General features: G+C 33.2%; 1 protein-coding gene and 1 pseudogene across 10 annotated transcripts; both read left to right on the top strand.

Moving 5' to 3' along the window:
* Positions 1-734: 734 nt before the first annotated feature.
* On the top strand, positions 735-7,624 carry LOC143242581 (chromobox protein homolog 1-like; annotated as a pseudogene). The gene is made up of 4 exons (XR_013022964.1): positions 735-863; positions 1,046-1,223; positions 1,930-2,027; positions 6,930-7,624. The product of XR_013022964.1 is annotated as a chromobox protein homolog 1-like (transcript).
* Positions 7,625-18,075: 10,451 nt separating this feature from the next.
* On the top strand, positions 18,076-59,005 carry LOC143242492 (uncharacterized). Of its 9 annotated transcripts, none has more exons than XR_013022813.1 (11): positions 18,079-18,397; positions 37,297-37,449; positions 39,033-39,115; positions 41,664-41,775; positions 42,506-42,625; positions 43,847-43,952; positions 45,991-46,106; positions 54,359-54,502; positions 54,846-54,971; positions 55,530-57,712; positions 57,755-59,005. XR_013022813.1 is itself a non-coding variant. In XM_076485922.1 (10 exons), exons 1-10 carry the CDS (start codon positions 18,376-18,378, stop codon positions 56,243-56,245), a joined length of 1,698 nt encoding a protein of 565 aa, XP_076342037.1. In that variant the 5' UTR covers positions 18,079-18,375; the 3' UTR covers positions 56,246-59,005. The 9 variants fall into 9 exon arrangements, 2 of the variants coding, with proteins under 2 accessions (XP_076342039.1, XP_076342037.1); XR_013022817.1 differs by having other exon boundaries at positions 55,530-57,591; positions 57,676-59,005; XR_013022816.1 differs by having other exon boundaries at positions 55,530-57,480; positions 57,592-59,005.
* Positions 59,006-72,089: the final 13,084 nt, after the last annotated feature.

Here is a 72,089-nt window from a genome sequence, read left to right on the forward strand (position 1 = left end):
GTGTTTTAATATTATATTACAAATGGATTGTATGCTGTGTGCTTATTGTTGGAACTATTGTCAACAAGTCTCAGACACCTACTTTAAAGAATCTGGCCTGTTTGTATATATAAAACCTGACAGAACTTAACAAAGCTTGTTTCTTAAGCCTAGCACGTGTGTAGTAAGTGCTGTTTATGGTAAAAGCTAACAGGCCCACTCCATTGGTTACACAAGTCCAGCAATAACATCATGGAATTAAAAGATAATAGACATGTAACGGTTAATAGTTTATAGTAACTTTATGATAATTACTGTAGTCAGTGCTGAGGAAGATGTGATTTTATATGTTTCTTTTTTATTTCAATTTTCATTAATAATTTCTCTAACAGGATTAGGGTCAATAAATAATAGACAAAACATAAGTTTTACAGAAAAATATTCCTGTGAAGTAATAAAAGTTTATGTTAATAAAAGAAGTAATTCCAATATGAAAATAAGCATTTTTTATCTTAGCATGAAAATCATATTTTACCTGGACTATCTTAGTGTAGGCTTTGGATATTCATGTACTTATCTTAACTAAAAATACTTTAATTTTAACTGTTTTTGTTGAAGGGAGCAGAAAAAGACTATGAAAGCCACTCTTTTACATATTCATTGATTAGACCTACTAATGTTTTTGTATTTACTATAAAAGCAAGTGATTGTATTTGACCTTCGAACTTTGTTTTGTCACTAGTTTTGAGCCCAGTATGGGAAAAAAGAAACAAAAGGAAGTTAGTCCACCACCAGAGGAGGAATACATTGTAGAAAAAAATCCTGGACAAGAGAATGCGAGGTGGTAAAGTGGAGTATTATTTGAAATGGAAAGGTTACCCAGAGTAAGCTAACATTTACCTTCAAGTTTGTTTGTCTTTATTAAACTTTATAACTAACTTATTTTGCCACATATATTAGGTACTGGTTCTACTCATAACCAATTGTTAATTTATTAAAAAACAGTGCTGGACAGGTTCCTTTTACTTGCACATTTCTTTAATCAGTCACTGTTTTGTTTGTGAAGGTCCGAGAACACTTGGGAGCCAGAAGGGAACCTTGACTGTCAAGAACTTATTGCAGAATATGAAGAGAAGAGGAAGAAAAGTGCAGAAGATAAAAAAGATTCATCAGATAAAAAGCGGAAAGTGAATGGAACTGAAGGATCTGAAACCTCGCCTCAGAAGAAAAAGAAAAAACTAGAGGTGAGTTGATAGTTAAATACAGTTAGTGATAAAAATGGTGTCGGATGTTTTATTTCTGGGAGATGTTTTGCTGTTACCAGATGTATGGTCTGATGCTTAAATTGTCATCTGCATGAGATAGGTATTATCTTTGTCCTTGGAAAGGACCATCAGGAACGTCCTTGTAGAAACTTCTTAATGAAGTGATTTGTGATGACGAGAAAACCCACTTGTAGAGAAAATTATATATTTATAAATGGCTGGTATGGGTAGAGAAAGCACTAGTAGAGGAGCAAACAACGTTTAGACCTTCGGTCATCGTCGGAATCACAAAGCGATGACCAAAGAAGATGGAAACATTGTTCACTTCTCTACTTGTGCTTTCTCTACCCATACCAGCCATTTATAAATATATAACAAAGTAATTGTGTTGATTGTGACTTTACATTGAATGGTATGTAATGTACAAGTTACCCACTTGTTTTTCACTGTGGTCAAAGTAATTCCTTATTTTATTTTTAATGTATATGTGGGTGACAGTTGTTTGTAAGATGAATGTAGTGTATGTTCATTCACATGGCTTGTGTGTCTGTTTTTAATTGAACAATCTAAAATTACACTTGTCAGTGTAATAGAGGTTTGACACTGGATATAATTTTATTATATGTATGCTGGTGAGGAATATCCAATATCTCTCTCCTATTTTAAGTGTAACTATTGGTTTTAGGAAGATAACAGACCAAGAGGGTTTGACAGAGGTCTTGATCCAGAAAGAATAATTGGAGCGACAGACTCAAGTGGAGAACTCATGTTCCTTATAAAATGGTAATGTTGTTTTTGTTCTTAATTTAAAGCAATGAGTAAGAAAATACCAGATGAATGAAGAGACAGATTCATATGAAATATGTACATTTTCAGTATTATAATTTTGATCAATCATGTCTTAAAACATGCAGGTCAAAATATACCCACTAAATAAAGTTAATGATTGTCAGTTTTCAGACATGTATGGGGACTTTTTTACAATCATAATGGCATAATTGTATTGAGGAAACAAAGAAAATGGGTAACTGGGCTCTACTGTAGCCCCAATTCTCAGTACAAACACTAGTGAAATTAGGTTATGCACATCTGGCTTGTGTGTGTTGGGGGCTGACTTCTAGATCTAAAACTATATGTTGAGACTCACCCTAATATGTGTGGTTCAGGACAATTGTTTAAAGTGGGGTTAATCCTTGTGCAACAGGCTCAGTACAATACACACAAATTTGTATACACATTTGTACACGATAAGTATTTATACTGTAATTTTTTGATACAGCATGTGTAATTTCACAAAATGTGGTAGATGTTTAGTTTTACAAGGTTTTAGCCCCACAGTGGCATGTCTGCAGACTTACACCTCTAAGGACCTGGTTTTAATATCCATGGTGGGCAGAGTAGAGATAGCCCATTGTGTAGGTTTGTGCTTAATTACAAATAAACAAAGAAACAGAAGTTTTTGTTCCCAAAAAAAACGTTTTTAATCAAGTATTTGTAACTAAAGATTTGTTTGTGATAATATTGTGTGTTTTTAGTTACAAGTACCAAGTGATTTCATGTTATGGTTAAAACCATATTCATCCCAAAGATCTCCAGTATTATTTATATAATCTTTAAAACCTCCAAAATACATTTAAAATGTTTGTTTTAATTATTAGTAATATTAAATAACACCTTCACTCTCTCAGTTATAATAAAAAAATATATTTCAGCTAGTATATTGTGTTGTGGTTTCCATATGCTACTAGCCCTGATGAAAGTTAAAGAAGAAATGTTACTTTAAATAGTGTTTTTAATTATTATCTGGAAACTGAGACCCATTTTTTTCTGTTGCCAGTGTACATCACAAATTTCAGTAACTGTTATTTAGTATTTGAAAAAAAGAAACAAGATGTTATGTCATCTGTTATTAAACTATATTTAGTTAAAGTTAATTTGTACTAAGAGAAGGACCACTAATGTTAAAATATCATGCACAGCTATTATTATATTATATAATAAAACATTATTTGTGGTAAACATTCTAAAACATCATGAATTACATTATGCATTAGTTTATGTGCCTCACTTTAGAGGTTCCTTCCTGTAAATCACCTGTTTTTAACAATCTTCATTAAGTTTATTTTACAGTTTGAACTTGTTCGTGTTCAACTAAGTTTGCTAAACATTTTACTGATAAACAGCTGTTTTTTACCTGACTTGAATAAACATACTTAATTTAAATTTAATATAAAACTTAAAAGAAAATTGTTACAATGTTGGTTAGTTGGTCTCATTTTAACAGTTCTTTAGTGACCCTTAGTTGACATGTATTAGACCCATTCAGTATTTAATGGTCAACATACTGATAGTGTAATTACTTAATTATGACTTCATGGAATTTATACACAACTATGTTGGTTCACGTATTTCTAGAGAAAGCAATGTGTTTTAAGGTTTCCTAGTGATAAGTAGGTTTGTTTTAAGGTTTCATAGTGATGAGTAGTTTTCTTTTAAGGTTTCCTAGTGATGAGTAGTTTTGTTTTAAGGTTTCATAGTGATGAGTAGTTTTGTTTTAAGGTTTCAAAGTGATGAGTAGTTTTGTTTTAAGGTTTCATAGTGATGAGTAGGTTTGATTTAAGGTTTCCTAGTGATGAGTAGTTTTGTTTTAAGGTTTCAAAGTGATGAGTAGTTTTGTTTTAAGGTTTTCATTGTGCTGAGTAGTTTTGTTTTAAGGTTTCATAGTGATGAGTAGGTTTGTTTTAAGGTTTTCTAGTGATGAGTAGGTTTGTTTTAAGGTTTTCTAGTGATGAGTAGGTTTGTTTTAAGGTTTTCATTGTGCTGAGTAGTTTTGTTTTAAGGTTTTCTAGTGATGAGTAGGTTTGTTTTAAGGTTTTCTAGTGATGAGTAGTTTTGTTATAAGGTTTCAAAGTGCTGAGTAGTTTTGTTTTAAGGTTTCAAAGTGATGAGTAGGTTTGTTTTAAGGTTTTCATTGTGCTGAGTAGTTTTGTTTTAAGGTTTCATTGTGCTGAGTAGTTTTGTTTTAAGGTTTCATAGTGATGAGTAGTTTTGTTATAAGGTTTCAAAGTGATGAGTAGGTTTCTTTAAAGGTTTCAAAGTGATGAGTAGGTGTGTTTTAAGGTTTCATAGTGATGAGTAGGTGTGTTTTAAGGTTTCATAGTGATAGTAGGTGTGTTTAAGGTTTTCATAGTGCTGAGTAGGTTTGTTTTAAGGTTTTCTAGTGATGAGTAGTTTTGTTATAAGGTTTCAAAGTGCTGAGTAGTTTTGTTTTAAGGTTTCAAAGTGATGAGTAGGTTTGTTTTAAGGTTTTCATTGTGCTGAGTAGTTTTGTTTTAAGGTTTCATAGTGATGAGTAGGTTTGTTATAAGGTTTCATTGTGCTGAGTAGTTTTGTTTTAAGGTTTCATAGTGATGAGTAGGTGTGTTTTAAGGTTTCATAGTGCTGAGTAGGTTTGTTTTAAGGTTTTCTAGTGATGAGTAATTTTGTTATAAGGTTTCAAAGTGCTGAGTAGTTTTGTTTTAAGGTTTCAAAGTGATGAGTAGGTTTGTTTTAAGGTTTTCATTGTGCTGAGTAGTTTTGTTTTAAGGTTTCATAGTGATGAGTAGGTTTCTAATAAGGTTTCAAAGTGATGAGTAGGTTTGTTTTAAGGTTTCATAGTGATCAGTAGTTTTGTTTTAAGGTTTCATAGTGATGAGTAGGTTTGTTTTAAGGTTTCATAGTGATGAGTAGTTTTGTTTAAGGTTTCAAAGTGATGAGTAGGTTTGTTTTAAGGTTTCATAGTGATGAGTAGTTTTGTTTTAAGGTTTCAAAGTGATGAGTAGGTTTGTTATAAGGTTTCATTGTGCTGAGTAGTTTTGTTTTAAGGTTTCATAGTGATGAGTAGGTTTCTAATAAGGTTTCAAAGTGATGAGTAGGTTTGTTTTAAGGTTTCATAGTGATGAGTAGTTTTGTTTTAAGGTTTCAAAGTGATGAGTAGGTTTGTTTTAAGGTTTTCATTGTGCTGAGTAGTTTTGTTTTAAGGTTTCATAGTGATGAGTAGGTTTCTAATAAGGTTTCAAAGTGATGAGTAGGTTTGTTTTAAGGTTTCATAGTGATGAGTACTTTCGTTTTAAGGTTTCATAGTGATGAGTAGGTTTGTTTTAAGGTTTCATAGTGATGAGTAGTTTTGTTTTAAGGTTTCATAGTGATGACTAGTTTTGTTTTAAGGTTTCAAAGTGATGAGTAGGTTTGTTTTAAGGTTTTCATTGTGCTGAGTAGTTTTGTTTTAAGGTTTCATAGTGATGAGTAGGTTTGTTATAAGGTTTCATTGTGCTGAGTAGTTTTGTTTTAAGGTTTCATAGTGATGAGTAGTTTTGTTATAAGGTTTCAAAGTGATGAGTAGGTTTCTTTTAAGGTTTCAAAGTGATGAGTAGGTGTGTTTTAAGGTTTCATAGTGATGAGTAGGTGTGTTTTAAGGTTTCATAGTGCTGAGTAGGTTTGTTTTAAGGTTTTCTAGTGATGAGTAGTTTTGTTATAAGGTTTCAAAGTGCTGAGTAGTTTTGTTTTAAGGTTTCAAAGTGATGAGTAGGTTTGTTTTAAGGTTTTCATTGTGCTGAGTAGTTTTGTTTTAAGGTTTCATAGTGATGAGTAGGTTTGTTATAAGGTTTCATTGTGCTGAGTAGTTTTGTTTTAAGGTTTCATAGTGATGAGTAGGTGTGTTTTAAGGTTTCAAAGTGCTGAGTAGTTTTGTTTTAAGGTTTCAAAGTGATGAGTAGGTTTGTTTTAAGGTTTTCATTGTGCTGAGTAGTTTTGTTTTAAGGTTTCATAGTGATGAGTAGGTTTGTTATAAGGTTTCATTGTGCTGAGTAGTTTTGTTTTAAGGTTTCATAGTGATGAGTAGGTTTCTAATAAGGTTTCAAAGTGATGAGTAGGTTTGTTTTAAGGTTTCATAGTGATCAGTAGTTTTGTTTTAAGGTTTCATAGTGATGAGTAGGTTTGTTTTAAGGTTTCATAGTGATGAGTAGTTTTGTTTTAAGGTTTCAAAGTGATGAGTAGGTTTGTTTTAAGGTTTCATAGTGATGAGTAGTTTTGTTTTAAGGTTTCAAAGTGATGAGTAGGTTTGTTATAAGGTTTCATTGTGCTGAGTAGTTTTGTTTTAAGGTTTCATAGTGATGAGTAGGTTTCTAATAAGGTTTCAAAGTGATGAGTAGGTTTGTTTTAAGGTTTCATAGTGATGAGTAGTTTTGTTTTAAGGTTTCATAGTGATGAGTAGGTTTGTTTTAAGGTTTCATAGTGATGAGTAGGTTTGTTTTAAGGTTTCATAGTGATGAGTAGGTTTGTTTTAAGGTTTCATAGTGATGAGTAGGTTTGTTTTAAGGTTTCATAGTGATGAGTAGGTTTGTTTTAAGGTTTCATAGTGATGAGTAGGTTTGTTTTAAGGTTTCAAAGTGATGAGTAAATTTGTTTTAAGGTTTCAAAGTGATGAGTAGGTTTGTTTTAAGGTTTCATAGTGATGAGTAGGTTTGTTTTAAGGTTTCATAGTGATGAGTAGTTTTGTTTTAAGGTTTCAAAGTGATGAGTAGGTTTCTTTTAAGGTTTCATAGTGATGAGTAGTTTTCTTTTAAGGTTTTCTAGTGATGAGTAGATTTGTCCCGACACAGAACTTTGTTTTGTAGATCATAAGTGTGTGATTTTCTATGACTATAGGAAAGGTAGTGATGAAGCAGACCTTGTCCCTGCCCGACTAGCGAATGTCAAATGTCCACAAGTGGTTATTCAGTTCTATGAAGAAAGGTTGACATGGCATACAAGCTCCAGTCATGACGAGGAAGAGAAAGGAGAGAAGTAGTCGTAACGAAGCCCATATTCCATATAACTCTTCATCAGTAATATAGGTGCACCTCAAAAAACAGAGGTTTTTTGTAGTGTTTGCATATCGAAGCTTGTTCATTACATTAGATTTCTCTGCTTTTTTACTTTTTGAGCATTAATACCCAAAAAGAGCCATAATTTTCAAGTTGTTTTTATCTTCATTCATGTATGTTTGTCGGCATCTTGTAAACTCTGTGACACCCCAAAATGTTCCAAGTTTTTATCCATTTAATACAAAGAATTCTACTAGTACAGAATGTTTTTACAATATAAATATTTAACCCCATATCTCAGAAAGAACAAAGCAGCTAATTTATATTTTTGTTTTAATATTTTGTTCCTGTTTAATGTGTTACCATTCAGGCTAATGAAAAACCTGTATGTTAGAAAATAGATTTACTGTATTACATGCTGTGTATCCTTGCAAGTTCTGGTATACCAGTGCCACCTAGTGCTGTTCTTTAGCGACATTTAAACTACTGTGTTAATCCACATTTCAGTTAATAAATCACCATCAGTGTAATATACCATTTGAGAGCTGTTCCAAACTCATCTTTTGTTTCTCATAAATTCAATTGGTAATCAGTATTAGACCATTCACAATGATTTGGTCATTTCAGATACTCATCTTTAAAAGAGAGCAATACAAATTTTGTGAATCCTGCCTTAATATAATATCTTAGGATTATATAGAGAAACAACACATCTTTATGACAGTTGTGAATGATTTATACAAAATTACCTTCTTGGGTTAATATCAAAGATCATTAATTTCATCAAGGATAATAAACCATCTAGTGGATAGTTTGTAGAAACTATGATGTGGGGAAACACTACACAGGTTCTATTAACAATAATACACCATCTGAAGATAACAGTGGTGGATAGTTTGTAAAAACTATGATGTGAGGAAACATTACACAGGTTTTATTAACAATAATACACCATCTATAGATAACAGTAGTGGATAGTTTGTAAAAACTATGATGTGAGAAACACTACACTGGTTTTATTAACAATAATACACCATCTATAGATAACAGTAGTGGATAGTTTGTTAAAACTATGATGTTAGAAACACTACACTGGTTTTATTAACAATAATACACCATCTGTAGATAACAGTGGTGGATAGTTTGTAAAAACTATGATGTTAGAAACACTACACTGGCTTTATTAACAATAATACACCATCTGTAGATAACAGTGGTGGATAGTTTGTAAGAACTATGATGTTAGAAACACTACACTGGCTTTATTAACAATAATACACCATCTGTAGATAACAATGGTGGATAGTTTGTAAAAACTATGATGTGAGAAACACTGCACTGGTTTTATTAACAATAATACACCATCTATAGATAACAGTGGTGGATAGTTTGTAAAAACTATGATGTTAGAAACACTACACTGGCTTTATTAACAATAATACACCATCTGTAGATAACAGTGGTGGATAGTTTGTAAGAACTATGATTTAGAAACACTACACTGGCTTTATTAACAATAATACACCATCTATAGATAACAGTGGTGGATAGTTTGTAAAAACTATGATGTGAGAAACACTACACTGGTTTTATTAATAATAACACACCATCTATAGATAACAGTGGTGGATAGTTTGCTAAAACTATGATGTTAGAAACACTACACTGGTTTTATTAACAATAATACACCATCTATAGATAACAGTGGTGGATAGTTTGTAAAAACTATGATGTGAGAAACACTACACTGGTTTTATTAACAATAATACATCATCTATAGATAACAGTAGTGGATAGTTTGTTAAAACTATGATGTTAGAAACACTACACTGGTTTTATTAACAATAATACACCATCTATAGATAACAGTGGTGGATAGTTTGTAAAAACTATGATGTTAGAAACACTACACTGGCTTTATTAACAATAATACACCATCTGTAGATAACAGTGGTGGATAGTTTGTAAGAACTATGATGTTAGAAACACTACACTGGCTTTATTAACAATAATACACCATCTATAGATAACAGTGGTGGATAGTTTGTAAAAACTATGATGTGAGAAACACTACACTGGCTTTATTAACAATAATACACCATCTGTAGATAACAGTGGTGGATAGTTTGTAAGAACTATGATGTTAGAAACACTACACTGGCTTTATTAACAATAATACACCATCTATAGATAACAGTGGTGGATAGTTTGTAAAAACTATGATGTGAGAAACACTACACTGGTTTTATTAACAATAATACACCATCTGTAGATAACAGTGGTGGATAGTTTGTAAGAACTATGATGTTAGAAACACTACACTGGTTTTATTAACAATAATACACCATCTATAGATAACAGTGGTGGATAGTTTGTAAAAACTATGATGTTAGAAACACTACACTGGCTTTATTAACAATAATACACCATCTGTAGATAACAGTGGTGGATAGTTTGTAAGAACTATGATGTTAGAAACACTACACTGGCTTTATTAACAATAATACACCATCTATAGATAACAGTGGTGGATAGTTTGTAAAAACTATGATGTGAGAAACACTACACTGGTTTTATTAACAATAATACACCATCTATAGATAACAGTGGTGGATAGTTTGTAAAAACTATGATGTGGGGAAACACTACACAGGTTTTATTAACAATAATACACCATCTATAGATAACAGTAGTGGATAGTTTGTTAAAACTATGATGTTAGAAACACTACACTGGCTTTATTAACAATAATACACCATCTATAGATAACAGTGATGGATAGTTTTGTTAAAACTATGATGTGGGGAAACTATACTGGTTTTATTAACAATAATACACCATCTGTAGATAACAGTGGTGGATGGTTTGTAAAAACTATGATGTGAGAAACACTACACTGGTTTTATTAACAATAATACACCATCTATAGATAACAGTGGTGGATAGTTTGTAAAAACTATGATGTTAGAAACACTACACTGGTTTTATTAACAATAATACACCATCTATAGATAACAGTAGTGGATAGTTTGTTAAAACTATGATGTTAGAAACACTACACTGGCTTTATTAACAATAATACACCATCTATAGATAACAGTGATGGATAGTTTTGTTAAAACTATGATGTGGGGAAACTATACTGGTTTTATTAACAATAATACACCATATATAGATCATGGTGGTGAATAAGCTATAGAAAATTTACTTAAGTATTAAACTTGTTATCTAAGGATAGTTTAAGGTGATTTAAAAACCACCTTTAGTGCTTGGTACTTAAAGCTAATGAAAGATACACAAGTTACAAGTCGAAAATGTGTTGTAAGAGGTAAACTACAGTCAGTGAAAACAGAAGAAATCATTATAAACTGATGATTTTCTTTATTTTAAAAGTCAAGATCTAACGTGATATAAATATTTGTACCATTATGGTGGTAGCTAGTATCACAATTTGATTTGTAAGTTTAGAGTAAAATACTTAAAATTATTAGATGTTAAGTATATTTTGCTGTTAACTAAAACACCTGTGTTGTCAATGTGACAGTACATCAATAACATTAAATATTTTTGGGTCTTACACACACAGTCTTTGTTACGACCACATTTTATACATGTGGGATTTCTACTGTTGCAGTTGTTATATTATTTGTATGGGGATTTCTACTGTTACAGTTGTTCTTGCTTATATTATTTATATAGGGACTTCTGCTGTTGCAGTTTTTCTTAGTTATTTGCATGGGGATTTCTGCTGTTGCAGTTGTTCTTAGTTATATTATTTGTATGGGGATTTCTACTGTTGCAGTTGTTCTTGCTTATATTATTTATATAGGGACTTCTGCTGTTGCAGTTTTTCTTAGTTATTTGCATGGGGATTTCTGCTGTTGCAGTTGTTCTTAGTTATATTATTTGTATGGGGATTTCTACTGTTGCAGTTGTTCTTGCTTATTTATATAGGGACTTCTGCTGTTGCAGTTCTTAGTTATATTATTTGTATGGGGATTTCTTCTGTTGCAGTTCTTAGTTATATTATTTGTATGGGGATTTCTACTGTTGCAGTTGTTAGTTATATTATTTGTATGGGGATTTCTGCTGTTGCAGTTCTTAGTTATATTATTTGTATGGGGATTTCTACTGTTGCAGTTGTTAGTTATATTATTTGTATCTCAACAGATAATTAGGGTTACATAAATATTCTAACTTCTGTAGTAAAGTTACATGTTAGGTATCAAGCTCTCAACATTGTTTTTTAATCAGAGTGGGGGTATTTGTGTGGGTGTGATATGAAAGGATGTGGTAGATACTGTAAACTGACCAGACAAGAGTGGGCCATAAATGCTATTGACTAGCTGCCATCTTTCTAGTTAGTTATTTCAAAATTTGAAAGCGACTGTGTGAATACAGTTTAGTTTTGTGTGGCATTTTGAAATGTGGATGTCAAAGAACCATATTAACAACTTATAATTTGTTGAACGTAGGCACAACTAATTAAATATATACAATTAGTTGTAAGTTACTTTGCTCAGTGGCACATGTTACATCTTTCATAAATTGAAAATTTTACTTTAGCATGGCTTAGTGTGTTGTTTCATAGTTTCTCAAAATCTGTTACAAAAGTAAAGACATGCCACACTCCCTCAATGAGGGAACACGTCGTGGTATTGAAACCAGGTAGTGGAAGGTAAAAGATATAGAATATAACTTGTGTAGGGGAATAAATTTTGTATTATAAAGGATGGATACCTTAAGATGTCGTAAAGAAAACATGAAATAGAAGAGATATGAACATTGTATTAAACAGCTTCTGTGGCTAATAGACTTGAACAAGAATTATAATAAGGCCAACCAAGAAGTGGTAAAGAATATCAGGAATGGGAAATGGAAACGTTGACAGTCTATCAACGAACCAGGAAGTATCAGCACACACGTTAACCAAATAACATTAAAGATGCCAGAACCAACAACAGCAATTGGTAGAACAATTCAGATAATTTCTTACTGAACTATATCTATAAACAGTTCCAGACGTTCCACCAACAGAAATAATTTCAGGAAAATTGTGAACAATCTTAAGCTAGAAATGAAGGAAGCCATTATGGAAGTAAATAGAAGCTATTAAAACAGACATCGATATAGCCACAGAAGGCTCTACATTCTACATCATAAGGTTTGGGAAGAGGGAAACAGCAGAATGTAAAAACTGTCTGATGATGGTTTAAAATAGAATCATATGGAAAAGTTGAAAGAATAGGTTGACAAGCTTTGGGAGGAACAAATGGGCTTTTGTCAGAGCTGTACAGCAAATGGAAGTAATCTATCGGCTATGAGGTAACAAAAAGTACGTGTCTGATACAAGCCACACATTAGTGGATGAAGTAAATCATTTGCACTGGGTCCAAGTTACTTATAGTTGGGAGGTGAAGACTAGGGTGTTACACCATTTCTGTTACTAATAATCCAGTTTATCAGAAAAAGAAATGAGTGGAATTAGTGAACTCACTTGCAGCCCAATATAAAACAATTATCTCATTCAAAGTGAACTTCACTGAAGTATATCAAGGCGATTTAATACAACAACCTAATTGTCTTCAAAGAAGATCTTTTGTAGGGGTCAAGGATCAAACCTCTACCTGCCTGGCATAGGGGCAGAGGTATAGGAATCCAGCTTACATGACTTGGAGAAACACCTTCAATTAAAAATGGTCACAAAAATAAGGGTTTTTAACTCTTATAAAATCTGTACATTAGCCATAAGTTATATTATTAACTTGTGTAAAACGTTGACAATTATTATTACCGAAATAACAGGATTTCATTATATATTTTTGGAAGCAGAAAATAATATGTACGTCAGTTGTGAGATGGGACCATACTCGTAATAGAGAATAATGTGAAAACTACAATAGTACAAAAACATTAGTTCGTTTGAACATCGTGTTTCAGAATGCCTTGATAAAATTATAATTCTTATGCAGTAAGATTGTTGATAGTTAACTCTTAAATGGCGGCCATCATCATTTGATGACGCAGGCTAAAAACATCAATTAGCAACCTCTCGCACCGTACTCACTCAAAGCATTGCGCCTAATTCATTTTTTTAGTATAAGTCATGGAAGAGAAAAAGTTTCTTTTTGTTTTCAATTTTGCACAAAGCTACTTGAGGGCTATCTGTGCTAGCCATCCCTAATTTAGCAGTGTAAGACTAGAGTGAAGGCACCTAGTCATTACCACCCACCGACAACTATTGGGCTACTTTTTTACTAATGAATAATGGGATTGACCATAGCATTATAGGGTCAGCATGTTTGGTGTGATGGGGATTTGAACCCACGACCCTCAGGTTACGAGTCGATCCATCAGAAGACAAAATTAAGGTATTAGCACGTGATAATTATTCCAATGAAGAAGAAACAAACAGGTATTAAGTGTTTTGTAATTCCTACATTTTATCAAACTATAATGTGTCCTATTGTGTGAGAATCAGATATGTGTTTTGTAAATCCTTGAATTACAAAGAAAGTGAAAGTAAACCTCTTTTTACTTCATGAAGCAAGAAATGTGAAGATAAAACTGTTGAGGAAATATACACTCTTTGCTCTTGTGATGTTTGTGCAATATGTATAAATCATGTTAAGCGATTATTGAAAGAATGGTCCCTTTATAAGAACTCCAAGTTTTCCATAATACATTACTCAAGATCGATTTAGGGTCAATTTACTTTACCAATAACGAAGAACCGAGTGCAAATGATTGTTTGTGGAAAGTTCGTGAAGTGTTTCCAAAATAGAGCTGTGGAATCTTTTTATCCGTTTATGTAATTATGGATGAATCTCTGATTGTTTTCAAGCAAGTGCCATAGATTTGGAATAAAGATCTTTGTATTACGTGACAAAAAATGTAGTAGAAGTAATTATCTGTTCTGCAATTGATGTAGATCCTTGATTAGAATTTTTAGAGTCAGTTGTCAAGCAATTGAAGAAAGACTGCCTTGAAAAAGGTCACATATTACATACAGATAATTATTATATACGTCTGGAATATGCTATTTTCTCTTTGAAAATAAGACTGATTTTGTGGAACAGTTATAACTATTCAGAAGAACATGCCTAAAAACAGACTAAGAAGGAAGGAAATATTTTAACACTACAATGGAAAAAAAAAACATCCATTTTACTTTACTTAGTACATTATGTAAAGGTGAAGTACGGTGGAAAGTATGGTTACTAAATGACCAAAGTTGATATGGTTATACTGTGTGACTAGTTGACAAAAGTGACATGACATTGATTGTGAAGTAGAACAAAAAGCTCTATTCAACTAACTGATATCTGAACTTTGAATTATACTGTGTGACTAGTTGACAAAAGTGACATGACATTGATTGTGAAGTAGTACAAAAAGCTCTATTAAACTAACTGATATCTGAACTTTGAATTATACTGTGTGACTAGTTGACAAAAGTGACATGACATTGATTGTGAAGTAGTACAAAAAGCTCTATTGAACTAACTGATATCTGAACTTTGAATTATACTGTGTGACTAGTTGACAAAAGTGACATGACATTGATTGTGAAGTAGTACAAAAAGCTCTATTCAACTAACTGATATCTGAACTTTGAATTATACTGTGTGACAAGTTGACAAAAGTGGCATGACATTGATTGTGAAGTAGTACAAAAAGCTCTATTCAACTAACTGATATCTGAACTTTGAATTTTTGAGGCAGTTTAGTTACACTGTAATTTACAAATAATTGGAAGGGTGACAAGACCTTTCCCAGGAAAACATAACCTTACTGTCCCTAACAGACTTGTTGTAAAAGAATAATTATCTCGGCATCTTTTAGAAAGTATCCCGTCCTTATGAGCTAGTAAACAGTGGACAAAGACATGTATGAAAGATGATCTAACGAATATAGAGTAGCGCTGTGCATTTGAGATTGTCTGTGTGACTTTTCATATCGTAAAACCATTTTAACTTGTAATAAATATGTATTTGGGTTTTATTCATTTGCTTTCATATTTTGCTCAAAATTCACAATAAAAATGATAAAACATTATGTTTAAGAAATGTTTTCCCACTTTTTACGTCTCTGATGAGCTACAACATCCCCGCTGTTGGAGGGTTAAAACATCAAATTTTATTTATATCCAAGTTACAACAATCTCTCACTAACCCAGTAATAAAGTGTTTTACATAATTTCCGTTACAGACTGAGAGAGGATAAGTCGCTGTAATTTGTTATGGAAAAGTGGTACCCATCACAACGAATAGACCAGACTGAAATTGGTCGCTCCCAAATCAGAAGGCGCAGGGTGTTTGTTGTTGGGCACGAGGCTGCACAGTCAGCTGTTTGTGTTATCTCTACCACAAATATTGGAATTCAATTTTTAAATTAGCTGCCTGATTTACTTCCGAACCACTAGGTGGCGGCACGGATGTAGAATTCAGTTGGTTCCAATGAACGGTTCTACACAGATGGAAAAGAGAACTTTCTGCAGATTGTTTGTTTGTTTTTCAAATTTTGCGCAAAGCTACACAAGGGCTGTTTGCGCTAACCGTCCCTAATTTGGCAATGTAAGACTAGAGGGAAGGCAGATAGTCATCACCACCCACCAACAACTCTTGGGCTACTCTTTTGCCAACGAATAGTGGGATTGATCGAAACATTATAACGCCCCACCGCTAAAAGGGCTAACATGTTTGGTGCGACGAGGATTCGAACACGTGACCATCTAGTTACTAGTCGAGCTCCGAAACCCACCTGGCCATGCCGGGCCAATCTCTGCAGAAGATAGACAAACAGAAAAGTGAGAACTCTTGCAGAAATGAATGAGCTATGACGAAGGAGCTAATATTTGAAATATGCACTTTGCTTTTCTAAAATTGCCGATTAGAAAGTTCTTGACATGTTCATGATAAGAATGTTATACCCACAATGTTGAAGTGGTATTAATAAAGATGGCTGACGGTTGGATTATAACAAGTTCCTTTATTCTATAAAATCATAAATTCAATTCTATGGTTACGCCCTAAACTGAATCTCCGTGAGATATAAATAGTGTTAAGGTTATCGTACTGAATCTTCGTGAGATATAAATAGTGTTAAGGTTATCGTACTGAATCTTCGTTAGATATAAATAGTGTTAAGGTTATCGTACTGAATCTTCGTGAGATATAAATAGTGTTAAGGTTATCGTACTGAATCTTCGTGAGATATAAATAGTGTTAAGGTTATCGTACTGAATCTTCGTGAGATATAAATAGTGTTAAGGTTATCGTACTCAATCTCCGTGAGATATAAATAGTGTTAAGGTTATCGTACTGAATCTTCGTGAGATATAAATAGTGTTAAGGTTATCGTACTGAATCTTCGTGAGATATAAATAGTGTTAAGGTTATCGTACTGAATCTCCGTGAGATATAAATAGTGTTAAGGTTATCGTACTGAATCTTCGTGAGATATAAATAGTGTTAAGGTTATCGTACTGAATCTTCGTGAGATATAAATAGTGCTAAGGTTATCGTACTGAATCTTCGTGAGATATAAATAGTGCTAAGGTTGTCGTACTGAATCTTCGTGAGATATAAATAGTGTTAAGGTTATCGTACTGAATCTTCGTTAGATATAAATAGTGTTAAGGTTATCGTACTGAATCTCCGTGAGATATAAATAGTGTTAAGGTTATCGTACTGAATTTTCGTGAGATATAAATAGTGTTAAGGTTATCGTACTGAATCTTCGTGAGATATAAATAGTGTTAAGGTTATCGTACTGAATCTTCGTGAGATATAAATAGTGTTAAGGTTATCGTACTGAATCTCCGTGAGATATAAATAGTGTTAAGGTTATCGTACTGAATCTTCGTGAGATATAAATAGTGCTAAGGTTATCGTACTGAATCTTCGTGAGATATAAATAGTGTTAAGGTTGTCGTACTGAATCTTCGTGAGATATAAATAGTGTTAAGGTTATCGTACTGAATCTTCGTTAGATATAAATAGTGTTAAGGTTATCGTACTGAATCTCCGTGAGATATAAATAGTGTTAAGGTTATCGTACTGAATTTTCGTGAGATATAAATAGTGTTAAGGTTATCGTACTGAATCTTCGTGAGATATAAATAGTGTTAAGGTTATCGTACTGAATCTTCGTGAGATATAAATAGTGCTAAGGTTATCGTACTGAATCTTCGTGAGATATAAATAGTGCTAAGGTTGTCGTACTGAATCTTCGTGAGATATAAATAGTGTTAAGGTTATCGTACTGAATCTTCGTTAGATATAAATAGTGTTAAGGTTATCGTACTGAATCTTCGTGAGATATAGTGTTAAGGTTATCGTACTGAATCTTCGTGAGATATAAATAGTGTTAAGGTTATCGTACTGAATCTCCGTGAGATATAAATAGTGTTAAGGTTATCGTACTGAATCTTCGTGAGATATAAATAGTGTTAAGGTTATCGTACTGAATCTCCGTGAGATATAAATAGTGTTAAGGTTATCGTACTGAATCTTCGTGAGATATAAATAGTGTTAAGGTTATCGTCTCTATTTTTCTCTTCTCATTCATTTTGATTTCTTGTTAGTTTCTGCGACACTATTTTCATGAAGGATAAGATATAAGTCGCGGTCATTAAAAACCCACTCACTCATTTTACAGAGATTTTCACTTTTGTTCCAGAATAAATAGTAGACTGTTTTCAACACTGTATCACAAGTTTCCTCAATAGTCTGAAATTTACAGTAGTTTTCACTCTGCTTTCTGTTTGTTTTTTAACTGATGTTAGGAGTTTTTGATTGACATTAGCTATGAGAAACTTTTAAAGAGGGCGCTTCTGATCATAAATTTGAACATCATAAGCTCTGATCTGTGTACAAGTATTACCTTTGTAATTCAATGATTAACAAAGGTGGGAACTGAAAAGTTTCGTACTAGTCCGAGCACGTGGGTATGAGATATGAATAGTGGCGACATCTAGGAGAGCGTTATAGGCTATATAGAGGGTTGACGGTGTTTTGTATGAACTGTTATCAACCAGAGAGCATGCGAAGCGGCAATACGTTTGACGGAAATGTTCCGATCGTTCGTCATGTTACTGTGGTTACAAACGTAGTGATAAATGTTATTTTATAATAAATGAAACTTACTCCTGAATATACGTCGGTGGAAATTGATAGAATTAGGAAAGTAAAACAAACAACTAAAACAACCAACTGTGGATATAAATTGAAACCTAAACGAAACTTTAGACTTTTTAAAAATTTATTTCCGGGGAAAAGTTTGAAATGGATGAAACCAATCTTCCAGGTAAGTCATATATTTAACCCTTTCAAGAGTTACTTTTAGAGCTTTTGACACAAGCTAAGGTTCCATCACCATAAATATATGATCGGATGCCCCTGAATAAATAGCCGATACACGATACGTTTAGGTTTACATCTTTATCAGACGCTAAATGATCAAAATATGCACGCACATATATAAATATATATTGATAATAATGGAGAATCCACCTTGAGCTTTGCCACAGATTTCACAGTATAGTCAGGTATTATGATAAACGTTATAGTAAAAACGTAAACATTGCTCACACAGTATCGTTATGTATAACAAAAAAGCGTGGACACTGTTTATACAGTATTAGTCGACATTCAAAGAAAAGTAGCGTTAATAAGAAACCTCTGAAGACTATATAGAACATTTAGGTGTCACAAGACAATTGTCTGTAATAAGAAATCTTTGAGCAATATAGAGAACTGTTAGACCTTTAACAAAGAAACACTGTAGAGAATTGTAAGACCTTTAATAACAAAACACTGTGGAGAATTGTTATACTGTTAATAACGAAACTCTGTAGAGAATTGTTAGACTTTTAATAACGAAACACTGTAGAGAATTGTCAGACCTTTAATAAAGAAACACTGTGGAGAATTGTCAGACCTTTAAGAAAGAAACACTGTGGAGAATTGTTAGACCTTTAACAAAGAAACACTGTAGAGAATTGTTATACCGTTAATAACGAAACTCTGTAGAGCATTGTTAGACTTTTAATAACGAAACACTGTAGAGAATTGTCAGACCTTTAATAAAGAAACACTGAAGAATACTGTTAGACCGTTAATAACGAAACACTGTAGAGAATTGTTAGACCGTTAATAACGAAACATTGTAGAGAATTGTTAGACCGTTAATAACGAAACACTGTAGAGAATTGTTAGACCGTTAATAACGAAACACTGTAGAGAATTGTGAGACCGTTAATAACGAAACACTGTAGAGAATTGTGAGACCGTTAATAACGAAACACTGAAGAATACTGTTAGACGTTAATAACGAAACACTGAAGAATACTGTTAGACGTTAATAACGAAACACTGAAGAATACTGTTAGACGTTAATAACGAAACACTGTAGAGAATTGTTAGACGTTAATAACGAAACACTGAAGAATACTGTTAGACCGTTAATAACGAAACACTGTAGAGAATTGTTAGACCGTTAATAACGAAACATTGTGGAGAATTGTGAGACCGTTAATAACGAAACACTGAAGAATACTGTTAGACTGTTAATAACGAAACACTGTGGAGAATTGTTAGACGTTAATAACGAAACACTGAAGAGAATTGTTAGACCGTTAATAACGAAACACTGAAGAATACTGTTAGACGTTAATAACGAAACACTGAAGAATACTGTTAGACCGTTAATAACGAAACACTGAAGAATACTGTTAGACGTTAATAACGAAACACTGAAGAATACTGTTAGACCGTTAATTACGAAACACTGAAGAATACTGTTAGACGTTAATAACGAAACACTGTAGAGAATTGTTAGACGTTAATAACGAAACACTGAAGAATACTGTTAGACCGTTAATAACGAAACACTGTAGAGAATTGTTAGACCGTTAATAACGAAACATTGTGGAGAATTGTGAGACCGTTAATAACGAAACACTGAAGAATACTGTTAGACTGTTAATAACGAAACACTGTGGAGAATTGTTAGACGTTAATAACGAAACACTGAAGAATACTGTTAGACCGTTAATAACGAAACACTGTGGAGAATTGTTAGACGTTAATAACGAAACACTGAAGAATACTGTTAGACCGTTAATAACGAAACACTGTAGAGAATTGTGAGACCGTTAATAACAAAACACTGAAGAATACTGTTAGACTGTTAATAACGAAACACTGTGGAGAATTGTCAGACTTTTAATAAAGAAGCACTGTGGAGATTTGTTAGACCGTTAATAACGAAACACTGTAGAGAATTGTTAGACCGTTAATAACGAAACACTGTGGAGAATTGTTAGACCTTTAATAACGACACCAATCGCGTTATGAATTGATAATGTGTCTAGATTTTTTTCAACTTTTGAAAAAAGTGGCATTGTGTCCTTTTATTTGTATTTTTCTGAGACTTTTAGTTGTAAAGAGTTGTAGAACTAATGCCATTGTGAGAATACTGTTATTTTCTTACTCATATAAGTAAATTAACTTGATTTTGTAAGGTAAAACAATGAAATTTAGATACGATATGCCCTGTAGAATGTTATCCCATATCTGTAATGTTGTAACTTTTTAAGAAAGGTATTTCAGAATTGTTTCCAGTAAACACATCCACATATAAATATATAAATCATGTTACACAATCTTTCCACACATGATAAAGATGGATTTTATTCTACAGTAATTGTATCTTGTAATTTATCATGACAAAACTGGATATCATCCACATCGTTTTTTACCCTCCAAACAAATTTGTTTGAAACAGAAATTTAAACATCCGACAGGATAAATAGGTTCTGCTTGCAACGCCAGACTGACTGTTAAACACCAGTGATCTTTGGACTTGTAAATACGCCCGTCTGCGATAAATATGCCATTTCTGTCATGACTAGCGCTCCGAAGATTTCGTTAGACACGTACATTAAAGATGTCAACATCACTCTCAGAAATCTTCGTTTTAAAAATATAAGAACCGCATCAGGTTTTGGTTTAAGCAAACAGCATCAGAGATTGTATACTTCCTTACAAGATTCTCCGAGGTTGGATTTTTTTCTGTTGAAACCGCTTTTATGCGTGAGTGTTTTTTAATATCTTAATCCGATATTTCTTGTGAAAAATATACAAAATGAAATAAAACTAACATAGAAAAACGAGTTTATTTAAAATTACTGTTGTTCTACGTAAGTTAACGACAGATATTTTTACAAACTACCATCTGTGAGGATTGTCCCTAACATAGTTGTGAGTTGTCAGTTTTACATAAACCACGACTGAGACGTGAACCGAAATTTCATAATCTTGGATGTTACATAAAATATACAAACATCAGAGTAGTCTTCGAACAGGTTTGGTTTGGTTTTTGGAATTTCGCACAAAGCTACTCGAGGGCTATCTGTGCTAGCCGTCCTTAATTTAGCAGTGTAAGACTAGAGGGAAGGCAGCTAGTCATCACCACCCACCGCCAACTCTTGGGCTACTCTTTTACCAACGAATAGTGGGATTGAGCGTAACATTATAACGCCCCCACGGGAGGGCGAGCATGTTTGGCGCGACTCGGGCGCGAACCCGCGACCCTCAGATTACGAAGCGCACGTCTTAACGCGCTAGGCCATGCCAGGCCTAAAGCATGTTTGGTGCGCTGAGGATTCGAACCCGCGACCCTGAGATTACAAGTGGAACGCCTTAACCCACCTGACCATACTGGGCCTCTTCGAACAGAGACACAACTTCATGTTTTCACGACATAGTTGTTTCTCACTCGCCAAAGTCAAACGTTTATTAAAAGTAGGAGCTTGCGAAAACGAGGCTTACAACTTCAGATCGGTTAAAGCAGAAAATAAATGTAATTCGTAGACTGCAGGTTTAAAGACGTGAAACAAATACATTCAACTAACGTATTTAACTAATGTTTGTGTCTGAATTTCACATCGTTACGATCCTACACATATTACATAACAACAAGTTTCAAATTATAATCACGTGGAGCTGTTATTGCATATCGATTGTCACACAAGTTCGTCCTGACGCACTGCAGCACCACATAGTGAGTTTTTATTTAAATTACCAAAAAATATCTTTCCGGGCTTCTGTTTTTGAAACCAAAGGATTAACATTACAAACTGTTATTGAAGAAGTGCATTTAAATGTTATAGCAGAAATAATAATAGCAAGGAATTGTATAGGCAATATGATTCTTTCTAAGCATTTTTGTTTTCGGAAATAATTCTTTCAACAGAGTAAAGGGATGGAACAACTAACACTAATTTTGACAGATAATATATTATTAATGAGAACTGTTTAGTGAAAGTGAAAAGAATGTACACTACGTTATATCTTCTGTAGCCAGTGCTGACGAGGCCTTTCGGGCAATACCAGGGTTCTTTTGGAAAATGTAACACGTTTCCTACACGAACAAGCGAAAATAGTGGCATAGAAATGATTTGTTCATGTTGCCACATGTTCAACGATGACCACAGAACGTGAATTGCACGTGTCTCATCAGTTCACTGATCTCATTAGTCAGTTTAGTTCAGTATAGAGACCAGTGTCTCTGTTATCGTACATATGACACTGTGCATAGCCTATATTATCCATTAATAAATGAAATCGTTAATCAAACTTTTATTACAAAGAAGATTTTCTCAATGATTCACAGATCTCCTACTGAAATCGACCAAAGTTATTTAAAATTTTAAGTGGGATTATGTTGTGCTTGTGGGTGGTTGCTAAAATGATTCGTTTTTTGCACAACAGGATAAACCATATTAAATGTTTTTTTGTTTTTTGAAAAAAAGGAAACCGTGTTTTATATATTACTAGTAGATTCTCGTTAAAACAATTCAATGATAACTTCCTAAAAATAGTGATGAAGATAAATATACAATGTGCAGCCAATTCATTCCCTTGAATTAGAGTGTGTATGCAATATGATTGTCTAGTGGGCCGTTTACAACCGTTTTTTGTCATTTCATGTGTCATTTTAGTAAGGAAAATTGTATTGCGTTTCTTTTTAAACAAAAGAGACTGTTATAGTGCATTGTTGGTTGGAGTTTGGATACAAAGTGTGTATCCAACACAACAGGGTCCTCAGGTTTATTAATTAGCAACGTGGATTTTTTTTTCCCGCTGGATATCACCGTTTTTGTCATTTTACTGAGCTTGAGAAAAAAACTGCTGAACAGCTGAACTCTTTGACATTTGTCATTTCTACAAGAAGTATCAAAGGGGAGATAATCAACACCATTACAATTAATTTATTTAACACGTTACAATAAAATCATACATGCCTATAATACCAAGATTAATATGTGTGTGTGAATATAAGAAAAATGAAGAACAATAAGCGTGTTCTCAAACACCTTATACATTCTGTCGATTCATTCGAAATATTGTTTTCAGTCAGTTTCCGGATTTGGAACCCCGTGAAATTCCAGCACAAAAAGGAAACATTTTTCTTCGTAGTAAGTTTTCTCAGATTGACCGTTCAGCACATACGAAAACTCACCGATCGATTGAAGTTTCAGGGACTGTATTTCTTTGTTTGGAATTAAGCACAAAGTTATACAATAAGCTATCTGTGCTGTACCCACCACGGGTATCGAAACCCCGTTTCTAGCGGTGTCAGTCCGCAGACTTACCGCTGTGCCACTAGGGGTCTAAGAATTGTAAAAAAAAAAAAAATTTTCCTGTAATATAATCTAGAAAACAAGCGGTTTATTTTTATTATTATTTTTTTTACGATTGACCGTTCAGGTGAAACATAGCGTGACAGAGAAATATTTGGGTGTTATATCTATATATTGAGTATAAATATTCACAGAGAAAAAACAAACAAACAAGAACAAATATTTTAAGAATAACGATTAATGACGCTGATAGACTACATAATAAGGAGCTACAACTGGTTAGATGTTGACATGGGAAGTTGAAATATTTTGATTACAATGGTAAAGTTCATTCTATTTTCGTATATGCAGTAATTACCGTAATTTGTGGGTGGAGAACATTTTTGTTTGGAAGGCAGGAATTATAACTTCAGACCGTGGAGTAACAACAAACCCAAACCAATTACTTCTGAGCAGTTGTCTTCTATAACGAGCAGATCCAAGACTTACTCAGGGGTGGGGAAAATACCCTCTATGACACTGAACCTCTTTCTAAAAGTTGCCCACCTAGGAGTGGAATTGGTTCACTCAAATAAGAATATCAGTAGGAAGTTTAAAACAGCCTTGTATGGATCAGTGGTTGACCAGCACTAGTGTCGTACAAGTTTAAACAACAATAAAAGTTGTTGGGGCTTAGGGTGGAGGTCGTGGATAGCTCGTTGTCTTCCTCCTATTCACAGAAATTTGTTACTGAGGAATGAGTCCTTTCTATGTGTGTGGGTGAATAATATGATATTGTTGGTGAACGTAAGCTACGAAACAAATTAATATTGTAATAGAGACGACCTGGAGACTTACCAAAAACCGAGGAAAATAAAATATAGTTGAGACACTAAAGTGTGTCATCATAATAATAATACCAAGTGTAGTTGAGACATCACAATGTGTCATCATAATAATGATACCAAGTATAGTTGAGACATCACAATGTGTCATCATAACAATAATACCAAGTATTGTTGAGCTCTTAGCGTAGCTCACTGAAACCGAAACAACACATCTGTAAGCCGTTACCCTAACACACAACTGAAATAAGACAACACTTGTTCACTTAAAGTGTCGTTGGAACAAACCAGATGAGGCTTATAAAGGATTGAAAAGGAAGAGAAAAAAAATTGGGAAATGTCTTGTTATTTCTGCTGTGCCCACTACGTGTACCAAAACTTGGTTTTTAGCGTCATAACCTCAATGATTTACAACTGAACTTCTTGGGGGGCAGCACGTTGTTGAATGAACTGTTACATTGAGAAAGTCACGTTGTTGAATGAACCGTTACACTGAGAAGGTCACGTCGTTGAATGAACTGTTACATTGAGAAAGTCACGTCGTTGAATGAATTGTTACATTGAGAAAGTTACGTCGTTGAATGAACTGTTACATTGAGAAAGTCACGTTGTTGAATGAATTGTTACATTGAGAAAGTCACGTTGTTGAATGAACTGTTACATTAAGAAAGTCACGTTGTTGAATGAATTGTTACATTGAGAAAGTCATCGTTCGTTGTTGAATGAACTTTGACTTTCAGAAAGTCATGTCGTTTGTTGTTTAACCAATAAGGTGACAGTTGTCACTGCTTCAGTTATTTCTGTGATTTATTAAAATCGATCAGTGGCACTATTATTCAATTTATTTTGTTATTTTTGTCTGTCAAGTGATGATAATGTACTAGAACTTCAATAAATGAATAGTTTATCCTCTGGGATCGAGGGTATTGTGTGTCTGTCTGTCTGTGCTTCCACGTGCGTATTTTGAAAACTAATAGACAGCATAAATCGATGTAAATAAGATAGGAAGACAACATGTTCTAGATCTCCATAAACCAATGTCAACCAAATATAGAAGACAATGTGGGATAGATCTCCATAGACCAATGTCAACCAAATATAGAAGACAATGTGGGATAGATCTCCATAGACCGATGTGAACCAGATGGGAAAACAACATGGGATAGATCTCCATAGACCGATGTGAACCAGATGGGAAAAGAACATGGAATAGATCTCCATAGACCGATGTGAACTAGATGGGAAAACAGCATGGGATAGATCTCCATAGACCGATGTGAACTAGATGGGAAAACAGCATGGGATAGATCTCCATAGACCGATGTGAACCAGATGGGAAAACAGCATGGGCTAGATCTCCATAGACCGATGTGAACCAGATGGGAAAACAGCATGGGATAGATCTCCATAGACCGATGTGAGCCAGATGGGAAAACAGCATGGGATTGTTCTCCTTAAATTTGATTCAGATCAAAATTCAGGTCTGTATACTGGACCAGTTTGTAGCATTTTTGAGTCAGGGGATTTTCATGATTTTGGGTTGATAACTGTAAAGTGTACCAAATTTAATGGCTACATGAAGGTTAAGACAAAACATGATACGGATTATTGACCATTCTGGATCTGAAAAGAATTTTGTGAGTTTTCAAAGCTGAAATTTTGACGTCAGCCCATAGAAACACGTGAATCTCGAAACGGAGTGGCGAGTCGAGAGTATGCAGTCTCTTTGACTGATCTGCTTATTTTGAGATGTCTTACACTCCAGTATAAATCATTTGTAGATAATCAGTCAACTTTCTCATTCAATGCATTTCAGCATACCATCAATTGTCAGCACGAGTCTCGGGTCAAACATCCTCGCCTGACCCCTTTTATTTGTTCCTTTTTTTTTAAAGTTTTAAAGAACTTATTGAAAGGAAAACTCTAAACTAGGTCAACAACAATCTCACAAAGATGGCAGAACCGTAACAGTAGAAGTGTAAAAAATGTTAATAAATCTTACAGTAACAAATAAATATTAATTACTACTCAATTCATTATTTAAATAGTTCTTAATATATCAAACTATGTTTTATGATTAAATGAAGATACACCCTAAAGATGCTTTATGACATAACAAGGTTTTATTGGGCTGGCCGGCATTGGTCAAACTCGCTAGCTAGCCTAACATTCAAAAGTATATTGACATAAGTTATTCACATATGTTTGTCACTTCAATATACATGTTCCGAAATGTATGAACACGTTTAACAGACAGAGTAGTTTCATAAGGAACAGTAACATGCTTAGTTAACCTGCTTTTTTTAACAGCATACAAGCCACAAGCACGTACTCTTCATCTGTAATAATAACCACCAATATAACTTGGCTACAAGTCAATTTCTTCTATGACAGTTATACACATGATTTCTACCTTGTGACATGCTAGAAGAATATCCTGGTATTTATTGTGTAATTCGATACTCGTTGAGTTTGAATGAAATAAAACCAGTCATCATTGTTACGTTATCTCAGACATTCAGTTTGTTGATTTAAAAAAACGGAACAAACGCCAACACGCTGTAATGTTAGAGTTAAGAGACACAAAGTTAGATAAAACACACAGTCTACAATAACCTTGTTAAATTATTTAATGTATTCTAACAACAATAAGTTTACCTCATTTTTGTAATAAATAAGTTAAATATACAAAGTTTTTAATATTACTTTATATACTTAGATTAATTCTTTCGAAGTCACTTATAAATGTATAACATAAGACTTGTAAATAAGTTACAGAAATATGATAATTTATGTTAATAATTGAAACGCATTTCAGACTAACTGACAAACACAAATCCTTAATAAAATAGCATACACTTACACCTCGTTTATTCCGTTAGTTTCTAAAACAGCAGCTTACATTTACTTAATAAAAATACGTTAGGTGTGAAAACAGGTGCGACTAAAAATGTTTGAGCGTGCGATTTGAAGGAATTACAATTAAAATAGGTGGCCACACTGGTACCTGCGCTTGTAGCATTGGTGAAAATCTTACAGAAATATTTATTCAATAGTTAGCGAGGCCGCTTTTTTCTAACCCTAAAACAGTGTTAATAGCTTCTTTTAATAACACCATGGAATTTAGATTAACAGTTTGTTGTCATCATCACACGCAGTCGACACACGATTTATGCTGATTATTTAAGTTAACATCACATGACGCTAAACGCTCTTTAATTAGGAGAAGTTTATAAAATTAACGAAATTTGGTATGTAAAGTATAGTGAATCAAATGATAGTATTTGATAGCTTGGATTACTAATTTAGAACTAAAGAAAGTAGAAACACACAATACGTCTTGCACATTGTTTTGGTCGCACGAAACACTGCCGTGTGCCTTGATAATTATTAGCTCTGGGATTATTTCTATGGTGCTGCGATAGATGTCGCTCGTCAGTTTATAAACTAAGTATATTTCACGCTCTGATTAAAAAGGGCGTAACCTTTGTTTCTACGCCCTCAATTAAATTATATCAGTTGAAAGCCTGCTATTTGTGGCATGTATAAACCTCATCTATAAGGGAACACACTATAAACAGATAGAAGTAAAAATATTATATTTTCATCATTCAATTATGTAATTACCTTAAAACACTGTATCGAATATATATATATATAAAGCGATAGGTGAGTCCCACCTCTAAATAAAACAACCTTCTACTACTGTAGATATATTTTATTTCAAATATTTGTACTTACAATATTTTGTACTTACAATATTTTTAAATAAAAAATTACAAGTTCTTGAAGGATAGTAAGATGAACAAAAAACTTCTTTTTTAAAATTCTTTCGTTTTTCTGTCACTCATGATTTGCTTCTGTTTTGCGGATAAAATGTACAGTTTATTCATTATGACTGTTCACCAATTGAGACAATTATTTATGTTCTGAGATGTGGACCAACCTTGAGATATAGATGTCACACAAGGTCATGACCTTCGTAAAATTAGTTAATATAAAATTTCAATGACAGAAAAGTAGATAAAACATTTTAAAACAAAACCAAGTGTTGTCTAGCGTTTAGCTTGCTTAGAAACACTAGAATCCATGGTTCGTGGACAATTGTCAATAAATAGCACTTTGTGTGTGCAAAACGATTGACGGTTTAGTCCAACCATTTGGTAACAGGTTAGCTGGTTAAAACTTGGCAGTAGGCGTTCCTACCACTTATATTGTATGTTTCCTTTGTTAATATAACATTTATTTTGTATGTTACCTTTGTTAACACAACACTTATATTGTATGTTTCCTTTTTTAATAAAGCACTTATTTTGTATGTTTCCTTTGTTAATATAACACTTATTTTGTATGTTACCTTTGTTAACACAACACTTATATTGTATGTTTCCTTTGTTAATATAACACTTATTTTGTATGTTTCCTTTGTTAACACAACACTTATTTTGTATGTTTCCTTTGTTAACATGACACTTATTTTGTATGTTTCCTTTGTTAACACAACACTTATTTTGCAAGTTTCCTTTGTTAACACAACACTTATTTTGTATGTTTCCTTTGTTAACACAACACTTATTTTGTATGTTTCCTTTGTTAACACAACACTTATTTTATATGTTTCTTCACTCATAACTGTAACATTTATATATCACATTTCCTCTGTAACTGTAACATTTATATATCACATTTCCTTTGTAACTGTAACATTTATATATCACATTTCCTCTGTAACTGTAATCTTCTTAACTATATAATGATTTAGAGTTTACACAATATATTATTTTCTTCGTGACTATAATTTATGTATAACTAAATAGGATATAATATCTGCAGTCACTGAGAGAAACCAGAGTACTTTTATTTATTAAAAATCTCCTTCCTTTTATTTTGTAATGATCATACAGAGAAACAAAACGCTGTCATATCTACACGACTGGATGTGTCGTTAAGACAACTAATGAAACTTAAACTTTACTTATAGTCCTGAAACCTTCAGGTAAGACGAGCCTACATGTCGTTTCATTCACTGCATAATTTCTGGTTTTTGTACTTCTACAGCCAGTTATTTCTATGACAGATATTAACAGTCTTAACAAGGGAAACAGTTGCTTTCAACGTTAAAGTAGGTTTATAGTGATAACAATTTCACACCACATTTTTACAACCTCTCTTGAACACCAACATTGGTGTATCATTATATGGGTCTGGTCTTCTCTTAAATCAAACTATGGTAGATAACGTTGTTTAAGATATAATTTCACTACTTTATACTGTCACGTGACAGACAAAATCCTTGAAAACGTTTATGTAATAAATAACTTTAAGTATTTACTTTCACCTATCAAGGTGAACATTTTTACAAAAACAACTGAACTTCTGTTCAGCGATGTTGACATAACTTTAAGAATATACACCTTATTTGTTTTTGTAACGCATCAGGAGTATAAGTTACAACATGTCATCACTGTTAACATCACACTTAAGTTGTAAACATTACAACAGGCATGCTGTTTGTAAAACTTGGTCGTTTTACTTCTTACAGCTTCAGGCCACTTATCAATAGATTATTTAGCTCACCCGGTTAACATAAATCTTAACAAATATCACCACTAGTTGAACCTTTATTTATTAATTACTAGATACTATAACTAAACCAGTAAGGACATCTCACAAGAGAAATACTGACATAAATGTTACCAAATATCACCACTAGCTGAACCTTTATTTATTAATTACCAGATACTATAACTAAGCCAGTAAGAACATCTCACAAGAGAAATACTGACATAAATGTTACCAAATATCACTACTAGTTGAACCTTTATTTATTAATTACCAGATACTATAACTAAACCAGAAAGAGTATCTCACAAGAGAAATACTGACATAAATGTTACCAAATATCACCACTAGCTGAACCTTTATTTATTAATTACCAGATACTATAACTAAGCCAGTAAGAACATCTCACAAGAGAAATACTGACATAAATGTTACCAAATATCACCACTAGTTGAACCTTTATTTATTAATTACCAGATACTATAACTAAACCAGAAAGAGTATCTCACAAGAGAAATACTGACATAAATGTTACCAAATATCACCACTAGCTGAACCTTTATTTATTAATTACCAGATACTATAACTAAGCCAGTAAGAACATCTCACAAGAGAAATACTGACATAAATGTTACCAAATATCACCACTAGCTGAACCTTTATTTATTAATTACCAGATACTATAACTAAGCCAGTAAGGACATCTCACAAGAGAAATACTGACATAAATGTTATCAAATATCACCACTAGCTGGACCTTTATTTATTAATTACCAGATACTATAACTAAATTAGTAAGGACATCTCATAATAAAAATACTGACATAAAATTCACTAAGTACCACTGAATATTTATTTATTAATTACCAGATGTGTATTCTCAAGATGGTTGGTATGGGTATTAAAACTTTTATTAAAATAAAGTACAGAACAACGTTTTGGACCTTTCTAGGTTATCTTGAGGTTAATACAGAGAAGTTTCAACTGACCGTTACCCGGTACGTGTCTTAGGAACAAGAGTGGAAAAAGGATACGAACATGTAGGGAGCGTTGCAGCTAGACGTTTGGTTATTATTTATTATAGGTACAAAGGTGTTCTTTTAAATCAGTTCATTTTTGGTTTTTCATTCATTTCCTGTTTGAACGTTGAGCTAGCTAGGACTTGCCAAACCACTGCTGCTACAATGTTGTTCTCTCTGCTGACCTCACCTGTCACCTCGCCGATAATTGCCCACGGATTACCGTCGAAACTTACCTCAATCCAAATCGTCGCGTTTATTGCTCAAGACAAGCCGGATGCTACCATCTACCCTTCCCGGACCTAAACCCTTCGCCGGGGCGGAGTTCTAATCCAGCCCTCTACACCAGCAGACCAATCATATTTTTGACAACCACGGAATAATTAATTTAATGTCAGTTGTTCTTCCTCTAAAAGCCCTGTTAGCCTTTTCTCCGTGTGGGCGTCGACCCAACCATCCAACCCGAAGAAATACAACATGCCATCGAGTGCCAAATACAGATCAAGATATTCGCCGTACATCGCATTTTTCTAAACACACCAATCTGCCTACTCACTTTCTCAAGACAGTAACAACTCTAAACACACCAATCTGTCTACTCACTTTCTCAAGACAGTATCAACTTTAAACACACCAATCTGTCTACTCACTTTCTCAAGACAGTAACAACTCTAAACACACCAATCTGCCTACTCACTTTCTCAAGACAGTAACAACTCTAAACACACCAATCTGCCTACTCACTTTCTCAAGACAGTAACAACTCTAAACACACCAATCTGCCTACTCACTTTCTCAAGACAGTAACAACTCTAAACACACCAATCTGCTTACTCACTTTCTCAAGACAGTAACAACTCTAAACACACCAATCTGCTTACTCACTTTCTCAAGACAGTAACAACTCTAAACACACCAATCTGCATACTCACTTTCTCAAGACAGTAACAACTCTAAACACACCAATCTGCCTACTCACTTTCTCAAGACAGTAACAACTCTAAACACACCAATCTGTCTACTCACTTTCTCAAGACAGTAACAACTCTAAACACACCAATCTGCATACTCACTTTCTCAAGACAGTAACAACTCTAAACACACCAATCTGTCTACTCACTTTTTCAAGACAGTAACAACTCTAAACACACCAATCTGCTCAAGACTAACAACTCTGCTTTCTCAAGACAGTAACAACTCTAAACACACCAATCTGCCTACTCGCTTTCTCAAGACAGTAACAACTCTAAACACACCAATCTGTCTACTCGCTTTCTCAAGACAGTAACAACTCTAAACACACCAATCTGCCTACTCGCTTTCTCAAGACAGTAACAACTCTAAACACACCAATCTGTCTACTCTCTTTCTCAAGACAGTAACAACTCTAAACACACCAATCTGTCTACTCACTTTCTCAAGACAGTAATAACTCTAAACACACCAATCTGCCTACTCACTTTCTCAAGACAGTAACAACTCTAAACACACCAATCTGCATACTCACTTTCTCAAGACAGTAACAACTCTAAACACACCAATCTGTCTACTCACTTTCTCAAGACAGTAACAACATTAAACACACCAATCTGCCAACTCACTTTCTCAAGACAGTAACAACTCTAAACACACCAATCTGCATACTCACTTTCTCAAGACAGTAACAACTCTAAACACACCAATCTGCATACTCACTTTCTCAAGACAGTAACAACATTAAACACACCAATCTGCCAACTCACTTTCTCAAGACAGTAACAACTCTAAACACACCAATCTGCCTACTCGCTTTCTCAAGACAGTAACAACTCTAAACACACCAATCTGTCTACTCATTTTCTCAAGACAGTAACAACTCTAAACACACCAATCTGCATACTCACTTTCTCAAGACAGTAACAACTCTAAACACACCAATCTGCATACTCACTTTCTCAAGACAGTAACAACATTAAACACACCAATCTGCCAACTCACTTTCTCAAGACAGTAACAACTCTAAACACACCAATCTGCATACTCACTTTCTCAAGACAGTAACAACATTAAACACACCAATCTGCCAACTCACTTTCTCAAGACAGTAACAACTCTAAACACACCAATCTGCCAACTCACTTTCTCAAGACAGTAACAACTCTAAACACACCAATCTGCATACTCACTTTCTCAAGACAGTAACAACATTAAACACACCAATCTGCCAACTCACTTTCTCAAGACAGTAACAACTCTAAACACAACCAATCTGCCTACTCACTTTCTCAAGACAGTAACAACTCTAAACACACCAATCTGCCTACTCGCTTTCTCAAGACAGTAACAACTCTAAACACACCAATCTGTCTACTCGCTTTCTCAAGACAGTAACAACTCTAAACACACCAATCTGTCTACTCTTTTTCTCAAGACAGTAACAACTCTAAACACACCAATCTGCCTACTCGCTTTCTCAAGACAGTAACAACTCTAAACACACCAATCTGCCTACTCACTTTCTCAAGACAGTAACAACTCTAAACACACCAATCTGTTTATTCACTTTCTCAAGACAGTAACAACTCTAAACACACCAATCTGCCTACTCACTTTCTTAAGACAGTAACAACTCTAAACACACCAATCTGTCTACTCACTTTCTCAAGACAGTAACAACTCTAAACATATCAATCTGTCTACTCGCTTTCTCAAGACAGTAACAACTCTAAACACAACAACCTGCCTATTCACTTTTTCAAGACAGTAACAACTCTAAACACACCAATCTGTCTACTCACTTTCTCAAGACAGTATCAACTTTAAACACACCAATCTGTCTACTCACTTTCTCAAGACAGTAACAACTCTAAACACACCAATCTGCCTACTCACTTTCTCAAGACAGTAACAACTCTAAACACACCAATCTGTCCACTCACTTTCTCAAGACAGTAACAACTCTAAACACACCAATCTGCATACTCACTTTCTCAAGACAGTAACAACTCTAAACACACCAATCTGCATACTCACTTTCTCAAGACAGTAACAACTCTAAACACACCAATCTGTCTACTCACTTTTTCAAGACAGTAACAACTCTAAACACACCAATCTGCCTACTCGCTTTCTCAAGACAGTAACAACTCTAAACACACCAATCTGCCTACTCGCTTTCTCAAGACAGTAACAACTCTAAACACACCAATCTGTCTACTCTCTTTCTCAAGACAGTAACAACTCTAAACACACCAATCTGTCTACTCACTTTCTCAAGACAGTAATAACTCTAAACACACCAATCTGCCTACTCACTTTCTCAAGACAGTAACAACTCTAAACACACCAATCTGCATACTCACTTTCTCAAGACAGTAACAACTCTAAACACACCAATCTGTCTACTCACTTTCTCAAGACAGTAACAACATTAAACACACCAATCTGCCAACTCACTTTCTCAAGACAGTAACAACTCTAAACACACCAATCTGCATACTCACTTTCTCAAGACAGTAACAACTCTAAACACACCAATCTGCATACTCACTTTCTCAAGACAGTAACAACATTAAACACACCAATCTGCCAACTCACTTTCTCAAGACAGTAACAACTCTAAACACACCAATCTGCCTACTCGCTTTCTCAAGATAGTAAGAACTCTAAACACACCAATCTGTCTACTCGCTTTCTCAAGACAGTAACAACTCTAAACACACCAATCTGCATACTCACTTTCTCAAGACAGTAACAACATTAAACACACCAATCTGCCAACTCACTTTCTCAAGACAGTAACAACTCTAAACACACCAATCTGTCTACTCTCTTTCTCAAGACAGTAACAACTCTAAACACACCAATCTGTCTACTCACTTTCTCAAGACAGTAATAACTCTAAACACACCAATCTGCCTACTCACTTTCTCAAGACAGTAACAACTCTAAACACACCAATCTGCATACTCACTTTCTCAAGACAGTAACAACTCTAAACACACCAATCTGTCTACTCGCTTTCTCAAGACAGTAACAACATTAAACACACCAATCTGCCTACTCGCTTTCTCAAGACAGTAACAACATTAAACACACCAATCTGTCTACTCACTTTCTCAAGACAGTAACAACTCTAAACACACCAATCTGTCTACTCATTTTCTCAAGACAGTAACAACTCTAAACACACCAATCTGTCTACTCACTTTCTCAAGACAGTAACAACTCTAAACACACCAATCTGTCTACTCATTTTCTCAAGACAGTAACAACTCTAAACACACCTATCTGTCTACTCACTTTCTCAAGACAGTAACAACTCTAAACACACCAATCTGTCTACTCACTTTCTCAAGACAGTAACAACTCTAAACACACCAATCTGTCTATTTACTTTCTCAAGACAGTAACAACTCTAAACACACCAATCTGTCTATTTACTTTCTCAAGACAGTAACAACTCTAAACACACCAATCTGTCTACTCACTTTCTCAAGACAGTAACAACTCTAAACACACCAATCTGTCTACTCACTTTCTCAAGACAGTAACAACTCTAAACACACCAATCTGTCTACTCACTTTCTCAAGACAGTAACAACTTCGAAGTATAGTGTCGACTGCATTATACGAAACGGTTGTTCTTACCATAGGTTTCACTTCCGTGCTGAACGGCCTTGTATATTGTCGACCAAATCCCTAAGTTGGGACAGGGGGAAAAACCCCACTTATCACTTTCCCAGTCCACTTAGATTTATGTGCGAGCCCTTTCTTCTTCGTGCTGACTCAACAGGCACTAGCTGGCTTCATTGGCACCAACTAGTGGAAATAGGTTTTCATGGGGTTCTCCTGTTTCCCCCACATCAAAAATGTGTCATCGGATTTATAGATCCCAGTCGCCCTGACAGACCCTAAGTCCAGTATTGGTCGTTGAGTTTGTGATTTGGTGTACGCTATTCACAATCGTGATGGGGTACCGGTCATCGGCTCTTTTTCGCCGTTTTTTTTTTTTTTTCGGGTTGCATCATCAAAACACCAATTCTAGAGTGGGGAGAAGAGAAAGCTATTTTCTTAGTCTCTCCTGGTTGTCTCTGTTCCTCCCAACCAGAGGGGACAGAGGTATTCAATCCGAAATACCTGTCAGTTTTGAGGTTCAATTTTGGTTTTAGTTGCTGTATAAGTATGGCTTCTTTGATCTTGCGTTTGTTTATATCCCTTTCCCTATTTAGTATCTGGGTGTTTTCTCTGGTTTTGTTCTGTTTATTTGATTTGCAATGCTCAAAAATGTGTGAAGGTGTTTTTTGTGTTCTTTGAACCTGGTTTCCGTTTTGCTACTACCGTGTTTCTCCGATAATAAGACCTACCCATAAAATAAGACCTAGTGTGATTTTTGGGGATAGTTTTAATATAAGCCCTACCCTTAAAATAAGCCCTAGTTAAGAGTGGCAGGAAGAGGAAAGAAATAAAAAAAACATTAATTTATTAATTAGTTTAATAGTTAGTTAATTAGTTTGTTTAAGTATTAGTTTGAGTTTCACCTTACTAATATTTCTTAAGTTATGTATCTTTTCAGCAGAAAGCGCTGCTGTAAAATTCTTGACTCACTTCGATTTTGAATCAGTTTTTTTTTTTTTTTTAATGAAATATTGAACGTTACTTGTCTTAGGCTTAACTCTTGTATACTTCAACAGAATATATTTTAAAATGCTCTTATTCAAAATCGATAAAGAACTTCAGATGTTTAATCCAATGGGCCTCCACAAATGTTTTAATAATTAGTGAAGTAAAACTAAAGTAGTTTTAATTTTCTCAATGCAGCAGCGGCAATCTGTACTAGAAGTATTGCAAGAAGTACAATAATATGTTGATAGATGACACCACTATAGCATTTATTATGGTGAATTCACGTTTACAAACAAACGAGGGAAACACGTAAAAATTCACCAACAGTAACACAACACACAGGCGTTTACGTTGCGTTTGAACAAGCAACATTGAGTCGTGTAACACCACACACAATAGGATGTATTTATTTCATGTATGAATTCTAAATCGTAGTCATATTAATAATATTATACGGTAAAATAAATAAACTCACAAATTACGACATAAAGTGTGTAACAGTATTTGTGACGTAACTTTTTCTTTGTTTCCTTTTATATCGTGTTTCAGAAAAAATTGTCCTCACACCAACTAAGAAGAGTCAGGGATATACACGACTCAAACTGGAACGAACGACACCAATTACAGTAGACGACAACAATGTTGTTCACGTAGCTGGTGGCGATCACAAGGGTATCGTCATAAATAAGAAAGAAGCTTTAGGTAAATCACCAACAACTGTATTTAATTTTCACTCATTTTCAAAAAATTTTTTGTTTCCTTGAAGCTTATTTCGTAATAAGTTATTCATAATTAAACGAATTATGTATATACAGTCATGCCATCGTCACAAAATATAAGTTCTTTGGACTTGTTGTGAGGTATGATTTTCTGAAAACATTTTGATTTTACTATGTATCTAACAACCGGATGAATATATATTTTATTATCGAATTTTAGGATACATTTGCTTGCTTTTAGTGTCTGCACTATTTGAGCAACTTTCGGAACTAAAGTTCAACGTTTAAAGAATTCATTCGAGGTGCTTTTTGTTTGTTTATTTACGTCACGAGTCACACTACAGTGCGAGTGGAATACCATTGCTTAGAATCTGCACCAGCTGTTTCTAATTTAGTAGTCAAACATTAGAGGGAAGGCAATAGTCATCACCACCCACCGCCAACTCTTGGGCTATTATTTTACCAACAAATAGTATGACTTATTGTACATTATAAAATCCAACTGCAGAAAGGGCAAGCACGTTTAAAACTGTGACTCTCAGAGTGAGAGTTGAGCGCCCTTACCACCTGGAATACTATTAATTTTGCTTTAGCATTATCAAACATAAAACATGTTTTCGAAATAACGTGTTATGATGTCAAAAACCCTTAACCTTGTGACCTTAACTGTAAAATTTTAAAAATCTTGATGCATCGGTCAGAAATTCAGGACTTCGTGTACTACTGGTCCAAGAAAAACAATTTACGAGTCCTTCGTATGTGCAAAGAATTAAAGTAGTGAATGTATCTATCTAAAGGACGAACTTTATTACTTATGAAATGATGCCTAAACGAGCATACGTTAAAAAAAAAACTACAGAAACTAAAAATAAATGCGAAGTCCAATCAATTATTTTCTCGTTTATCTGTAAATAAATAACAGTATAATTGACAGATTCTTCCTATAAGTTATTTAAGTAATTAGTTATGATACATTTTATCTATCTGTAGATGTTAAATGAAACGTAAGTTATCCAGTTGGTATGTGTTGCACTAAAGTAACTTGTTTTAAATTGGTTTATTAAAAGGTCTTTAATCTGGGTCACGTAACTCATAACATTCCAATAATGGTTTACATTTTTATTTTGAATGTATTATTTGTGCAATTTGGAAGCCTGTTTGTTATTTACCAGCAAACAGATGTGAATATATTATTTATTTTCACCAAAATTTGGAAATACTTTTTGTCTTGAGACTCGAATTAGTATAATATATACATGTGTGGATTTCTTATAACAAAGCCACATCGGACAATCTGCGGATCACACTGACAGTAATCGAACCCTTCATTTTAGCGTTGTAAATCCGTAAACTTCCCGCTGTACTAGCGGAGGAAGCCTAATATGTATATTTGTTTTCTGTTGTTTCTGTGTTACTAAACAATAGATATTAAAGGATGAATCTGTTTATTTTTGAAAAATATTGGTGAAAGTATATTTATTATACTCAGTGACTGTGTGCATACTTGGAAACAATTAACACTTAATACCAGAGACTTAGGGAAAATTTAACAAATTGTTGTTTCAGAAACAGATGAGAGGAAACCGCCAGAGCTTACCTTGCAGTTCAAAGTTTTCCTAACGAATGCAACGAAAAACTGTCGTACGAAGGTAATAAAATGATTGATAGTTTTCTTTTATGTATCAGTTAATGAGTTCATTTCAATTAATGAGAAATGCTTTGGTGAACAGAAATTGGTTTGTTAAGAGAGATAAGCATTCACCATATTTCTACTTTCAGAACCGGGGCATAAATAAGGCTTAGTAAGAAGCAGCTCATTGGAACAATATACATAAACATGTACTCTTTACTTTTAAAATGCCTTTCTATGACTATTAATCATTAATTAAGTACATGTCAGGCATTTTATAATGTGAAAAATGTTATTTAATGTAATGGTGGTGAGAAGCAAGCTTATTCATGATGAATGAGTTGAAATTTCAGAAAATTGGCTGATTTCCTGAGCTGTTGTTAGTATCAGTATCTATTGTTGTCCACCAAGCTGTTGATAGTGTCAGTATCTATTGTTGTTCCCTTAGCTGTTGATAGTATCTGTATCTATTGTTGCCCCTTAGCTGTTGATAGTATCAGTATCTATTGTTCCCCCTTAGCAGTTGATAGTATCAGTATCTATTGTTGTCCCCTTAGCTGTTGATAGTATCAGTATCTATTGTTGCCCCTTAGCTGTTGATAGTATCAGTATCTATTGTTGCCCACCTAGCTGTTGTTAGTATCAGTATCTATTGTTGCCCCCTTAGCAGTTGATAGTATCAGTATCTATTGTTGCCCCCTTAGCAGTTGATAGTATCAGTATCTATTGTTGCCCCCTTAGCTGTTGATAGTATCAGTATCTATTGTTGTCCCCTTAGCTGTTGATAGTATCAGTATCTATTGTTGTCCCCTTAGCAGTTGATAGTATCAGTATCTATTGTTGCCCCCTTAGCTGTTGATAGTATCAGTATCTATTGTTGCCCCCTTAGCTGTTGATAGTATCAGTATCTATTGTTGTCCCCTTAGCTGTTGATAGTACCAGTATCTATTGTTGCCCCCTTAGCTGTTGATTATATCAGTATCTATTGTTGTCCCCTTAGCTGTTGATAGTACCAGTATCTATTGTTGCCCTCTTAGCTGTTGTTAGTATCAGTATCTATTGTTGTCCCCTTAGCAGTTGATAGTATCAGTATCTATTGTTGCCCCCTTAGCTGTTGATAGTACCAGCATCGTTGCCCCTTAGCTGTTGATTATATCAGTATCTATTGTTGCCCCCTTAGCAGTTGATCGTATCAGTATCTATTGTTGTTCCCTTAGCAGTTGATAGTATCAGTATCTATTGTTGCCCCCTTAGCAGTTGATAGTATCAGTATCTATTGTTGCCCCCTTAGCTGTTGATAGTACCAGCATCGTTGCCCCCTTAGCTGTTGATTATATCAGTATCTATTGTTGTCCCCTTAGCAGTTGATAGTATCAGTATCTATTGTTGCCCCCTTAGCAGTTGATAGTATCAGTATCTATTGTTGCCCCCTTAGCTGTTGATAGTACCAGCATCGTTGCCCCCTTAGCTGTTGATTATATCAGTATCTATTGTTGCCCCCTTAGCTGTTGATAGTATCAGTATCTATCGTTGTCCCCTTAGCAGTTGATAGTATCAGTATCTATTGTTGCCCCCTTAGCTGTTGATAGTACCAGCATCGTTGCCCCCTTAGCTGTTGATTATATCAGTATCTATTGTTGCCCCCTTAGCAGTTGATCGTATCAGTATCTATTGTTGTTCCCTTAGCTGTTGTTAGTATCAGTATCTATTGTTGTCCACCTAGCTATTGATAGTATCAGTATCTATTGTTGTCCTCTTAGCTGTTGATAGTAACAGTATATTTTGTTTTCCCTTAGCTGTTGGTAGTAACAGTATATTTTGTTTTCCCTTAGCTGTTGGTAGTAACAGTATATTTTGTTTTCCCTTAGCTGTTGGTAGTAACTATCTTTTGTTGTCTCTTAGCTGTTGATACTAATAGTATATTTTGTTGTCCCTTTACCTATTGATAGTAACAGTATCTTCTGTTGTCCTCTTAACTGTTGATAGTAACAGTATATTTTGTTTTCCTTTAGCTGTTGGTAGTAACAGTATATTTTGTTTTCCCTTAGCTGTTGGTAGTAACTATCTTTTGTTGTCTCTTAGCTGTTGATACTAATAGTATATTTTGTTGTCCCTTTACCTATTGATAGTAACAGTATCTTCTGTTGTCATCTTAACTGTTGATAGTAACAATATTTTTTGTTGTCCTATGTTATACTGATGTTTATTAAATACATATGAGGGTTTGTATATGAACACAGGTTTAAAGATTTGATTATCAAAAGGTTTCACAAGAACATAACTTCTAATAACAAAGTAATTATTCAGCAAGTAATGGTATAAAGTATATTCTGAGATATATTTAATAATTTACCAAGTAATGAATGGTAGGATGTAGTTTGATGTTAAGTAAGTTGTTCTTGAAATGTTTCCACATTTATGTTTTTAAGGAACCATGATATCTGTTGATAAGTGACCATAAGAAACTAGAACAATATTTTGACCACGTTTCACTCTTATTTAGACAGTTTTAAAAATGTCTTGATTTATGTGGTTGAATATAAGAAATACTGTTTGTTTTCCTTCAGGAAAGCCGACAGCTTAAATTGTGGTTTAAAACCAATGTTTTGGATACTGACAAAATGCGAGATGCACAGGATTTTTTTCGAGATTTAGTTAGTCCGTGTGAATTCCCAAAAGGTACTTCAGTGTCTGTCTGCATTCTTTTGAATTTTATTGTTAAAATGTAAATATAAAATGATATTTTATAAAAAAAATATGCTTAATTATGTTCCAGACCATTTTCTTTCTAATTTTGTAATAGTCAGCTAACGTTTTAGAATAATTTTATTTTGTAAGAGTCTGAATAACGGCTATTAAACATATGCATTCAAAGGTTCTACATGTTGGTAGATATTTAATACTAAATATATATTTTGATAAATATATTAAATAATAATATATTATTATATATTAAATATATTATATATTTATTAAAAATAATAAATATATTAAATATATATATATTTAATACTAAATATATATTTTGATAAATATTAGAAAATATTTAAATTTATGAAGTAACATAAATTTTGTGTTAAAGATGGTTGAACTAAGTCATAGGATTAGGCTAAAGGCCTTCTTGGTAGTGGACGTTGCAGATATCGTGTGGTTTATGTATTATGACGTTATTGTTTACTTTTGTTCATAAGTTTTTAGAATTACAAATTGAAACATGGGTTGAGATCAAATTCATTCTCATGTAGCCATTTAAAGGTCAGAATAAGTAGAATTATCTTTATTTGTACATCTGGTAAAACCTGTTAGGCACACAGTTTACAATAAACTTTGAGGTGCGTCTTACATGAAGAGATTTGTTATTTCAAAAAAAATCAGCAGTGAGACTACAAGTCAATGATGCCTTTTTCAGATTATGTGGGATTCATAAAGAAAATCATGAAACTTATGCAGTTAAAATATGTTACCATAAGAAAGATCGAGGTAGAGTTAAGACAACTGGAAGATACGACTGACTTTCCAAATGGATCAGGTGAGTGTTTTTTACATAATACGATCTTTACATGTTGTGAAAATTCACCTTAAGTCAGGTTTTTTCTTATACAGCTTTAGTGGCTTCTAAAGGAGTAATGTTAAATCTGTACATCAAATAATATAGATTATTTAAATAATATTTGTATTGTTTGAACTGTTGCTATGGTCATGGCTTTATTATCTGCTAGGTACTAAACTTGTAGTTTCTTAGAATTATAACAATAACTCTCAAGTTCTTTCTACACAAAATTTCTTATTTGTGACAGTAAAACTACAAGGATTGACAGTAGTTTGTGTTATAGATTATAACATGTAGTTATCTATAACTATTGAAAGTCAGGTGTACACTAGATTCATTTTGTGGTTTAACAATGAACCAACCATTTACAAATGTTCATTGTTGCACACCTTGGAGTTATACTCCATCATTTTCCACATCTTTACACCCTCAAGTGATTTATTTTACTGGCGTGAACGTACCGTTTAACAACACATAATAAATACCACAGATTAACGTGATACATTTAAGGGCTTGGGAGGGAACCTTTACAAGTGGTAGAGTTTGAACAGATTAAAACTACGTGTCATACAGTTTGATAAAGAACAGTGATAATATTTTATGGTGGCAACCCTCTTGGTTTATTACATATAATTTGTTTAAAGAGATAAAATGAGGTAAAAAAACTTTTTTATTAGCAGTTGTTTATGTCATACATTACGAAGATGATTCTCATAATTCTTAAGACTGTATATAATAATGGTAAAGCTACATTCGAGCACCAACAGACAAATGTTATAACGTTATGTTTGTCTTTTAATACGTATGTTATGTGATCCTAATGTACACAGCTTTTTGGATACATAACATATGCTCACAAACACTTCTGTGATAAAAATAACCACATGGAGTCCACTGTGCTGTAATATAATTATCATATGTAACATAGTTAATAAGCCACCTGAGCACACACTGTGCTATAATGTATAGTCACGTCTAATCTATTTAACAGTTATGAGAAATCTTACTTCCATGTGAGTTATTAAATCCATAGTGGTTTTGAGTGTTTTAGTACTGGTATCTGTTAAAACAGATCTGTGCACTAAACACATACAGTTTGAATAAGCTTATAATAGTATTTAACATATATATTGTGCTAGTTGTATGTTCTCAACAGGATTCATTTATATTTATAAAGTTTTATTTCTTAATTTCAAACAGGTCATTTGGATGAAGGTGCCAACAATGGAAAGCTAGAGGAAGAGAGTATTTTAGAGCTGATAGAATCAGCATATCCAAATCCTGTGTCTGTTGAAGATTTAGTTAGGTTAGTTTTAATATTTAAAAGTTTAGTTCTGTTCTCATTATTTTTATTGTATTCTGTTGACCAACTGTTATGTATATATTTTAGAGCTGATAGAATCAGCATATCCAAATCCTGTGTCTGTTGAAGATTTAGTTAGGTTAGTTTTAATATTTAAAACTTTAGTTCTGTTCTCATTATTTTTATTGTATTCTGTTGACCAACTGTTGTTGCTAAGATATCCCTGGTGTTTAACCAATAATTGTTTCTAAGTTAGTTCTCATGGTTGTCCAACAGTTCTTTCTAAATTACTCATCCAAGTTGATAAAATGGAATTATTGGTGAAAGATAGTATTTCCACATAGTTTTGTTTCTGAATAAAGAAACTGGAGTTTTAAATTTTAGTGAAAATATGAAATGTTTGGGAAGAAATTGTTTGAAAACATGCATCATAACACTTGTTAGTATATTTCATTTATTAGAATCTAAAGTTCATTTGATAAATAAACACATTTTGGATCTTCTTGTGTTATTATGTTTGGTTGAATTTTGTGTTTAACAATCTTGTAACCCATTGTGTTATTATGTAACACATAACTGTGCTCATATCTTTAATCAGCAGTGTTGTTATCTTTGGTTTAAATTTTGTGTTTATAACAGTCTTTCTGTCTGTATAAGATGAGATGTTGTGTTTTGAAGATGTTTACTTTGATTGTGTGGAGTTAAATTTGAACAAGTGTAGTACTGAATGGATGTATAAATATAAGAACTGTTTATTAACAAGATCTCACATTAATATTGTGTTTATTTGTTGATGTTTTAGCCATTTAAAAATTAATCTTGTGAAGTTTCATGTGATACTAAAGACACTTTCTGTGGAAGTTTCATGTAATAATAAAAACATTTTCTGTGGAAGTCTGATGCAATTGTAAAGCCAATTTCTGTCAACATTTCATGTAATCGTGAAGACACTTTCCATGGGTGTATAGTTTGGTCATAAATATGCTTTCCATAGAAGTTTCATATGATTGTAAAGACACTTTCTGTGGAAGTTTCACATTGTTATAAAAACACTTTCTGTAAAAATTCATATAATCATAAAGACACATTCCATGGATCTATTGTATGACCAATGTTTTTAGTATATGGGAGACTCTTTTATTTCATATAGTTTTTTTACATTAAGAACAGCAGCCTGTACCTTGTGTCAAAATTACATTACTTCTAGATCTACATCATTTACATCATTTTTACATCATTCACTGCACAGTTTGTATGAACCTTATCTGTTACAAAGTTCATGTGTGTGTGAACCATACTCACCATAAGATTAATGTGTGTAGGTTCATCTATTGCATGGTTTATGTATGTGAACCACACTCATCATCATACTATGGTAGAACTCTTGCTTATATGATACTGGAATAACTTTTCTTTTATGCACTGTGTAAGCACCAATTTTAAGAAATATTTATTCTATGTCCATGTAGATTTGTGGTAGGGGTCGAGATTTTCCTGTTTCACCTCCATTTTTTTCTCACAGAGAACTTTATTTTTCTCCATTCTCAGGGTACAGATATAACGTCATGAATACATCACATGCAGATCTAATGCACTGGCACTATATTTTACAGGGTGTTGATGGATCTTCACCAAAATTAGTAGAGAAGTTCAATAGGTCCATGGGAAAATACACACAAATTTTCAATTTGGCATATTGCAGTTTTTATGAGTATTTTTCAAGGTTTCTTTTTACCACTTCTTTGCCCTTGTTAATGGATCTTCACCAAATTTGGCATAAAGGTTTCTTGGATCAATGAGGAGATACATTCAAATCTTTGGTTTCATATTTCGTTTTACTGTTTTTATGAGCATTTTTTAAAAATAATTTATAAAGGAAACAAATTTCAATGTTCTAAGATAACCTTTATTAATCATGAATTGACATAATTTCTGTCCAGGGTGCAGGTACCCCAGCTAGTAAGATTAATGTGTGAACTAACATATTTGTAGTTCAGATGGAACTGTTACCTGAAAGATTACTTATGATTGTTCAATGTAGACAGTCCAGAGGAAATGAAGAAGAAGTCCATAGTTCCATTGAGCAGCTCCTTTCTAGGTCATTGATTAGGTGTCTTGGTGATAAGAACTATACCAGAATTACTCAGAATGATAAAGGTAAAGATACTTTATAGTTACACATTATTATTGTTTGTATTAACAGTTTTATCTACTGTCTTTATACCAGTACATTTCATATATGATGTGACTGATGGTATTGCATATTTGACAAAACTGTTGGAAATTCACAATTAATGTGTTGTTTGTAAACTAAGAACATGGGTAGCCATAACAGTTAATACAATGTTCGCTGTGTTGTTTGTAAACTAAAAACATGGGTAGCCATAACAGTTAATACAATGTTCACTGTGTTGTTTGTAAACTAAGAACATGGGTAGCCATAACAGTTAATACAATGTTCGCTGTGTTGTTTGTAAACTAAGAACATGGGTAGCCATAACAGTTAATACAATGTTTGCTATGTTGTTTGTAAACTAAGAACATGGGTAGTCATAACAGTTAATACAATGTTCGCTGTGTTGTTTGTCATAACAGTTAATACAATGTTTGCTGTGTTGTTTGTCACAACAGTTAATACAATGTACTTAAGATAGCCTCCCCTCTTTAGCAACATTACATTGTAAGGTATCTTCTGTTTTGATTTTTAGTTTCCCACTATGTTAGGATGTCACTAAAATAATCTTCATAAAATCTTGAGCCATTTGTTAACATTTCTTTAAGATTTGCACATTAATATTGTAAAGAGTAAAATAGATGGGTTTTTATAAAGATAACTCAAAGTAAATGAAACATTCTGTAGTTCTTTCTTACTGTAATTCAAAAGTTCACAGTAACTGACAGAAACTTGACCTGTATTTAACACTGGAGAAATTGTTTAACATGTGACTGTATAACCTAACTTGTTTTCTTTGACCAAGTGAGGTTTACTCTCAAGTTTCCATATTACAGTTGTTTCATTATTTCTGAAAAGGGTGTTAGGAAATATGGTTAAAATTATAATTTAAAAAAGTCACAATTATTTCATACACAGTTCTCAAAATAAGACATTTTCCAGTCTCAAACATATAATAAATGACCAATGACATGCTATGCAAGATTAAAATTAGTAAAAACCAAATGAGATTGGAAAACAATTTCATATGCATGTTTTGATTATATTAGTCCGTGGTCATGAGGATTGTAATGTTTACATTAGTCCGTGGTCATGAGGATTGTAATGTTTATATTAGTCCGTGGTCATGAGGATTGTAATGTTTATATTAGTCCATGGTCATGAGGATTGTAATGTTTATATTAGTCCGTGGTCATGAGGATTGTAATGTTTATATTAGTCCGTTGTCATGAGGATTGTAATGTTTATATTAGTCCATAGTCATGAGGATTGTAATGTTTATATTAGTCCATGGTCATGAGGATTGTAATGTTTATATTAGTCCATGGTCATGAGGATTGTAATGTTTATATTAGTCCATGGTCATGAGGATTATAATGTTTATATTAGTCCGTGGTCATGAGGATTGTAATGTTTATATTAGTCCGTGGTCATGAGGATTGTAATGTTTATATTAGTCTGTGGTCATGAGGATTATAATGTTTATATTGGTCCGTGGTCATGAGGATTATAATGTTTATATTAGTCCATGGTCATGAGGATTGTAATGTTTATATTAGTCCGTGGTCATGAGGATTGTAATGTTTATATTAGTCCATAGTCATGAGGATTGTAATGTTTATATTAGTCCATGGTCATGAGGATTGTAATGTTTATATTAGTCCGTGGTCATGAGGATTGTAATGTTTCCATTAGTCCATGGTCATGAGGATTGTAATGTTTATATTAGTCCGTGGTCATGAGGATTGTAATGTTTATATTAGTCTGTGGTCATGAGGATTGTAATGTTTATATTAGTCCATGGTCATGAGGATTATAATGTTTATATTAGTCCGTGGTCATGAGGATTGTAATGTTTATATTAGTCCGTGGTCATGAGAATTATAATGTTTATATTGGTCCGTGGTCATGAGGATTATAATGTTTATATTAGTCCGTGGTCATGAGGATTGTAATGTTTATATTAGTCCATGGTCATGAGGATTATAATGTTTATATTAGTCCATGGTCATGAGGATTATAATGTTTATATTAGTCCGTGGTCATGAGGATTGTAATGTTTATATTGGTCCGTGGTCATGAGGATTATAATGTTTATATTGGTCCGTGGTCATGAGGATTATAATGTTTATATTGGTCCGTGGTCATGAGGATTGTAATGTTTATATTGGTCCATGGTCATGAGGATTGTAATGTTTATATTAGTCCATGGTCATGAGGATTATAATGTTTATATTAGTCCGTGGTCATGAGGATTGTAATGTTTCATAAAATGTAATTTTTTTTATACAATTACCAGAAGACCAATTTGTATATTAAAGAATTTCACGCCATCTGGTGACAATATATCCATCGGATCTATCATCCTTATTTAATAGATTCATGTGTGTTAATACCAATTAAATATCCAGGTTGTACTAAAATGACGGTTTTGAGACTGGAAACTGTCTTACTTTTAGAATTTTGTATAAAATAATCTTGAGTTTTTAACATTGAACATTACACATGTGCCAAGTAATTATAAAGATATATGTAATTGTGGTGTTACTGGTTTTAGATTTACAAGTAATTTTGTAGAATACATTTTATGTTCATATCAGCCTGCATGCCAGGTGGTTAGGGAATTCAACTTGTAATTTGAGGGTCGTAGGTATGAATCTCCCTCACACAAAACATGCTCGCTCTTTCAGCTGTTGGAGCATTATAGTCTAATGGACAATCTCACTATTTGTTAGTAAAAGAGCAGCCCAAAAGTAGGTGATAGGTTTGTGTTGACTAGCTGCCTTCCTTCTAGTTTCTTATTGCTAAATTAGAGATGGTTAATGCAGAGAGTCCTCGAGTAGCTTTGCAAAAACTTTAAAACAAAACAATTGTTATATTCCTTGTTTATTTCTTTATTACCTTTCTAGCTCTATAGTTTTATAGGATAATGAAGATAAGAAATTAGTATTACTTATGGTATCATTAATAGAAGTATTATTCCCTTCTTGATGATAATTATTTTCACAATATTTCGATCAGTGAATTCTCTGGCCATCATCTGGATCTATATTATTCATTTTTGTATACATTACAATCCAAAAGCATTTTTGTAAACTTATTAGCATTCAAACCCTTGAACCTTTGATCCAAATACAGTAACCACTGGCTATCAGGAGGACATTTTGGAAGTATTTGTATTTTTTTTAACTCAAGTATTCTTTCTTCTTTTTTTTTTTCAAAATACTGGGAATCATATGAGGCTTACATGTATGCTTTATTTACCGATGTGGTTACTAGTCATTGTTATGTGTGGTGCTTCTTTAGTCCACCTTACTTTCCAACGTAGCTCCAATTTCTGGTCGAGGTGATCAACTTCCCGAGTGGGAAGTCCTCTTCGTACTTGAAGAACTCTACCCACTTCGTCTCCTTGATTAATGATGTGCCCATAACATCTGGTATACAACTGGTTAACAAATGAATGACACTACTAGAAATAACAATCAATAACATCATGAAGCTGCTCTTGTTCACTTTAACTGCTACATCCTTCCATCTAAATAGAAGGTATTACCAATGGAGGGAATGGCACGTTTGTTCTATGGTAACATCAAGAAGATGGTACATCATTCCTGAACAGTATCAGCAGTCTTCAACCATTAATCCAGTTCACTATGGAATGCAAAATCTACAATGTCCTTCCATTCCTAGGTGTTCAAGTGGAAAGAGGTGCAATCTAACATCACTATCTTAAGTTCAAGTCACACTGTCCAGATACTGTTAAGAAAGGCACAATGAGATGTTGCAGAATCATGAGAGTACCATCACACTGATAATATTATAAGAAAACAATAAATGTACAAGTTAACAGAGAATTTCCAGACAAATGAGTACCTAAAGGGTTTCATAGAACAGAAACACAGAGGACATACTGAATAACAGGCACAGCACAGATAGAAACTGTGTCACTTTCATATACCAGAAGACTATTAGAGAAGCTATAGATAATCTGTGGACAAAACAACATCAGGACCATCTTCAAATATAATACAAAACTCCCAAGGAGAATGACCAAAGGCAGACCACCAACATCTAAGGAACAACTGTGTATATGACATTTCATGCAGCTGTGGTAGATCATACAAGGGAGAAACAGGTCAACCTTTGTCAACCATCTAAGATGAGATCAACAAGTCTGAAGTAACAGAACGTGCATGGTGTGAGGGAAAACACAGACCAGAAGTCACTATCATCAACATGGAGCCACATTTGAAAATAGCTTTAACCCTCTGCTTCTAGGGAACTTAAACAGAAAAGCTATTAATTATCATAAACATCTTTTGGTTGTTACATAAATTATGAATTGTAAATTTAATTAAATGTTTTTGTATTTCTTTCTCTTTTTAATCTTATTAAAGTTCTTTAAAATTGTCTTTTTACATTTATAAGTGTTAGTAAAAGTTAGTTCTTTTCTTGACTATTTTATGTTTAAATTGTGTTAAAGTTACTTGTTTAAAAGTTCTTACTTCAATATATTTTGTAAAGTCTGTCTTTTCCATGACAAAGGTACAAAAGAATTCTATAAAAGACAGTTTTTAATTTCTTTCTTTAAACTGTACATTGTTCAAAAGTCACCATGTTGACAATTGTTTACTCATAATTTTAGTGTAATGTAATATATATTTTCTTAATATATACTTGCAGTTGTGGTAGATTTCAGTCAAAGGATTCTTTCATTATTTTAATTCTGATTGACTGAATTTAAAATTTCATTCATTCTTTCAATTTTGTTACGTAATCAGTAACAATATCTTTCATCTTCATTCTCATAATGGGAACACAATACCTTTCATCTTCATTCTTATAATGGGAAGATGTCTTATGTCATCCTCATTCTTATAATAGGAAGACCATATCTTTTATCTTCATCCTTATAATAGGAAGACAGTATCTTTCGTTTTCATTCTTATAATGGGAAGACCATATCTTTTATCTTTATCCTTATAATGGGAAGACAATATCTTTCATTTTCATTCTTATAATGGGAAGACAATATCTTTCATCTTCATTCATATAATGGGAAGAAAGTATCTTTCATTTTCATTCTTATAATGGGAAGAAAGTATCTTTCATTTTCATTCATATAATGGGAAGACAATATCTTTCATCTTCATTCTTATAATGGGAAGAAAGTATCTTTCATTTTCATTCATATAATGGGAAGACAATATCTTTCATCTTCATTCTTATAATGGGAAGACAATATCTTTTATCTTCATCCTTATAATAGGAAGACAGTATCTTTGATCTTTATTCTTATAATAGGAAGACAGTATCTTTGATCTTTATTCTTATAATAGGAAGACAATATCTTTCAACTTCATTCTTATAATGGGAAGACAATATCTTTCATTTTCATTCATATAATAGGAAGACAATATCTTTCATCATCATTCTTGTAATGGGAAGACAATATCTTTCAACTTCATTCTTATAATGGGAAGACAATATCTTTCATTTTCATTCATATAATAGGAAAACAATATATTTCATCATCATTATTATAATGGGAAGACAATGTTTTTCATCATCATTCTTGTGATGGGTTAGACAATATCTTTCATTTTCATTCTTATAATGGGAAGACAATATCTTTCATCTTTATTCATATAATGGGAAGAAAGTATCTTTCATTTTCATTCATATAATGGGAAGACAATATCTTTCATCTTCATTCATATAATGGGAAGACAATATCTTTTATCTTCATCCTTATAATAGGAAGAAAGTATCTTTGATCTTTATTCTTATAATAGGAAGACAATATCTTTCAACTTCATTCTTATAATGGGAAGAAAGTATTTTTCATTTTCATTCATATAATAGGAAGACAATATCTTTCATCATCATTCTTGTAATGGGAAGACAATATCTTTCATCTTCATTTTTATAATGGAAAAACAATATCTTTCGTTTTCATTCTTATAATAAGAAGACAATATCTTTTATCTTCGTCCTTATAATAGGAAGACAATATATTTCATCATCATTCTTATAATGGGAAGACAATATTTTTCGTCATCATTCTTGTAATGGGAAGACAATATCTTTCATCATCATTCTTATAATGGGAAGACCATATCTTTTATCTTTATCCTTATAATGGGAAGACAATATCTTTCATTTTCATTCTTATAATGGGAAGACAATATCTTTCATCTTCATTCATATAATGGGAAGAAAGTATCTTTCATTTTCATTCATATAATGGGAAGACAATATCTTTCATCTTCATTCTTATAATGGGAAGAAAGTATCTTTCATTTTCATTCATATAATGGGAAGACAATATCTTTCAACTTCATTCTTATAATGGGAAGACAATATCTTTCATTTTCATTCATATAATAGGAAGACAATATATTTCATCATCATTCTTATAATGGGAAGACAATATTTTTCATCATCATTCTTGTAATGGGAAGACAATATCTTTCATTTTCATTCTTATAATGGGAAGACAATATCTTTCATTTTTATTCATATAATGGGAAGACAATATCTTTCATCTTCATTCATATAATGGGAAGACAATATCTTTCATCTTCATTCTTATAATGGGAAGACAATATCTTTTATCTTCATCCTTATAATAGGAAGAAAGTATCTTTGATCTTTATTCTTATAATAGGAAGACAATATCTTTCATCTTCATTCTTATAATGGGAAGACAATATTTTTCATCATCATTCTTGTAATGGGAAGACAATATCTTTCATTTTCATTCTTATAATGGGAAGACAATATCTTTCATCTTTATTCATATAATGGGAAGAAAGTATCTTTCATTTTCATTCATATAATGGGAAGACAATATCTTTCAACTTCATTCTTATAATGGGAAGACTATATCTTTCATTTTCATTCATATAATAGGAAGACAATATCTTTCATCATCATTCTTGTAATGGGAAGACAATATCTTTCGTTTTCATTCTTATAATAAGAAGACAATATCTTTTATCTTCGTCCTTATAATAGGAAGACAATATATTTCTTCATCATTCTTATAATGGGAAGACAATATTTTTCATCATCATTCTTGTAATGGGAAGACATTATCTTTCGTTTTCATTCTTATAATAAGAAGACAATATCTTTTATCTTCATGTTTATAATAGGAAAACAATACCTCTTCATCTTCATTTTTATAATGGGAAGACAATATCTTTTGTTTTGATTCTTATAATGGGAAGACCATATCTTTTATCTTCATTCTTATAATGGGAAGACAATATCTTTCATCATCATTCTTATAATGGGAAGACAATATCTTTCATCTTCATTATTATAATGGGAAGATAATATCTTTCATCTTCGTCCTTATAAGAGGAAGACAATATGTTTCATCCACATCCTTATAAGAGGAAGACAATATCTTTCATCTTTATTATTATAATGGGAAGATAATATCTTTCATCTTCGTCCTTATAAGAGGAAGACTATATCTTTCATCTTCATCCTTATAATGGGAAGACAATATCTTTCATGTTCATTCTTTCAGTTCTGTGGCCATATTGATATTTTGTCTTCTTCATTCTTTTACATTTGATGGCCTGTAACTATAATGTGTTAATAGATTCTTATAGTTCAGTTGTTTTAACCCTTGTATGAATATAAAATGTATTTATCCCTACTTAATTATTATATTGTATATTTCCCTTCATCTGTATACATTAGGTGGGTTGTAATTAATATTCTTCCATTGATACTTCTCACAACTTTCATACTGCGTTTAATGTTTTTACTTATTCATTTTAGTGAATCTGACACTTGTAATTGTATTTCTGTCTTTCTTATAATGAAGCTGACAGACTAATTTTAGTATTTTCTGTTCTTTTCTCTAATAAATATAATGCTGTAAGTGTATTACGCTTTCTAATAAATCTGATAAATTGTTGTAAGTGTGATACTCTTCTTTTCTCTGATAACTCTAATAAAACGTTGTAAGTGTGAAACTGTTCTTTTCTCTGGTAACTCTAATAAAACGTTGTAAGTGTGAAACTGTTCTTTTTTCTGATAATTCTAATAAATCGTTGTAAGTGTGATACTCTTCTTTTCTCTGATAACTCTAATAGAATGTTGTAAGTGTGATACTGTTCCAGCTCCTTATAGTTCTCCTTATTATATCTCAATATAATTGTCTTTTCCTTTTTATCATTCCAGTTATACCATAATTATTTCTCTTCACCTTTAGATGTCAAAATGGTTCGTCAGATGCCAAAGGTTGTCAGTTTCCAGCAGCCAACCATTGCAATTATTACATCCAAGTACTGCGAGAAGGTGGCTGTTGATTCGATGATAGAGAACAAGGAAGTGTATTTCAGGTATAAAACAGAAGGTAAGGTAGAAATCATAACTTTAAACAAATGATGGGTAATATACAATCCTGTTAAACTTACTGTACCTTTATAAAAGATTTGGTTGACCTGATGAAACAGTAAATGAAACCGTATTATTGTTTAATATTTAATATTGTTTAAAGTTTTTATTGGAGAAAAACATTTCAGCTATTGTGACCATATTGTTAACATACAGTAAAGTAAAACACAAAGTGACCTTTATTGGAACACAGAGCTGTATCTTAACTCATAGGTTAATCAACACATACTTATATTTTCCAGTATATAGATTCATTATGAACCACATATCTATAATTGTAAATGTACTTTTAATTTTGTCAGGTGAATCCCACGTCTATACACTTGGTGACATTGGGTCACATCGAAGTGTAGCTACTAAGTTACCTTATGTTGGTCACGATCGTTCAGCTATGATCGCAGCTGGTAATACCACTACTCGACTATTAGGTAAGGTTATATTGTTGAAATCCTGCATTTTAAACTAAGAGTACATATTGGATCTTGTTACAGTACTGTATGTGTGAATAAAAGTGTGTTGAAATCCTCTGTACTAACATGTGTAAACCAAGAGTACATATTAAATCTTGTTACACTACTGTATGTGTGAATAAAAGTGTGTTGAAATCCTGCATGTTTATACCAAGAGTACATATTGGATCTTGTTACAGTACTGTATGTGTGAATAAAAGTGTGTTGAAATCCTCTGTACTAACATGTGTAAACCAAGAGTACATATTGGATCTTGTTACAGTACTGTATGTGTGAATAAAAGTGTGTTGAAATCCTCTGTACTAACATGTGTAAACCAAGAGTACATATTGGATTTTGTTACAGTACTGTATGTGTGAATAAAAGTGTGTTGAAATCCTGCATGTGTAAACCAAGAGTACATATTGGATCTTGTTACAGTACTGTATGTGTGAATAAAAGTGTGTTGAAGTCCTGTGTACTAACATGTGTAAAAAATAATTTCTTTACATTTATATGATATTATGAAACTTTTAGGTACCTTTCAAAATGTTGAGTATGTTTTTCTTGTTGGAGTTGGTGGTGGAGTGCCTAATTACACAGACTATAAGAACCATGTACGATTAGGAGATGTGGTTGTGTCAGCACCGACAGAAGATCATAATTATATTTATGTATATTGTGAAAATAAGAAGTCTGTAGACGAACAGGGTTCAAGTTCTCCTGGTGGTGACAGAGTGAGAACCTGGTCTTCACCCAAGTACCAGTTGCAGAGGTACGCTCGGCTCGTGTGGCAACAGCAAAGCTCGAATGATCTGCAGTGGCAAAACTACATTGGAGAAGCACAGCAACTGTTGTTAGATCAAGAAATGGACTTTTCAAGACCACCGTCAGAGTCTGATAAACTTTTCATGTCTGTCGGAGGAGATAATGTGATAGAAGTCTCTCACCCTCAACCACCAACAGGAACAGAAGACCCACATGCATCAGTTTCACCAGTTGTTCACTTTGGTGTTGTTAGCTCTGGAAGGATGTCAGAAAGGCTTAGATTTGCTCATCAACATGGGATCAAAGCATATGATTCCGAGTTTGATGCAGTAGCCGAGTCTTTGTGTGGAAATCGTCAAGACAACTACATTTTCATTAGAGGCATCTCGGACTACAGAGATGGAACAGTAGGTAAAGTCTGGCAACCGTATGCTGCCCTGGTAGCAACAGCATTTATGAAGGCCATTATTAATTTCTTGGATTAGGAAACTGAATGTTTCCTGCTATATATTACTCTTTTCTGTTTAACTTAATGTCAATCAGTGAATATATTATTTAAATTTATTGATTTTAACCACCAATTTATGTTACAAATTATTACCTGGTAAAACTTGTTATTATTTTTCAAGTAATATATGTGCTTTCATTTTTACTTTACTTTCATTGATTATTGAAAGTGATTGATTCATATCAACAAATGTAAGAACGTTTGTTTGTTGTTGCTTGTTTTACTATCTATCAATAGATTCCATAGTTACTAACTGTAAGCTCATTCTATAGTGACATCTAATACTGACATCTTCAAGTTGCTAAAATATCCTGTAGTTAGTTACTCAGAATATACAGTGATTTTAAAAACAGTTTCTGAATACTTTATACTTGAAAGTTATTTCAATATAAACTTAAAAACATCAACTCCAAACTCAGACAGAAATCAGGAACATTCCATAAAAAAATGTTTTCACAATAAGTTGTAATAGTTTTTAGTTGATCTCTTTTGTAACTGAAGACTTTTGGTTTGTGTCAGATCAAGACATATATTTACCTGCAATAAACAAATTTTACGAGTTAAAACAAACTTAGATTTGTTATACAGGATGCAGGTAATGAATAAAACTTACTCAGATATACAAGAAGCAGGTAATGAATGAAACTAACTCATATATACAAGAAGCAGGTAATGAATGAAACTAACTCAGATATACAAGAAGCAGGTAATGAATGAAACTATCTTAGATTTGTTATACAGGAAGCAGGTAATGAATAAAACTAACTCAGATATACAGGATGCAGGTAATGAATAAAACTATCTTAGATTCATTATACAGGAAGCAGGTAATGAATAAAACTAACTCAGATATACAAGAAGCAGGTAATGAATAAAACTAACTCAGATATACAAGAAGCAGGTAATGAATGAAACTAACTCATATATACAAGAAGCAGGTAATGAATGAAACTAACTCAGATATACAAGAAGCAGGTAATGAATGAAACTATCTTAGATTTGTTATACAGGAAGCAGGTAATGAATAAAACTAACTCAGATATACAGGATGCAGGTAATGAATAAAACTATCTTAGATTCATTATACAGGAAGCAGGTAATGAATAAAACTAACTCAGATATACAAGAAGCAGGTAATGAATAAAACTATCTTAGATTCATTATACAGGAAGCAGGTAATGAATAAAACTAACTCAGATATACAAGAAGCAGGTAATGAATGAAACTAACTCGGATATACAAGAAGCAGGTAATGAATAAAACTAACTCAGATATACAAGAAGCAAGTAATGAATAAAACTAACTCAGATATACAAGAAGCAGGTAATGAATAAAACTATCTTAGATTCATTATACAGGAAGCAGGTAATGAATGAAACTATCTTAGATTCATTATACAGGAAGCAGGTAATGAATAAAACTAACTCAGATATACAAGAAGCAGGTAATGAATGAAACTATCTTAGATTCATTATACAGGAAGCAGGTAATGAATAAAACTAACTCAGATATACAAGAAGCAGGTAATGAATAAAACTAACTCAGATATACAAGAAGCAGGTAATGAATAAAACTAACTCAGATATACAAGAAGCAGGTAATGAATAAAACTAACTCAGATATACAAGAAGCAGGTAATGAATAAAACTAACTCAGATATACAAGAAGCAAGTAATGAATAAAACTAACTCAGATATACAAGAAGCAGGTAATGAATAAAACTAACTCAGATATACAAGAAGCAGGTAATGAATGAAACTATCTTAGATATACAAGAAGCAGGTAATGAATGAAACTAACTCAGATATACAAAAAGCAGGTAATGAATGAAACTAACTCAGATATACAAGAAGCAGGTAATGAATGAAACTATCTTAGATTTGTTATACAGGAAGCAGGTAATCAACAATGAAAATTTTCTAACATAATTTTTTACAGTTTTCAGAGTGTTTTGTAAAATGTTGATTTAATGAATGAAGTTACTTTATATGATTAAACTTAGAAGATTTATAACTGGCTGAAAATGGTGTCTCTTCATCCTGTATAGTTTGTATTCAAAAGATTTATAACTGGCTGAGAATAGTGTCTCTTCATCCAGTGTAGTTTGTATTCAGAAGATTTATAACTGGCTGAGAATAGTGTCTCTTCATCCAGTATAGTTTGTATTTAGAAGATTTATAACTGGCTGAGAATAGTGTCTCTTCATCCAGTATAGTTTGTATTCAGAAGATTTATAACTGGCTGAGAATAGTGTCTCTTCATCCTGTATAGTTTGTATTTAGAAGATTTATAACTGGCTGAGAATAGTGTCTCTTCATCCTGTATAGTTTGTATTCAGAAGATTTATAACTGGCTGAGAATAGTGTCTCTTCATCCAGTATAGTTTGTATTTAGAAGATTTATAACTGGCTGAGAATGGTATCTCTTCATCCTGTGTAGTTTGTATTCAGAAGATTTATAACTGGCTGAGAATAGTGTCTCTTCATCCAGTATAGTTTGTATTCAGAAGATTTATAACTGGCTGAGAATAGTGTCTCTTCATCCAGTATAGTTTGTATTTAGAAGATTTATAACTGGCTGAGAATAGTGTCTCTTCATCCAGTATAGTTTGTATTTAGAAGATTTATAACTGGCTGAGAATAGTGTCTCTTCATCCTGTATAGTTTGTATCATTCTTCTAATATTAATTACACTTTGTCTACATTGTATCAAAGTTAATAAAATTAATTATTTTAAATTGAGTTTTTTATTATTTTTTATCTTCAAGAAAATGTACAGGGGCTTTCACAATTCATATGTTTATGTGTGTGTTCAAAAAACATATAATTTACTATTGTAAACATGACTTAACTATATTTGTACAGAAAACATGAAGGACAAATATATGTTATTATTACAATGAACAAGGGGTCAGCAACATTGTTATTATTACAATGACAGATTATATTTCTGTTTAGTTTGTTCCTCACATGAACAAGGGGCCAGTAACATTGTTATTATTACAATGACAGGTTATATTTCTGTTTACTTTGTTCCTCACATGAACAAGGGGTCAGCAACGTGGTTATTGCTTACAATGACAGATTATATTTTTGTTTAGTTTGTTCCTCACATGAACAAGGGGTCAGTAACATTGTTATTATTACAATGACAGGTTATATTTCTGTTTACTTTGTTCCTCACATGAACAAGGGGTCAGCAACGTGGTTATTACTTACAATGACAGATTATATTTTTGTTTAGTTTGTTCCTCACATGAACAAGGGGTCAGTAACATTGTTATTATTACAATGACAGGTTATATTTCTGTTTACTTTGTTCCTCACATGAACAAGGGGTCAGCAACGTGGTTATTACTTACAATGACAGATTATATTTTTGTTTAGTTTGTTCCTTACATGAACAAGAGGTCAGTAACATTGTTATTATTACAATGACAGGTTATATTTCTGTTTACTTTGTTCCTCACATGAACAAGGGGTCAGCAACGTGGTTATTACTTACAATGACAGATTATATTTTTGTTTAGTTTGTTCCTCACATGAACAAGGGGTCAGTAACATTGTTATTATTACAATGACAGGTTATATTTCTGTTTACTTTGTTCCTCACATGAACAAGGGGTCAGCAACGTGGTTATTGCTTACAATGACAGATTATATTTCTGTTTAGTTTGTTCCTCACATGAACAAGGGGTCAGTAACATTGTTATTATTACAATGACAGGTTATATTTCTGTTTACTTTGTTCCTCACATGAACAAGGGGTCAGCAACGTGGTTATTACTTACAATGACAGATTATATTTTTGTTTAGTTTGTTCCTTACATGAACAAGGGGTCAGTAACATTGTTATTATTACAATGACAGGTTATATTTCTGTTTACTTTGTTCCTCACATGAACAAGGGGTCAGCAAAGTGGTTATTGCTTACAATGACAGATTATATTTTTGTTTAGTTTGTTCCTCACATGAACAAGGGGTCAGTAACATTGTTATTATTACAATGACAGGTTATATTTCTGTTTACTTTGTTCCTCACATGAACAAGGGGTCAGCAACGTGGTTATTACTTACAATGACAGATTATATTTTTGTTTAGTTTGTTCCTTACATGAACAAGGGGTCAGTAACATTGTTATTATTACAATGACAGGTTATATTTCTGTTTACTTTGTTCCTCACATGAACAAGGGGTCAGCAACGTGGTTATTACTTACAATGACAGATTATATTTTTTGTTTAGTTTGTTCCTCATATGAACAAGGGGTCAGTAAACATTGTTATTATTACAATGACAGGTTATATTTCTGTTTACTTTGTTCCTCACATGAACAAGGGGTCAGCAACGTGGTTATTACTTACAATGACAGATTATATTTTTGTTTAGTTTGTTCCTTACATGAACAAGGGTCAGTAACATTGTTATTATTACAATGACAGGTTATATTTCTGTTTACTTTGTTCCTCACATGAACAAGGGGTCAGCAACGTGGTTATTACTTACAATGACAGATTATATTTTTGTTTAGTTTGTTCCTTACATGAACAAGGGTCAGTAACATTGTTATTATTACAATGACAGGTTATATTTCTGTTTACTTTGTTCCTCCACATGAACAAGGGGTCAGCAACGTGGTTATTACTTACAATGACAGATTATATTTTTGTTTAGTTTGTTCCTCATATGAACAAGGGGTCAGTAACATTGTTATTATTACAATGACAGGTTATATTTCTGTTTACTTTGTTCCTCACATGAACAAGGGGTCAGCAACGTGGTTATTACTTACAATGACAGATTATATTTTTGTTTAGTTTGTTCCTTACATGAACAAGGGGTCAGTAACATTGTTATTATTACAATGACAGGTTATATTTCTGTTTACTTTGTTCCTCACATGAACAAGGGGTCAGCAACGTGGTTATTACTTACAATGACAGATTATATTTTTGTTTAGTTTGTTCCTCATATGAACAAGGGGTCAGCAACATTGTTATTATTACAATGACAGGTTATATACATACGATAGATGTTTCTTTTCAAACTGATTGTATAGGTGTATAACACATATGTAAAGTCGTACACTACTATTGTTTCTAAACCTAATGCTAGAGTCTGGACTTTCTCCAATGTATCCACCTAAGGTATCGAGTTTTAATTGACAGTGTTTTTGACACCCATGTTCGCTACTATGTCACTAGGGGCGCTTCGGAAAGAATTGTTGCAAACGAAACATTTGGAATCCGTAAAAAGTTCGTGTTTTTGTATGTGGAGATGTTTATGTTCATGTAGAGAGTATATATTTCGGCTGTTTATGTCTAGTTTCGTCCATTATTGTCCTCGGAAAGCGTTCAGGTTAGAAAATTAAACACCTACCAGTAATATCTTCTTTAAGTCAAGTTGTGTTGATGGAAAGGAACAACAGCTAATGTATTGAGCTGTTGTTTCCATGTCATGAGCAGTTGGGCTTGCGCAGTCGTATTGCGCACTTGTATGCGACAGGAGACACGTTTGTTTGTCGATTTTCGCAAAGATCTATCCGAAGGTTGTGTGCTCTAATTTCGATACGGTAGACTGTAGACAAGACAGCTAATTAACAGAACCTCACATCCATTCTTGGGGTACTTTTTTCCGCCGGAAAGTTGCAATGACCATAACATTATTGCGCCCTCACGGATGAGAGGACGGACATGTTTGTTGACGAGATTCGGTTCTGCTCACGACAGTTCTGATTATGATTTCTATGCGCGTATTTTCATTGTAGTTTTACCATGAGGTGTAGTCCTATAATATAGTTTTGTAAAAGCTAGAACGTACAGAATAAACTGACAACAGAGTTTCATATTTAAAACAGTAAGTTCCATTTGTTATCTTTCAGTGTTGAATTACCCACCAAATAAGGGCATTCGTTGTAATTATGTGCGGATGGACATAAGGTTCACAATTTACAGCTATACCCAGCTTCTAAATTCACTGTCCTGTGTTCGTTTATATTACGAGCCAGGTGGTTGGGGCGCTCGATTCGCAAAGTGAAGGTCACGGGTTCGAATCACCGTCACATCAAACATGCTCGTCCTTTCAGCCGTGGAGGCGATATATAAGTCACGGTTAATCCCACTATTCGTTAGTAAAAGATTATACCAAGAGTTGGCGGTGGGTGATGATGATTCGATGTCTTCCTTGTGGTCTTACGCTGCTAGATTATGAACATCTAGCGCAGATAGCAGTCGTGTAGATTTGCGCGAAATTCAAATTAAACCTACGTGAATATGAGAGTCTCTTGTTCATATATTAGAACAGTAACAGATTATGCAGCTCCAGCATGGATAACTGTAAGCAATAAAATAATTACAAACAATCCAAAACACACTCCTCACAACTGCATACAGAGTTCCAAGAACAATATCATCTCAATTCATTCACAAATACTCGAACATACCAGATAGACTCCTACATATTACAATAATGTACTTTAATAAGAATTGGATAAAAAATGAATTACTATGCGAACTAGATAGGTACCTCATACATGATGAAGTTAGTTCTAAATATCTCTCCCCAGTTAAATTATATTTTAAACATAAAAAATAAATAAAAATAATAAAATTTAATTTAAATAAAGAAACAAAAAGTGCCACCAACAAACCTGACATTCTGCTGATAAGAGTAAAATAATAACTATATATGTACCATAATACATTGCCCTGAAAAGGATCAGAATAATATTCAGTTCTACAATTACAAATACGAATACGGCAAGACCAAAAGTAGTGAGGAAAAAGAGGTCATAGAGAACCTGACCCTCCAGGGAATGAACATATCTTACCCAAACACCGAGAGAGATAACCTTGTTCACGTCCTGTTATGGGCTTGGCACATTGGTAATGTTCAAATCACACTGTTTGGTTTGGTGAGATAGGTGTTGTTGATTAGGTGCCTTCATTTTTGTCTGTAAATTTAAAATTAGTGACTGCGTGCGAAATTTTGCGTAAATATCCATCATCAAACAACTTATGAGCGTGCAAAAATGGTTTTGGAAACTTGCCAAAGTCTGCACATGTCTTTAGAGGGAGCACCACCTTTACCGATATGTTGTTTGTTTTCTAATAAAAAAGTGACTTTTAGTTCAGAAGTTCTCGACACTTTTAGCCTCAGGAACCAATAAAAACAAGAACACGTATTATTATTTACTTACTACATAAATAAGTTATCCCTCAGGAACCAATAAAAACAAGAACACATGTATTGTTAAGTACTTACTACATAAATAAGTTATCCCTCAGGAACTAATAAAAACAAGAACACATGTATTATTAAATACTTATTACATAAATAAGTTATCCCTCAGAAACCAATAAAAACAAGAACACATGTATTATTAAATACTTATTACATAAATAAGTTATCCCTCAGGAACCAATAAAAACAAGAACACATGTATTATTAAATACTTATTACATAAATAAGTTATCCCTCAGGAACCAATAAAAACAAGAACACATGTATTGTTAAGTACTTACTACATAAATAAGTTATCCCTCAGGAACTAATAAAAACAAGAACACATGTATTATTAAATACTTATTACATAAATAAGTTATCCCTCAGAAACCAATAAAAACAAGAACACATGTATTATTAAATACTTATTACATAAATAAGTTATCCCTCAGGAACCAATAAAAACAAGAACACATGTATTGTTAAGTACTTACTACATAAATAAGTTATCCCTCAGGAACCAATAAAAACAAGAACACATGTATTGCAAAGTACTTACTACATAAATAAGTTATCCCTCAGGAACCAATAAAAACAAGAACACGTATTATTAAAAACTTATTACATAAATAAGTTATCCCTCAGGAACCAATAAAAACAAGAACACATGTATGATTAAGTACTTACGACATAAATAAGTTATTCCTCAGGAACCAATAAAAACAAGAACACATGTATTATTAAATACTTATTACATAAATAAGTTATCCCTCAGAAACCAATAAAAACAAGAACACATGTATGATTAAGTACTTACGACATAAATAATTTATCCCTCAGAAACCAATAAAAACAAGAACTCATGTATTATTAAATACTTATTACATAAATAAGTTATCCCTCATGAATTTTACAATATCTGATCACGTCTGTTTCGCACATTTTGATGACCCAATTTTAGGCTGCGACCCAATGTACCTTCTAGTTTGTTTTCTTTGTACAAAGTTCAATTCAACACGTTGTAGACTTATTGGTTTAGTAACCTGTATTTTAGGTTCGTGGTTCACTCTACAAGTTATTTCTGAGGGTTGTTTGCATGCAACAGAAAGTGTGCTGAACAAAAAACTGCTTTCATCATCATGAAGGTGAAATACCCAGATTTGTGACAAGACTAAACTACTGCGGAATATCCATGAATCTATTTTTTTTAAAATTCATCATCTCTTTGAGTGTGTTTAAAGTATATGTTCTGGAGATAGGTACTTACTTCCTCAATTGCTATTTAAATCGATTATTTTGGGGAAAGTCTCCTTCTTACATTATTGTAATGTTTGTTTTGAGGCCAGGTGGGTTAAGGGGTTCGGCTCGTAATCTGAGGTTCGCGGGTTCGAATCCCCGTCGTACTAAACATGATCGCCTTTTCAGCCGTGGGGACATTATAATGTGACGTTCAATCCCACTATTCATTGGTAAAAGAGTAGCCCAAGAGTTGGCGGTGGGTGGTGATGACTAGCTGCCTTCCCTCTAGTCCTACACTACTAAATGAAGGAAAGCTAGCGCAGATAGCCCTCTTGTAGCTTTGCGCGAAATTCAAAACAAACAAACAACGTTCGTTGTGATAATGTCAAATTTAAGGTTCGATCCATGTGTAGATTTGTGTTTCACAACAAACAGCCAAGTAAATTAAAATTAACACATTTATATTACAAGGATTTACTAACAGTAATAGAGACTATTGGCTGTCAATTTTAACATTTACTATAGTTGGAGTTACAGAGATAATTACAGCCTGTTTGCTGTTAATATCACTGTTGACTTTACTTGGAATTACAAAGTTTTATTACAGTCTGTTTATTTTAACACTTTCTTTACTTGGAGTTACAGAGTTTTATTACAGATTGTTTGCTATTTATTTTGACATTTTCTTTACTTGGAGTTACAGAGTTTTATTACAGACTGTTTGCTGTTTATTTTGACATTTTCTTTACTTGGAGTTACAGTCTTTTATTATGTTTATTTTAAACGTTATTCACTACCACAAATATTTGGTATGTGTAGTTTGTTCCCCACTGTTTTTGTACTTACTATTTTATTGGATGATGTTTATTCTTTGACATGTTGGTTTTATCGTCTCACGTGGCTCATGATCTACTTGTAGCTATTAGTAGCTGTTTGTCCAATACTTTGAAATCCATATTCATTCGTGTGACATAAATTACTTTCTCTTCTTTCTACTGGTAACATGGATTAACACTACAAGTCCAAATTCACTACCATCCCAACTACCAAAGTAGACAAGAGACATATCATGAATATACCACTGACTTATGACAGTATCTTCCCCCTGTTAAATCGCAGATGGCATTGCTGATGTATACGCTGCTACCTATTACTCAAACTTTTAATATATTGTTGGTAAACTTGAAGATAATAAAGAACATTCTACCCCAAGAATGAAACTAGACTGTCATTAAATACATAAGTGTTAAAATAATTAATTAACCCTAAAACTATTAATACATTTCAATACTTATGGATGAGGCTCACACATTCCAAGAAATAGAATACTCTTAAGACTTTGTTTATTGCAACACTAAAGAACTAAACACAGTAAAAGCTAACACTGTACTTAATTATTGTTTTCTTTTGCATTTTCTGTATCTTTCAAGCATTAATAAGAAATCCACAAACAACACAAAAACACTTTCCTACAGATATTAATTAATTCATCACACTCAGAATAAATACTAATAGTCTTTATCAATAGATGTATAAACATTACCTTTATAAACAATACAGATTGTCTTTATCAACAAACATATCATTTACATACAATACTGCTTGCCTTTATCAAAAGAATCTACAAACATTATATTTACAAACAACATTGATTGTCTTTACGAACAGGATTTACAAACAGTACTTTACAAACAGCATCGATTGCCTTTAGCAACAGGATTTACAAACAGTACTTTACAAACAGCATCGATTGCCTTTAGCAACAGGATCTACAAACATTATATTTACAAACATCACTGATTGCTCTTTACCAACAGGATCAATAAATATTACAAATATATACATCACTGATTGTCTTTACCAACAGGATCTACAAGCATAGCATTTACAAACAACACTGATTGTCTTTACGAACAGGATCTACAAGCATAACATTTACAAAGAATACTTATTGTTTTTACCAACAAGGTACACAAACATTACATTTACAAACATCACTGATTGTCTTTATCAACATTTATAAACATTACATTTACAAAGAACACTGATTGTCTTTATCAACAGGATCTACAAACATTATATTTACAAACAACACTGATTGTCTTTATCAACATTTATAAACATTGCATTTACAAACAACACTTATTTTCTTTACCAACAGGATCTACAAACATTATATTTACAAACAACACTGATTGTCTTTACCAACAGGATCAATAAATATTACAAATATATACATCACTGATTGTCTTTAACAACAGGATCTATAAAGATTACATTTACAAAGAATACTTAATGTTTTTACCAACAAGATCCACAAACATTGCATTTATAAACATCACTGATTGTTCTTTTCAAAAGTAAGTCGAAACAGAAGTTGTCTTGAACAACGAACAATGTCTACAGTATATCGTTAATGTGTGTACTATATTGTTTACGTGTTCCCTTTGTTGTTAATGTGTGTACTATATTGTTTAAGTATTCCCTTTGTTGTTTATGTGTGTACTATATTGTTTACGTGTTCCCTTTGTTGTTTATGTGTGTACTATATTGTTAAGGTATATAGTATATTGTTAATGTGTATAATATGTTTTAATTTCAATTATACTGATTGTTAAGCCTTTTAATTTGAACTCAATAATAACATAAGCATGAGAAAAGTGTTGGACATTAGTCTGTGGTATGTTTTCTCAAATTCTAAACTAACAGTTTTACTGCAATCGCTGTTTATTTTTGTTAAGTGATGTACGAATCACAAATATTAATGTACAAGAAATGTTAACATGTACTCTTATATTATTGTCGTTTATTAATATATCCACTCGTAAGAAAACAAACAATCGCCATTATTCGCAGAGACGTAATGTTTACATTGTATATATTCAAGTCGTTCATATTCATACGTGCAGAGTTCCATATTTCACTAGAAGAGAATTATGTTGAACGACCAAATAGCTTGAACAGTTTGAATAAAATGTGTGTGTTCTCCACCATAGTCTAGGTTTTTAGTCCCTACATAATTGTATGTTTATAAATTTTGTTACGTCTTCTGATGTCGTCTGTTCCTTTCGTAGTTTAAGGCTTAAGGTACATCGTAGAAGGTAAGAACTACGGAACCTCACCCTATTGTCAAGGGGATCGCGTGCTTGCTAGCTTCATGCTTCCGGCCTCCACTACAGTGTAAACATTGATCACGTGATCTGCACTGTTGAAATAGGTTGCTTGTTTCTCTCGGTATCTAAAGCTTCGTTAGAAAATCCCACTGTATGTCCAATACACCGATACCTGTTAGAAAATCCCACTGTATGTCCAATACACCGATACCTGTTAGAAAATCCCACTGTATGTCCAATACACAGATACCTGTTAGAAAATCCCACTGTATGTCCAATACACCGATACCTGTTAGAAAATCCCACTGTATGTCCAATACACCGATACCTGTTAGAAAATCCCACTGTATGTCCAATACACAGATACCTGTTAGAAAATCCCACTGTATGTCCAATACACAGATACCTGTTAGAAAATCCCACTGTATGTCCAATACACAGATACCTGTTAGAAAATCCCACCGTATGTCCAATACACCGATACCTGTTAGAAAATCCCACCGTATGTCCAATACACCGATACCTGTTAGAAAATCCCACCGTATGTCCAATACACCGATACCTGTCATCACGACCAGTAGGCTGCCTGTAACACTAATACTTGTTTAAAATTATATACTTGAGAAAGAAATCACGACCTAATATTTCTACCATGACTGTCCAGATTACAAACATATATATTTGAATGTAAAATTTACAAAAATACAAAAGTCTGGATTATTTCCGTAAGCTTTATTTATAAGCCCAATAAGCCATATAACAACGTGTAAAGTATATACAAAACTGTGTCCAAGGTCAATAGTCCATACAGCACACTGTGTGTCAAGGTCAGTAGTCCATAGAACAAGTTGTGTTCAAGGTCAATAATTCATATAACTTACTGTGTTCAAGGTCAATAGTTCATATAACTTACTGTGTTCAAGGTCAATAGTTCATATAACTTACTGTGTGTCAAGGTCAATAGTTCATATAACTTACTGTGTTTAAGGTCAATAGTTCATATAACTTACTGTGTTTAAGGTCAATAGTTCATATAACTTACTGTGTGTCAAGGTCAATAGTTCATATAACTTACTGTGTTTAAGGTCAATAGTTCATATAACTTACTTTGTGTCAATGTCAATAGTCCATATAACAAGTTGTGTTCAAGGTCAATAATTCGTGGAACATATTGTGTTTAAGGTCAAACGTCCATATAGCATACTATGTTCAAGGTCAATAGTTCATATAACAAGCTGAGTTTAAGGTCAATAGCCACTGTATAATGTATAAATAATATTTTATTTTACTAGTTTACTCTAGTTTGTTAATATATTTACTTTGATATTCTAGTGCAGTAACCGTTTGGAATGTAATTATTTTTAACATACCACAAAATTAGTAACTTAACATTAAAAGTAGACAACTGTCGACTGGTTACAAGTCAATGGGATTGGTTTAAATATAGGAAATCATGCTGTTTATTTTGGTAAAGTACAAGCTTTAGTCGACTCGCAGATAGTCGGTACATAAATCTACGTAGTATTAAAAGAAAATAATTTACTAATAATTGTCTCGTCTGTGCACGATGTACTTGTAGTAGTGTTCGCAAGCTTCCTTCTCTTGATGTCACAGAATATATTCTGTATTTGTGATTTTAATTAGTTTACTCTGAAACAATTCTACGCATAAAACTACCAAACTTGTAATTTAAATTACGTAAAGAATAAAAATTGTTTGCTTCTTTTGAATTATGCGAGAGCTATCGGCGCTACCCATTCCTAATTTAGTAGTGCAAGGTTAGAGGGAAATCTGATATCACCGCCCACCGCCAACTCTTGGGCAACTCTTTTACCAACGAACAGTAGGATTGAACATCACATTATAACGCCTCCATGACTGAAAGGGCGAGCATGTTTGGTGTGACGGAGATCCGAACACGCGACTTTCAGACTACGAGTCGAGTGCCCTCACTACCTGGCCATACCGGGGAAGAACGAGAGAGGTACCATTAATATAATAATATTTTCCCTTGTTGCTTTTATTTTAAGGTTAAAGGTCATGTATAATTTTAGGGGCTCAACGACAATTCTGAATGCTTATAACCAAAAATCGGATTCCATACCCGTGGTGGGCAGAACATATATATTCCCTGTGTTAATTAAAACAGACTATTATATATATTTATTTATTTGTGCTATTTTGTTCCCAGAGGTCGCGAGCTTTCTAGTCACTTTACGTGAATTTTCTTATTAGCACGTAACGAGCACACGTTTAAAAAAGCCTTTGTACAGACGAATCACTGATTGGATACTTTTGGCAATTTTGCGAGCTTGCGACAGACCGGTAAAACGAGAACGAGGCCATATGAGAATACCGACTTGAGACTTTGTAACAGTCGATGTGTTCTTTTTACTACACGTACATTGTTAACGAGGGGTATCAGAATTAATAACATAGTAAAAGACAACACCGTATTTATCTGCTATAGCGACAACACATAACCAGCCCAGACTCGATTGGCTCTCCGTGCTATGGGTCCAGGCTTAGTGAAATCTTCAGCGTGCCGAAATTGTGAATGTACATGCTCGCATTTCGTTGCCATAAAAAACGCGCTCCGCACTTTGGAGCGTGGGTACAGTATTTAGAGTGGTGGTAAAATTATTTATTTTCGATGAGCAAGTACTGAGATAGCTGCTTTTGTTTGCTCAATAAAGACAGTAGTATTACCAAACCTTTATAGTAGGAAATATTTACCGCTCATTTCTAATATTAGAAACCATATTTCATCTTTTGTTCTACACTTTTATCATGATCTCGGTTGTTCATAGTTTGTTTGTTTGTTTTGGAATTTCGCACAAAGCTACTCTAGGGCTATCTGTGCTAGCCGTCCCTAATTTAGCAGTGTAAGACTAGAGGGAAGGCAGCTAGTCATCACCACCCACCGCTAACTCTTGGGCTACTCTTTTGCTAACGAATAGTGGGATTGATCGTCACATTATAGCGCCCCCACGGCTGAAAGGGCGAGCATGTTTGGTACGACCGGGATGCGAACCCGCGACCCTCAGATTACGAGTCGCACGACTTAACACGCTTGGCCATGCCGGGCCCAGTTGTTCATAGAAGCATTCGTTCTCGAAGTGTAAACTTTAAACTTTTATTTGTCAATTAAGTAAGTCTGTGAAATCTATTTATTTGTAATTATAAAAAAAAAAACTTCAAAAGTCCAGTCCAATATTTTAAAGATCAAAATAAAAGTTAGTTTCATTTCTGTAAGAGGCCCTGGCATGGCCAGGTGGTTAAGGTTTGAATCCCTGTTACCCTAAACATGCTCGCCCTTTCAGCCGTGGGGACGTTATAATGTCACGATCAATCCCACTATTCGTTGGTAAAAGAGTAACCCAAGAGTTGTCGGTGGTGGTGACGACTAGCTGCTTTCCCTTTAGTCTTACACTGCTAAATAGGTACGGCTAGCGCAGATATCCCTTGTGTAACTTTTCGCGAAATTCAAAAACCAAACCATTTTTATAAGTTAAACCAGACATTCAATTCCCCTGGACAGTAGAAGCTGAAACAAAGTACTTTAAGTACAGCGTCAAATCAACTGATGATGAGTTAATGAACAGGATGGCTACTTTGTGTTCCTTCTTAGACCCACGAGTAGAATTTGAACTTTGATACAAAAACTGTCTGCATGCGAAGTAAGTATATGTCTGAAGAAATGACACATAGAGATAAAAAGTAAAGTTCCTGAGGCTACATTGGTGCACTCGATGTACTTTATAGCAGAGAGTGACACTAAAACCAGTGTCTTAATAACAAAAGTTCAGTCGTTTTTCTTCTCAGTGTACATTGTGTTTAAAATTGGAATAAAGCGTACGTCGTTAAGATACAAAACGTTTCATTTTCAGAAGCAGGCCAAAACCTTGTTCCGTCATTTAACTAGCATCATTCCATTACCAAAGTCAGTTCAGTTGTAAACTTTTAACGAAAAAATGAAACATAATGTTAAATTTAATAAAACATCGTAAACTGTACATGTATTTTTCGAATTTATGCCAGAGTCTATCGGATACTGTCTCTAAGTTTGCATAAATGTAGATGAAGTACTTCGGGGTACTTTATAAGCTAAGTATTTTTTGTAATTATTATTATATTATGTTTAAACAGGCTAGACATGCGTATTCTATAATTGGTCTTATGTATGTTTTGTAGATTTCTATTATATTGTTACGTGATTGCCTTGATTTTCACTCGATAGGATTT

Source organism: Tachypleus tridentatus, unplaced genomic scaffold (assembly GCF_004210375.1).
Source record: "Tachypleus tridentatus isolate NWPU-2018 unplaced genomic scaffold, ASM421037v1 Hic_cluster_2, whole genome shotgun sequence".
Taxonomy (NCBI): Eukaryota; Metazoa; Arthropoda; class Merostomata; order Xiphosura; family Limulidae; genus Tachypleus; species Tachypleus tridentatus.

Coding starts and splice junctions, on each gene's coding strand:
- LOC143242492 (XM_076485922.1), top strand. CDS start 18,376: ATGGATGAAACCAATCTTCCAG. Junction 39,116..41,663: donor CGAAAAACTGTCGTACGAAG/GTAATAAAATGA, acceptor GTTTTCCTTCAG/GAAAGCCGACAGCTTAAATT. Junction 46,107..54,358: donor AATTACTCAGAATGATAAAG/GTAAAGATACTT, acceptor CTTCACCTTTAG/ATGTCAAAATGGTTCGTCAG.